This window comes from Hemibagrus wyckioides, unplaced genomic scaffold, assembly GCF_019097595.1.
Source record: "Hemibagrus wyckioides isolate EC202008001 unplaced genomic scaffold, SWU_Hwy_1.0 Contig1, whole genome shotgun sequence".
NCBI lineage: Eukaryota > Metazoa > Chordata > Actinopteri > Siluriformes > Bagridae > Hemibagrus > Hemibagrus wyckioides.
Window position 1 is genome coordinate 963,884 of NW_026690769.1, and position 72,089 is coordinate 1,035,972.

The 72,089-nt window shown below is 37.3% G+C and overlaps 5 non-coding genes and 1 gene segment (V, D, J or C); 3 read left to right on the forward strand and 3 right to left on the reverse strand.

Annotated features, from left to right (window-relative positions):
• Positions 1–5,477: 5,477 nt before the first annotated feature.
• Positions 5,478–5,951, forward strand: LOC131349627 (T cell receptor alpha variable 36/delta variable 7-like). The segment is given in 2 exon segments: positions 5,478–5,517; positions 5,653–5,951. Coding segments are annotated over 2 exon segments (339 nt in total).
• A 21,799-nt stretch (positions 5,952–27,750) lies between these two features.
• Positions 27,751–27,822, forward strand: trnap-cgg (transfer RNA proline (anticodon CGG)). Its single transcript has one exon. It is a non-coding gene; the product is annotated as a tRNA-Pro (tRNA).
• A 3,310-nt stretch (positions 27,823–31,132) lies between these two features.
• trnas-gcu (transfer RNA serine (anticodon GCU)) lies at positions 31,133–31,214 on the reverse strand. The gene has a single exon. It is a non-coding gene; the product is annotated as a tRNA-Ser (tRNA).
• A 628-nt stretch (positions 31,215–31,842) lies between these two features.
• On the reverse strand, positions 31,843–31,924 carry trnal-uag (transfer RNA leucine (anticodon UAG)). The gene has a single exon. It is a non-coding gene; the product is annotated as a tRNA-Leu (tRNA).
• A 17,865-nt stretch (positions 31,925–49,789) lies between these two features.
• On the forward strand, positions 49,790–49,861 carry trnap-ugg (transfer RNA proline (anticodon UGG)). The gene has a single exon. It is a non-coding gene; the product is annotated as a tRNA-Pro (tRNA).
• A 13,038-nt stretch (positions 49,862–62,899) lies between these two features.
• On the reverse strand, positions 62,900–62,981 carry trnal-uag (transfer RNA leucine (anticodon UAG)). Its single transcript has one exon. It is a non-coding gene; the product is annotated as a tRNA-Leu (tRNA).
• Positions 62,982–72,089: the final 9,108 nt, after the last annotated feature.

Sequence of the window (72,089 nt, forward strand, 5' to 3'; positions counted from 1 at the left end):
CGGTTCTCTGACCTTTCTGCCGGTCCCTGATTACGTTTACCTTGCCTGTGGTTTTGCATTATATTAATAAACTGCACATGGATCCTACTCACCCGGTGTCTGGAGGTTTGTTACAGCCATGCAGCCCACAGAGACACAAAACTCAAACAGACTGTACAAAAGTCAAGCTTGATTTTTTACTCAGCAGGGGGAGATGTTTATCTGTTTCATTCAAATACAGGTTTCTTTCTTAATTCTCAAACTTCACTGTTTATTTGCTTTAAATATCAACAATGATCCTCTTACATATGTTGTTAATACTTGGTTGAACAATCAGAGAAGAAATCCTTTAAAAATAAATGTTAATCTTTAATCAAAAATAATTATTTCTGCTAAGGTTCATGCTGTTATTTTCCTGATGCAATAAAAATGTAAAACAAAGTTAAATATCAATATGTCTTTAAATAGTTTAAATTGCTGGGTTTTAATGTAACACTAGTGAACTAAAGACTTCACTCTTCATTATTTGGCAGCTTATAAAATAGCACTTGATCCAGCACTGATATTAAGTGAAACACTTGAATTACCACAGACACTTAAAAGAGCATTGAGCTTAATACAAGACGCTTATAAATTGTATTAGGGATTTTATATTATTATAATTTTATGGGGAATTTTTAAAATTGTATCAGTCACTGCAGTGCCTCTGGTGTTTTGTTTAGACTCTAAGGGTGTACTATAAATGTGCTGAAGAATTTAATTTCACAATAAGAATTGTTTGATTAAAAAAGATTATTGAAGTAATGCATTACTTCAAGCCAAGTATATGCAAATGTAATTAAGTAACAATACAGTAACACTTCATTAGTAATTATTAATGTGATATAATCAATTCTAATGAAATTAAATTAGTAATTATTATGTCCTTAGTAATAGATTGTCCTGTGTTCCACTTTACTATACTGTTCCAGATCATCATTAACTCTTGATTAACACCACAGGTATTATTAATATGCCGTCATTATGCAAAATCTTCTTCTTTTTAGACAAATCCTCTAATAAATACATTTGATGAATGCATATTTATTGTCCACATAATAAAGTGACAAGCAAAGCAACATTCATAAGTGGTTAATAACATTTGGAGTTTATACAAAGCTACATGATAATATTGTCTTTTGAGTTTACTCTGCTAAGAAAAGTCATATTTTTAACTTGCATTATTTGAGATATAACCACAATACAATAAAGAGTATAGGAAGCCTTACAGTGTTGTATATATTTTGTAGATTAGAAAATGTTTACTTTATAGAAATAGGAAGTGTAGTAAATAAATCATGTGTCATGTGCCACATTGATATTGAAGGGTAGTGACCCGAAACATGAGCAGTGTAACTGTTGAAGGATTTAAAGCCAGCAGACCTGATTAACATAGACCCAGTAGTTAAAACAAACACAGCCACATTTAAGACTAAAACACGGAAAAATAATGAATGTTATGTTGTGTTCAAAGGAGCAGAGCCCTGGACCCGAGTCACCCAGCGCACATACTAATACTACAGTGGGATTGGAAGAGAAATGAATGGAGAAAGATACAAAATGGGTTGAGATGAAATTACTGGTGTTTATTATTAGAGTGTAATCCAGTGTCATTCAGAGATGTTTGCGTGTGCAGCTGCACAAGGCAAATTATGTAAATGAACAAACATGTATGTAAGGTGGTTTATTATTCACACATTAATTCATAAGACTCACAGCATAGTTAAGGTTAGCTCTTTATTAGTTGGTGATTAGTACATGCCTTAACTCATCATTAGTTCAGATTTAAGTAACTAAAATCATTCACACAAAATTCAGAAATCTTGATTTATCATGATACAAAAATATTTTTCTGACACTACAGTCATCAAGAATCAGACTATAAGGCAGAATGTGGCACAAATGGCTCCAAATGACAGCAGCAACAACAGAACCTTTTTAAATTGTGATTTAATGTTTGTATAATAATTATTTCAATAATTACATGATTAAACTTTATTATAGTGATTATTGCAGTTCATTATCAGTTCCTGCTTTTAGTTTAGCTTTTTGTGTTTGTTTAAAATAGATTTAGGACATGTTCCCCATGTGAGACTGAATGTAAAGCCAGAATGCTTCAGTAAGAATCAAGAATCTTTCAGTAACATTAGTGACACTGTCATGTGAGTGATGCTGTGGGGTGGAGCTTCATGAATCCTGATGATGTTAACATATCAGTGTACAGAAAGAACAGTTTCCTTCAGCTAAGATCATTCATCATGTTCACTGTTATATTCATGTGTCTGTGGCTTTCACTGGGTGAGTAAACATTTTTATTATTGCAAAAATACTATGTTCTGAATCAAGGATGAACACATGTTTTTAAAAAGTAGTAAATTGTGAGTATAATTTATGTAATACCTTATTATTAAATTATTTAGAAAAAAAAACAATATGTTGTCTTCTCTATGACAGGTGACTCCATGGCAGATCCAATAGAGCCACTTTTTACTCATAAAGTTGTAGATGAAGGTGATGATGTTACTCTGTCCTGCAGCTACAAAGACTTCAGTGATACCATATATAATGTGCAGTGGTACAGGCAATATATGAACTCTAAACCTGAGTTCCTTCTTTATGTTACTCCAAGTGGAGATCTAAGTTCCCCCATCCCCCATGGAATGTCTGCTAAAGTTCATGAAGATAAACAAGTGGATCTGATCATCTCCTCTGCTGCTGTATCAGACTCTGCTCTATACTACTGTGCTCTGACGCCCACAGTGACAGGAAATCCAGCTGCACTGTACAAAAACTTTTTTGTTATGTTGAAAGCAGTTATGCCAATAAGAAATTTAGATGGGGAAAATATACATGGCTTTTTGGGGAAAACTTTCCCTTTTGTTCTCATTATTTATAATAAGTTTATATTATTGACACATTTCATTCATTCATTCATTCATTCATTCATTCATTCATTCATCTGTAACTATTTTATTTAATCTTGTCTAGGAGCAAAGTGGATAATGGCAAAGCATTCAAAACTCTACACAGCAACCTGAGTTTAAAATCAATAAGAATTTACAATGCTTTTAAAATAAAATACACTTTTATTTATAGAGCCATCATGCTATAGCTCACACAGCATCACTTTGCTGGATCGTAAAACAATAGTAAGTTAATTCATTTTTAAATGACTAACACTATTTTTTATTAAATTATTATATCATTTTTAAATTATTATTATTATTATTATTATTATTATTATTATTATTATTATTATTATTATTATTATTATTTTCTACAATGTTATTCAAACAATCAAAACTTATATAATAAAGCAGCTGAGGCTCTGTACACGTTCAGAAGTTGAATAAAGTTCTGCAAATTGTTATTATTCTCCTTCCTCCACAAGATGGCGGAATCTTATTGTTGGCCATGTTTTAAGCCTCTTGTCACATCCTTCAGAGCTGACTTCTTGGATTATAAGTACAATAATATATAATATATATAAGTATAATAATATATGCTATACATAATCTTCCGTTCTTTTATATATAAGCATTGCATGATTTGTGATCTTACTGCAGTCTAGAAACAATCTTTGGAGAATCAGTAAAAACCATTTAAAGAATCCCTTGTCATTGGTTTGCCTTAATTAAGAAAGAAAACTGAAATTGCAGAACGCCTATACACACAATTTCTATTCTATATTCCTTGATAACCTGGAAATAAAAAGTAAAAGCTTGGTTCAATCATCACAGCAGAATTTTACAATATACAATATACCAACACTATATCATGGAAGGCAGCACTGAATCTTTTGAGTTTGTTGCAGTGAACAACAGCAAGTTCACCACCACTGGCTTGAAGAGGCAAAAACTAACACATAATGTATTACAGTGTTACAGAGAAAAAATCCTTTATAAATATATGAAGTGCAAAGTTTAAATACTCTTTCTGATGACTCAAGCCTCTTTTTGTCTGTGAACATTTCTTTGTGTCTTAAGGTTTTTCTCCTTGATGAACACAAAGATGGTGAACTCAGTTATCTTATGATGGGCCGAATACTAGAGCAGCATATAAACCTGCACATTCTTTTCACATACTTTTCACAATAAACCCTCTGTGATATAGGCTCTACCTCTACTTCTATCAAACATACTGCACAAATATTATCTTAACCCCTGCCATGGTTCATCTCAGTAGTAGATAATTTCAGATATACCAGTCCACATAAAACAACTGTCCACTTTAGACTAAACTGTGTTTTTAAATCTCTAGTGCAGTTGTACTAATGTTGTATTTTTCATATGTAACTACCTTTAACCTTGTGTTGTTAGAGTCTTCCAGTCCACCTCACTCCTGAATGTAAAGCCACACTGCTGACACTGTCATGTGATGCTGTGGGGTGGAGCTTCATGAACCTTTATGAAGATCCAGAGAGCAAAAGGAAAACAAAACCTCCTAACAAGCTAAACAAAATAACACAAAAAAGAGAAAGAAAAGATAATGAATCCATAAAGTGATATAATACACAAAATAAAAAAATTAAAAAAGAATAAAATGGTGTGTGTAGCTAACACAGGCTCCCGTGTTCCATACACAACAAAAGACAAGACATTAGGGAATTTAATTTCTTTACTGAAGCAGAGTGATGTCTAGATCAATAACAAAAAGAACTGTACATGTTACATGCATACTTTTATAAGGTTTTATAAAGTAATTGAAGTTGATTTTAAATAGCCAGAATGTAATAAATGAATATTAGCTATACAAAATTTAGCAATTACCATTTATCCATTTATCCAGTGGTATCCTGGCTAATCTGGCCTACTGAATTAATTTAGAAAGTAACTTTATTCTACATTAAAATCATCTATTGAAAGTAATTGAATGAAAATATTCAGAAAACAGCGCCAGTTTCTGTTGTTCCACAAGGAGGCAGAATAAAACAATAAACCCAGCCACTAATAAACATGTGCTGCTGTCACTCTGTAACCATGTCTCTATCAGGAAATGTTCAAGAAACTCAACATTGTAGATTTTGTACCTTTTTTCATTTTTTGCCTAATTAATTTATTTTTACTTTGAAGATAAAGCTTTCAGATAAAAGCTGATAAATGAACACATTTAAGTGTAATGTTGTTAGTCACATAAATACACAAACAAGTAATTAATTGATTAATTGAATTATTGATTGTCTAAACCACTTGATATTTGACTAAGAGTCCAAAAAGGAGTTTGAGACATATATAATATATAAATATGTAAAATCTTATTATTAGATGAATGACAAATGTCTTGTTCCACATGTGAGACTGAATGTAATGTCAGGATGCAGTAAGTCAAGAATCTGTCAGTAAAACTGGTCACACTGTCATATGATGCTGAGGGGTGGAGCTTCATGAACCTCTGAAATGTTAATATAATAAAGTACAGAAAGACCTCAGAATATTGTCATTTTGCTAACACCATTCATCATGATCACTGTTATATTCATGTGTCTGTGGCTTTCATTAGGTAAGTTATCATTGACCATCTCAGAAAGGAAGTGTTACATTAATGATTAATTAGCCTTCATGATGTTAAGAAAATGTATAATATGAATTATATAACTGAAAAATAAAAATGATTATGTTCTCTTCTCTATGACAGGTGACTCCATGGAAGATCCAATAGAGCCACGTTCCCCTCATAAAGTTGTAGATGAAGGTGATGATGTTACTCTGTCCTGCAGCTACAAAGACTTCAGTGGTAGAGCAAACAGCCTACAATGGTACAAACAACATCCAAAATCTAAACCTGAGTTCCTTTTTTACATCTTACCGAGTGGAGTTAAAACTGACCCTATGCCACCACGTCTGTCTGCTGAAGTTGATGATAAAACTAAACAAGTGGATCTGATCATCTCCTCTGCTGCTGTATCAGACTCTGCTCTATACTACCTTATGTAAAACCTTAATTATTAGATGAATGACAAATGTCTTGTTCCACATGTGAGACTGAATGTAATGTCAGGATGCAGTAACTGTGCTCTGGAGCCCACAGTGACAGGAAATCCAGCTGCACTGTACAAAAACACTGACACAGTTTTGTTATATTGAAAGAAGTTTTGCCAATGCTTTAAAGAAAGTTGCATGCCCTTTTGGGGGATTCTCTCTTTCTCTCTACTGATCAGGGTCATGGTTGATATGGAGTTTGTCCCACACATGAGGTAGGAAACACCCTGAATGGGATGTCATTCCTTTGCAGAGCTCCATACACAAACCCTTTCACATACTTATTTACACATAGTGAATTTATTAGTAAATTTACTACTGTCATGTTTTTTGGAGGTGATGCAAAACTGCACACAAACTGACAGTAACCTGAACTCATCATCAAACTGGGGATCCTGAAGCTGTGATGCAGCAACACGACCTGCTGTGTCACTGTGCTATCACACTGTTAAAATCCTTCTGCTTAAAGTGTTTTCTTGTAGTGTGGTGTTGTGTCATTGTTAATAAAGAAAGATTTCTACCCTCATGGTACAATTCCATATTGACTGATAACAAGTGCACTAAAGACAAGGCTCAGGTCAATCCTCATAGAGAATTCCACAATGCCAGTGGACTCATGATCCTCTCTGTTCTGTCTAGAGTAATTACACTGCAGATGGCTTGTAAATGAAATTTAAATATAAGGTATATTTATATATTTATATATAATTTTATATTATATATTAAATTATTAATCCAGAGCATATGTGTGGCTCTCAGGGAAAACATGACAGATATCACTTTGGCTGAATTCTGGGGTTTATTTTAAGTATTATGTATTTTGACAGCCCAACTTTAACAAGCCATAAACATATTTCACCAAGCAATGTTTAAATCTTTTATTTCCTTTATAATCTTGCATAGGCTGTTGTCACTGAACCTTTCATACTACAAAATTGTAATTGCATGTGATAAGTTTATTGGTGTAATAGGGGTGTGTTCACTACATGCTCACTCACAGATAATGTTCACACACTACACTATCTTTTACCTGCTGAAGTGTGTCTCACCCTTAAATCCCTTTTTTTCATGAAAATGTGTGTGTGTGTGTGTGTGTGACAGAGAGAGAGAGAGAGAGAGAGAGAGATTTTAAATTGCTAAATTAAAAAACTATTTATTAATGTGTTGTGTTTTTCTCTTCAGTGAACACAAGATGGCGAAGTCACTTATCTTATTGAGGGTCTAGAACTAGAGCACCACACAACCTGCTCACATTCTCTGAGATGATGGAAGCTACTTTTCACAGTAAAACCTTTGTGACATAGAGTATACTTGTTCTTCTATCATACATACTGCTGATATAATATCCTAACCCCTGCCCTGGTTACTCTTAGTGCCTAAGCTAATTTCAGAGAAGAAATACTAAACTGTTATAAGAACAAATACAGTAAAAAGTTTTATTTGTCATATTTAACTATTGCAGCTGAGTATTAACTTAAGCTTAATTAAGCCTTAATAATCAACAGTCAGTCATGTGATGCTGTGGGGTGGAGCAATTTTAAAGCTTTATGGTGTTAACATATTAAATATTAACATATTAAAATGAACACTATAGCTTTATGGTGTTAACATATTAATCTAGCCATGGGGGTCACAGTCCAGTGACTTCTGTGCCGGTCCCAGATAAATAAAGTGGGTTGCATCAGGAAGGGCATCCGGCGTAAAACATTGCCAAATTTAATGATGAGAATCGTCAGATGTAATAAATGAGGATATGAAGCTAGTGGGTGCAATTGTTGAGAATGCAGCAGATAGGGATAGGTGGACAGAGATGATTCGCTGTGGCGACCCCTGAAGGGAAAGTTTCTATTCTTTACAAGTTTTTGGTTTCCACGGTTCTTGGGTATGAATTGTAAACTGATCAATCTGTCTGAATATCATAAAAACTTTGCTGAAGCACAAATCTTCTTTAAAACACAGCATGAATCATATCTTCAAGTATGCTGATGACAATACAGTGTTGAGTCTCATCAGCAAAATATTGAGTTTACATACAGAGAGAAGGTGGAGGAGTGCGAGGACAAGTGTAGAAGGATTAATCCATAGGGGGAACTCTTAATTTCCTGCAGACATATATGAGAGAAAACATAAAAAAGAAATAAAAAGCATCCTGTGCAGCTGTACCATTGTTTAATATGAAAAGAGTATTCTGTCTCAGAGCACAAGACACTACAACAGATGAAACAGATGAGGTGAAAAACACAAAAAACTTCATCACCGGCTCTTTTACTTCAATCAAGGCTCCTTACCAGAAAGTGTACAATAAATACAGTTTAAAATAATAAATAGTGCATCGAGCCACTAGCTTTGTTTGTTTATTGATTTAATGTTTTCAACTATCTAACTGAGTATTAAACTTTTACTCACCGTGTTTGTGCTTTCTTGGGAAATGTCCGTCATGTTCGGACACGTGCTTTTACGGTCATGTGACCTGAATATATTTGCATACATAATGGTGGTTGGGCGGGGTATTCAAATAAATGAGCTTGTTTCATGTTTGTGTTATTGTTTTATATTGAAATGTCTCAAAAAGACTTTTTATGTCCTGACACTTACATCTGACTATAAAAAATTGACAATTAACATATCATTTTTTTCAGTGGGAGTACATATATTACTTTAAAGGTCCTGCTCATGGCTTGAACCCCATTCAACAAACCAGCAACCCTTAACTGTTTAACAACAGACTTCTGTACAGGATCGCAACACAATGGAAAGAAACCAGTATCAGAAGAGGGATTTGAACCCACAACTCCAGGGGAAACAGCAACCTAAACACAGTGCCTTAGATCACTCAGCCATCCTGACACACAAAAAAAAAATAATGAATTATCAACTGAAATAATATTAATTAAACAATATCTAATCAGCTTGACAGGTCCTCTGTCAACCACAGAACCACAGAAACTAAACTACACTATTCCAATACTCAACTGTTTTATTTGTTAATACTGATAAATCAAGTGTTGTAATCATTCTAGATAACATTCAGATATTAGATGTTAGGAGAAATTGGACTGCTAATCTTTGTTAGTCAATCAACTGGTCAATAAACAATAATCACCAGCATTAAATAGAATTTTCACCTGTTTTGTTGTGTCCATGTTCAGTATTTTATTTCTTTGTCAGGTTAAACTCCACAGAAGTGTCTAGGAGAGGCAGCAGTGGAATTTTTATCTAGTTTGTTTAACAGGGTTTTAGAGAGTGAGAAGATGCCTGAGGAATGGAGAAGAAGTGTATTAGTGCTGATCTTTAAGAATAAGGGTGATGTGCAGAGTTGCAGCAACTATAGGGGGATAAAGTTGATGAGCCATACAATGAATCTATGGGAAAGAGTAGTGGAAGCTAGGTTAAGGAAGGTAGTGGAAATATGTGAGCAGCAGTATGGCTTCATGCCCAGAAAGAGCACAACAGATGCAATTTTTGCTCTGAGAATGTTGATGGAGAAGTATAGGGATGGTCAGAGAGAGTTGCACTGTGTGTTTGTAGACTTGGAGAAAGCGTATGACAGGGTGCCAAGAGAAGAGCTGTGGTACTGTATGAGGAAGTCAGGAGCAGCAGAGAAGTATGTCAGAGTGGTGCAGGACATGTATGAGAGGAGCAGGACAGTGGTGAGGTGTGCTGTAGGTCAGACAGAGGACTTCAAAGTGGAGGTGGGACTGCATCAGGGATCGGCTCTGAGCCCCTTCCTGTTTGCTATGGTGATGGACCAGTTGTCAGAGGAGGTCAGACAGGAGTCTCCTTGGACAATGATGTTTGCAGATGACATTGTGATCTGTAGTGAGAGCAGGGAGCAGGTGGAGGAAAACCTGGAGAGGTGGAGGTTTGCGCTGGAGTGAAGAGGAATGAAAGTCAGTCGTAGTAAGACTGAGTACATGTGTGTGAATGACAGGGAGGGAAGTGGAACAGTAAGATTACAGGGTGAAGAGGTGAAGAAGGTACAGGAGTTTAAGTACTTGGGGTCAACAGTCCAGAGTAATGGAGAGTGTGGGAAAGAGGTGAAGAAGCGAGTGCAGGCAGGTTGGAATGGGTGGAGAAAGGTGTTGGGAGTTCTGTGTGATAGAAACATTTCAGCGAGAATCAAGGGGAAGGTGTACAAGACAGTGGTGAGACCAGCCAGGCTGTATGGTTTAGAGACAGTATCACTCAGGAAGAGGCAGGAGTCAGAGCTGGAGGTAGCAGAGCTGAAGATGTTGAGGTTCTCTTTGGGAGTGACAAGGTTGGACAGGATTAGGAACGAGTACATCAGAGGGACAGCTCATGTCGGACGTTTGGGGGACAAAGTTAGGGAGGCCAGATTAAGATGGTTTGGACATGTTCAGAGGAGGGAGAGTGAGTATACTGGTAGGAGAATGTTGGACATGGAGCTTCCAGGAAGGAGGCAAAGAGGAAGGCTAAAGAGGAGGTATATGGATGTAATAAAGGAGGATATGAAGCTAGTGGGTGTAAGTGTTGAGGATGCAGAAGATAGAGATAGGTGGAGAGAGATGATTCGCTGTGGAGACCCCTGAAGGGAAAAGCCGAAAGTAGAAGAAGAAGAAGAAGTCAGGTTAAACTCCACAGTCATGGTTTGTGTCTCATATGAATATAGACACTCTGAGCTTTGTAGATTTGGATTTTTAGTTAAAGTATAGTGTTTCATCAGTATTTCTGTTTTATGTAGCCTACTAGAGGCAATATATTACTAGAAAAGTTAAACTAAAACCAGTTATACACAAATATTACCAGTGTGGAAAGAGTGAACATAGTCTGTAGTTTGTTCACAAAAATACTTGACAGATTTATTTATTTTATTTATATTCTTCTTTATAATGGGCAGTTTAGCAGATTAAATTGGGCTGACTGATGAAGATGTTCATACGAGTCAAGCAGTGATTACACTGAGCTTTACTCTTCTTTTCCTTTTACCAACTTAAGAGTCATTCTTTTCTCACAAGATGGAGGGATTAACACTTTTACATTCACTTCATCATCATCCTTTAACATTAACCATCATTTAACCATCAAATGTAGTAAGAGTCTAATGTTGTATTGTTTGTAGAATAAAGCCCAAATTGCACTTCACTAACAACTCCTCATACAGCTAGTTTGTTGTGTAACTGGTTATTATTGCATGGAACCACTGGACACTGTGGATCAGAAACCCAGTAAACGCTCTGTTCTGGACATTCTTGTACCATTAAAGTTAGAATATTAATGCGACATTTGATTTATTTGGTTTATTCTAGATGGAATCTGAAAAATACATGCAAACAACATGACTATGTCAAATGGATTAGTTTTAAATGTTTGCTTACTATAGAAACTAGTTTGGAGTTAAATGGTATATTGGTTCCAGATGTAGATGCAGACACCACTAATTTAATGTGTAATTAAATAACTTTAATTACTTTATTTACTGTAAGAGGAATAACTAATAAACTAAGGTGTAGAAATAGACAAAAGATCAAAAAGAGAGCAAAAGGTAAATAAAACATCCAAAAATATCCAAACCAAATCACACAAAAAGTTGATCAGCAACAGTGGAATAGTTCTGTGTTGTATTAGTGACTCAGTTCACTGTCACTGATACTGTGAAGTGATGATCTGTATAAAATTATGCTCCAACAGCATCACTTCCTGGGTGTGTCCTTCTAGAGACGTGTAAAGTTCAGCACATACAGCACTATTATACAGAATCCTCACAGAGCTGTGTTCAGAAATGGATCAACTATACAACTTACTGTACATAGTGAGATACATACCACTGATTCTCACTCTAGTTACAGGTCATTTATTTTTCATCTGTTATAATAATTATTACAATGATATTTAATCAGTTAATAAATTATATTGATTAATTACCATATTTGTATTAATCTAGTCATTTTTTTTTATTTTTTATTATATGATTTGCAAAAAATACTTCACTGATATATTTTTTATATTCTTCTTACACCAGGCAGTTTTGCAGATAAAATTGGACCAACGGATGAAGATGCCAACATTGTCAGGAAAGAAACAGAGACTGTTACTCTGAAATGTTCATATGAGACAAGCAGTGAATACATTTGGCTTTACTGGTACAAACAATATCCTAACAGCGCACCACAGTTTTTACTGTATAAAGGCGCAAGGTCAGATAGTGCTTATGATAGCACTCCTGATGATCATCGATTAGAGTCGAAAACCAGCAGAGACTCTACTGAACTTACTATCAGAGGTCTAAAGCTCTCAGATTCTGCAATCTATCTTTGTGCTCTTAGAGTAGCAGCACAGTGATACAGAGTCACTGAAAGGCTTTACAAAAACATAACAATGGAATATCTAAATTTATAAAGCCACAGAAGCCCCTTTACCAACATATCAGTTAACCACAGACAAACAACATTTGTGGTAACACATGCAGCTGGTGGGGAAAAAATGAAAAGAGATTAAAATAACACCTACACAAGAATCATAGTATATTCACAAACATCATGCTATTTTAATGACAATAACAGAATCGTTTTATCAGATGTTACTGGGGCATAGTATGGGCAATTAAAAAATGTACATTTTCCTTTGCTTCAAACTATACTCTTAAATACCTCATGTTAAGTGTATATTTGTTTGTTTGCTGCATGTTTACTACTATATTATGTCTACTATTAGTCTTATTGTCATATTCTGTTCATCTTAATTATGGCACTATTATGTCTCGTCTATTTTTGTCTATTTTACATGCTGCTGCTGTAACAAGTTCCCTTTAGGAGATTAATAAAGTGTCATATTATCATGACCTAACACTGTGCCTGACTGTGTGCCCTGACCATGTCACTGTGTCTGGAACCATCACTATACCCTGACCTGACACTGAGCCTGGATCTGTCACTGGATTTTAGACCTCTAGCTTTCTTAGGTTTTGCATGTAGAGAGTCTCAAAAACACACAAAGAATGTACTTAGATTTAATGTTTGATTGATAAATGAAAAGGTGGCTGGTTTAATGTGATGAATACTCACTGGATGTGAACATTTCCCTGCTCAGAGGTACATTCCACTGGACTGGACAAGGCTGGATTTTCAGACACTGAAACACGTAAATGACCCTGTAACTACTGTCAGGCTGTTTATAGTTAAGAAATCATGAACATATTTAATAAATGAAGTGATCAATAATCATAAACAATTGAATTTTCATTAGGTTCATTTCATTAGGTGGTCATGGGTTTGAAAGTTCAGAGGCTGGCTCAATCTGAACTTTCACACCCATGACTACTGGCATTGCTAGCACCTTCATCTACCAGTTTGACTACAGGAACACATTTCCACTGTAATTATCTATGACATTATTACAGTCTATAATGGGGTGTCGGAACTCAGAGCCCCCTCCGAGTGGACATATCACAGGGTGGAATTTTTGTTTGTATCTATTTCTCTTAGCTTTCCCAATGACCTCCACAAGATATAAAACTTAGCCGAAATAAAAGAGATCTCAGTCAACAGATGAGAAGAAGAGGGTTTCTTTATTCAGCCATGCAGTCAACAACATGCATATCTGAAGAGAGCAGCTGGTCTTCCTAACCCCGAAAAAGTCCCCTCTACTTATACCCCAGGCGCCCCGGGGTGCCTCCTTTTCTCTAATTTAAATATTTCCAGCAATTTCCCATTATTTTCAGTGTATGGCTACTTTAGTCCCTCCTTCCTTAGTTTACATACGTTTCCCAGTCCCCATTATTTTCGCATTTGTCCCGATACCGCCCCTAAATTGATACCATCCTCCCCTCGATGACGTCAATTTTCCTCCTCTCCAGTTCCGATTATTTTTTAGGCTAAGGCAACAATTTTTAGAAAAAATTGGCGCTTACTTATAGGCACCACTTCCTTATTGACTTCATTTGACCGTCACCTCTTAAAGGTGCTTCCTCGGCTCATCCTGACCTTGCGCGTTGCCCTCCACAACAATGTGTAAGTACCTTGCTCTCTTCCTCTATGTCATGATGACTTTTCCCTCTACCTACTTAATCTAAGTTTTTATTTACTAATTTTAAACTAAGCTGTGCCATTTAGCTGCCTCATATAATTTTTTCTCTTTTCATCACTGTTGGTTGCTAGTATTCCAATGCTATTGTCTCCTCTACCTGCCTATCACTGTCATGTCACAGTGACCTGGCCTACTTCCCACACTGTGTTCCTTTTGCCTTAGTACACGCTCTCTTTTGCTGACTACATAGTCACGCAATATGCACTTCACTCATCTTCACTCATCTCTCCCCACTTCCCATTTTTCCTTCCAGCTCATTCAGCCCGCCGCGCTATCTTCCGGAGAAGTCCCAGGGGCGCTCTGCGACGCTATCACCAGTATCAGCTATCCAGTCTGGCCATTGAACTTACTGGTTTCCTGGAGCACCTATCTGAATCCTCTATTCCTGAGTTTCCTTACCTCGCTCACCATATCGTGAGGGATACCGTCTGTCTTGATCAGAGCACCCAATTTCACCCCACAACCTGTGATCAGTCTACTCATGACCTTCTACTGGCACTGGACACGCACCACCTCCCAGGGCATCCAGACTGAGGATTTCCCTGTTGAGATCTCCTCTAATGATTCTTCCTCTGACTCTTCTTCGTCACCTAATTCCCCTAACATTCCCCTACTTTCTCCTGAATTTGTGCCTATGCCTTACAGTGTTCATGATATTCCTCAGTCTTCTCCTGACTATTCGCCCCCGACTTCTCCCAGTGATTACTCTCCAACTTCTCCTCAGGATCCCGAGATTCCGTCTTCTACAACTGACCCTCCGGTCCCACTGATCCCATTGGATAGGCTGGCTGACTGAGTTGTAACTCCTAATGTTCCAATAAATCTCTCCTCTTTTCTATTTCTTCAGTCCCAGTGTGGTTATTACGCTAGCATGCTGCCATTAATAATTCTGCATGATTATTATAAAGACTATGAGGCTATATCTGATTATTATAGCTATTATTAATCAAAGTTAACTACTTAATCAATGGCTAAATAATTCTAGATAGATACATACTACTCTTAGGCAGAATATTGCTAAGTCAGAGCTTAGAGCATTGAGTACATTATTACTTAAGCTACTTTTAAAGCTAGGTATATAATTCAAAGCTGGGTATATTAATTTTTTTCTCCGACAGGGGGACTCTTCTAAAGTTAATTAAAATGGAAAGAAGGCTAAACTTAACCTTTAAGATTATCTCTAATGTTAGCTCACCATGTTAATTAGATGATGTTTATTCAGTTGCTTCTGCTAACATTATGAATAATGGCATATCATATTTTCTTATGCTATTGCAGTTTTAAAGAGTAATGTCCTGTTAGCTTTTCATGCTAAGTATAACTGAAACCATTGTTTAGCTAATGTTAGCTAGTTACCATGAGGAGACATATATAGATGATAATGCTGACTAGTGAGAGCAGGTTAATGTTGGTCTACAAAACGTTAAAACTTAGAAATTTCGTAAATGTAACATTATCTTATATTCTTGTTTTCAAATGTTCTTAAAACTTTGATGCCTATAAAGCCATTAAAAAAATTGTGCTTTTTACAAGCAACCAAAAAGTTTCTATGTAAGACTTCCAGTTAGTATTTTCCAGTTATTTTTGCAAGCTAGCTTGTATTCCTCAAGGCATATATTGCAACTGTTATTTAATATCTCATTTGTAACGGTAAATGTTATGTATTCATTTATTTCAGGATTTGTTTGTTCTCTGATATAACTGTGAGAATATAGCTTGCAAGCTAACATTAGCTATGTCTGTTTATAACAGTAGCTTGCAGAATCAAATGCTGCACTCATACAATAATTTGAAATGATCAAACTTGTTACCTATACAGCCTGAATACAAGTATAGCTTTTCTATTCCAATTTCTGAGTTAATGATCATTTATTAGGACAGTAAGCAGCTGTTTATATTATTTATAAGGTATAGTTGGTGTGATCATGCAATGTGTCTCATAGCAAACAAAAACCTAGTAAATCCTAGCAAACCTATTAATAAAAACCTGCATTATGACCAAAGCCTCTGATGCTAATTAATGAAGCTAGTGAACATGTAACACCAGCCATACAACATCATCCATGATTGTTCATTAAGTTTGACAAAATGGATCTGTTCATCTCCTCTGCAGCAGTGACAGACTCTAAACTGTACTACTCTGGTGCACACAGTGACAGGAAACCCAACTAGACTGTAGACAATGTACTACACATGATTCATTCATTCTGTGGAAATGCTTTCTTTATATTATGTTGGTAGATGCAGCTCAGGCTCTTTTGGTGAAAGCAGGAAAAAGAGCAGAGAGAGAAGAGGGACAGAGTGATAGCAAAGCTAACAGAGAAAAAGATTCTCCTTTCCGTTTTCTTACTCATTAATGTGTTAGTCCTGTGCATTTTGTATAGTACATGACCAACAAAAACTACATACTGTTCTAATGAACTGATGTTAAACAAAATAGCCTCACAGCTCTACATTTATTGAGTGTATACACCGACCAGGCATAACATTATGACCAGTGACATAACACTGATGATCTCCTCATCATGGCACCTGTTAGTGGGTGGGATGTATTAGGCAGCAAGTGAACATTTTGTCCTTAAAGTTGATGTGTTAGAAGCAGGAAAAATGGACATGTGTAAGGATTTGAGTGAGTTTGAGAAGGGCCAGATTTTGATGGCTAGATGACTGGATCAGAGCATCTCCAAAACTGCAGCTCTTGTGGGGTGTTCCCGGTCTGCAGTGGTCAGTATTTATCAAAAGTGGTCCAGGGAAGGAACAGTGGTTGGACCGAAGGCTGGCCCATGTGGTCCAATCTAATAGACGAGCTACAGTTGCTCAAATTGCTGAAGAAGTTAATGTGAGTTCTGATAGAAAGGTGTCAGAATACACAGTGAATGACGGGTCAGGGCCGTTTTAGCAGGAAAAAGGGGACCAACATGATATTAGGCAGGTGGTCATAATGTTATGCCTGATTGGTGGAACATTCTGCTCATTCAGCCACTCAGAATAAACTGTTTAATGAAGTCACACAGGACATCTTTAAGCAGCAAAACATAACTATTAGATAAATACAAAATGAATTTATATGAGTTTCTGGTTGTCAGTGAAATGTGGTTATAGTGAGGATGTTCTTTTAACTGAGAAAATTGTTGGAGAAAGTTTCTGTTCCTTAACATATTTTTTTGTCTAGATGATATTCTGTTTGTGTCTCCAATCCACTTACTGTCATGTTTTTAGAAGGTGATAGGAAACTGGATAACCTGGAGAAACTAACTTGTGCTAGTGGACTCAAGAAACTAACTAAACTAACTTGTACTCAAGAAACTAACTTGTGCTAGTGGCTCCTTTCTTCACAAGAAGGCAAAGTCAGTTAGTTTATCATGGGCTAAGTACAATACTAGTACTAGTTCCTACTCACATACCCCAGAGATGTAGATTTATTTGATTATGAATAACACAATGATATAGGCTATACCCTTTCTTCAATCATACACACATAGTACTTTCAGATATCATGCATTGCATAAAAATAGATTGTATATGATTTGCAATTTTATTGCAGTCTTAAGCAACTACAGAAAGCTTTGGCTTCAGTTTCAGTAAACTCCACTCCTTCCAGTTTTGGCTTCAGTATTTCTTTAAATAAGTGTGACCTAATATATTTTTACTCCAGCAGGGACAAGCACATTACAGCTACAATAAATAAAAGCAACTTTGTACATGTTCTCTTGTTATGGGGGTGTTTATCATGGGATAATGAAAATACCCAACTCTTTAACTGGTATGAGTTCCTTCATAATATTCTTCAAAGTGGAGATTTCCAACACTGACCCAAAAATGTCTGCTAAAGTTGATGATAAACAAGTGGATCTGATCATCTCCTCTGTTGCTGTATCAGACTCTGCACTATACTACTGTGCTCTGCAGCCCACAGTGACAGGAAATCCAGCTGCACAAAAACATCTACACTGTTTAACTACACTGAAGGCAAATATACTACCAGCTTCTTTAAGCTGATCCCATTAGGGTTGGTTTAGCTGATCCCAGTGGCTGGGTTGGTTCCGTACTAAGGCCGCAGTGAGAGAATGCAAGATCCTAGATGTTGGACTCTCTCTGTGTATCTTACATATCCACATCAATTAACTGATATATGCAATTGATTTGATTTTTATTTTTAATATTTGAGTATATACACTTGGAGAAGTTCATTTATTTATAATCACACTCTCTGGTGTCACCCAGATAAGGATGGGTTACCTTTTGAGTCTTCCTCATATCATCTAATGGACTTTTTTCTTGCCCCTGTTGCCTCAGACTTACTCATTAGGGAGTAATTGTAATTTCTATTCTGAATTTCTGTATTTCTGTAAAGCTGCTTTGAGACAATGTCTATTGTTAAAAGTGCTGTACAAATAAAAATGAATTGAACTGAAATGAATTGAAGTGAATTTAATTACCTTTTGGGAATAGACAGAAATTTACTCATGAGAAATTTTGTTTCAATCTGGATCCAGTTTCCTATCATGATCACTATGGAAATTGGAGCCATTGAGCCTATTCATGACATTTGCAGTTCCACAGCAAAATATCATAATTATTTATACATATACAAATAATATAAACACCAAAAAAAAAGAGGTAAAGACTAATAGCATCATATAGATGATAAATCTTGAAATACAGCACCAGCCATATTAATGACTTTAATGAGTTTTCTGTCACTGAAACTGTGTGAAGTGATGATATGTACAAAGTTACACTACAGCATCACTTCCTGGGTGTGTCCTTCTAGAGACGTGTAAAGTTCAGCACATACAGCACTATTATACAGAATCCTCACAGAGCTGTGTTCAGAAATGGATCAACTATACAACTTACTGTACATAGTGAGATACATACCACTGATTCTCACTCTAGTTACAGGTCATTTATTTTTATCTGTTTATTCATTTTTGATGATATTATGATATTTAATCAGCTTTGTTAATGGTTTGCTCAACTTATTGCTGGCTATATATCATCATATTGTGTAACTTTAGTATGTACCTTGTTTTGTTTGTTTGTAATTGAAGCAAGAATTAAAAATATAATAATAATAATAATAATAATAATAATAATAATAATAATAATAATAATAATAATAATAATAATTTCTTTTCTCTCTAAACAACAGTTTGTTGATTTGGGAAAAATATTGTTGTTTTAAAAGATACTGTATTTCCCTAGTTTACTCAGTTACATTAGATAGAAAGTTTTTCAGAAAAGTCCACAGAGCCAATTCTGAATTTAATGAAAGCAGCTGAGGCTCTGTACAGAAGTTCAGAAATTACTATTTGTTGTTCTAATTAGTGAATTTAATGAAAAAAGGCTTGTTTGTTAAAGTTTTTCTCTTTTCTCCAGAAGATGGCGTAGTGAGTTATCTTATTGTGGCCCAAATACAAGGACCCTGCTCACATCCCCAAGAATGTAGACATCTGTGATTATAAATACTTCTTTGCAAAATAATATCGACTCTATCTGTTGTTTAATCCTACATACACAGTACTAGGCCTATAGGTACAGTAGGCCTATACGTACAATTTCATTAAAAATGTGTGACCTACACTGAACAGGCATAACATTATGACCACCTGCGTACTATCGTGTTGGACCTCCTTTTTCTGCCAGAAAAGCCCATCATGCACTGTGTATTCTGACACCTTTCTATCAGAATCAGTATTAACTTCTTCAGCAACTTGAGTAACAGCAGCTCATCTGTTGGATCGGATCACACGGGCCAGCCTTCGCTCCCCACGTGCATCAATAAGTCTTGGCCGCCCATGAAACTGTCACCAGTTTACCACTCTTCCTTGCTTGGACCACTTTTGATAGATACTGACCACTGCAGACCGGGAACACCCCACAAGAGCTGCAGTTTTGGAGATGCTCTAATCCAGTCGTCCAGCCATCACAATTTTCCTAACGCTTGCCCATTTTTCCTGCTTCTAACATATTAACTTGTTCAAAATGTTCACTTGGGGCCTAATATATCCAACCCACTAACAGGTGCCATGATGAGGAGATCATCAGTGTCATTCTCTTCACCTGTCACTGGTCATAATGTTATGCCTGATTGGTGTAAATTAATATTATATTATTATTATTACATCATATTACAGCTGCATTGAATAAAATGGGATCTGGACAGATTCTCTTATCATAGGATAAGGTAAATACTCCACCCTTTCTTTATAAACACAGTTTCATGTTTAAATGACCAATCAGCAGATATAAGATCAAGTCAACTAGTTTTACACAGCGGTTTTATTAAGCAATGAGTTAAATGGCAATAAAGAATAATAGATAAGAGAAAGAAAAGAGGCTGGTTTGTTCCACACCTCATGAAATACCACCTTATGAAATGTAATCCTATTCAATAAACATGCTTTATCACAACAATCAAGTACCCTAATATCCAAACACCACTTATTAAATATATATATATATATATATATATATATATATATATATATATATATATATATATATATATATATATTTAAAAAACAAAAATATTTGCTCATTTTAATTATTACTACATTTTTCATTTTTATGAAGTAGAATTTTTTTCCTGCTGTCAGTTTTTGTTTGTTTACAATGTAAAGAGTTTCAGCACAGTTTCCAAACAAGGCTTAATGTAAAGCCAGGATGTTTCACTGTCATCAACACTGGAGACACTGTCATGTGATGCTGGGGGGTGGAGCTTCCTGAACATTTATCATGGTAATATATTAGAGTACAGAAAGAGCTTTTTCATTCAGCTAAAACCAGTCATCATGTTCACTGTTATATTCATGTGTCTGTGGCTTTCACTAGGTGAGTTAACACCTTTTGTTAGTTTAGATATTATGTATTGTTTATTAATTGTCTGGTGTTATAGAAAGCATGATTTCTGTTTGTAATTCTGGCTTGATTGTGTTAAACTTTATGTTCTCTTCTCTATGACAGGTGACTCCATGGCAGATTCAATAAAGCCACTTTCCACTCAGAATGTTGTAGATGAAGGTGATGATGTTACTCTGTCCTGTGAATATGAAACAAGTGATACAGACTTCTCCCTGCAGTGGTACAGGCAATATCCAAAATCTAAACCTGAGTTCCTTCTTTATATTTACAAAAATGGAGATCTAAGTGAAAACCGTCCCCCAAGAATGAATGCTACACTTAAAGATAAGAAAGTGTATCTGAACATCTCCTCTGCTGCTGTATCAGATTCTGCACTATATTACTGTGCTCTGGTGCCCACAGTGACAGGAAATCCAGCTGCACTGTACAAAAACCTTCACACAGTTTTGTTATACTCAAGGCAGTTCTGCTGGTGACAATCCTTTATTCTTGAGTGCAATTTATAATTAAATTAGAAGTGCACTAAAGACAAGGCATGGCTCCACATTTATCACCTTGAACTGTATATATCATCTAACACCAATCACACAGACCAGCAACAAGGTAATGAGAAAAACCTCCAGAACTAAGGACTGAGTTTTCGGCTTCACAGGAATTAAGAATTAGACCTCACATGCTTTGTCACTTCTGCTGTGATGGAGTATATCTGAAATCTAACACTGCAATGTGTGTGATTTAAAGTTTTGTTGCTTCATTTTATGTGTGTACTTTAATCTGTTTGTGTTAAAGCATTACACAGGAAACCTGCTCTCCACATAGCATTATCTCTACAGATGGTATAACCACTACAGAACAATTCCTGGTATTTTTACACAAGTGACTAGAACTGCCTTATTTATTAGTGCATCATTAGTTTTCTGATCTTTTGCACAGTGTTCAGTGTGAGAAACATCAATTCAATTCAATCTGAACTCTGAACACTGTTCCAAACACAGAGACCACAGATTATCAGATATGCTCTTGTCATGTAATGGAGTGCAAGCAGAGACTCTGGTAAAAAGTGTGGAGTAAAGACAGAATTATCTTTTAAATGTTTTGAATGGTTTAAAGTAATATAAGTTCTCAGAATAGACCTACACAAAGCAGAAAGAAAGAATAATAACATCAAATCACCAAACTGTTATTGTACAATAAAATAAAACTGAATTCTTAAAAAAGTTTTTCGTGTGCTAATGAGACAGGAGGAGCGCAGAAAGTCACGTGACACTTCCGCGTGTCCTAATTAGCATATCACAACACTGACGGATTCTTATAGAAGAAAAAATTCAGTGAAAAAGAGTCTTTGTTACATGACAGTTGTCTTCAAGCTACTTTGTTTCTGCTCACTCCCAATTTAAACTCACATGACACTGCATAATTGTTCATTTACTGAAAGCTTAATGCAGGCTAATTTATTCCAAATCAGAGTAACCTGCTTTCATCCTTTTTTATTTTTATTCCCTTTATTTTTGTACAGCACTTTGGCAAACTAAGGTTGAATTGAAATGTGCTTTAGAAACAAAATTGAATTGAAAATTGAATTAAATTGATGTATACAGATGTCGGCGCTTTGGTATTTAAATACATGTGTTGTACTTCACAGAATCTCCACCAGGTGGCACATGGTACACCTCTGGCCTGAGCACATTATACAGTATAATCACTCAAAGTTTGCTATGTAGTCTTCATACTCTTGTTAAATACGCTTGTAATTTATCACGTTACATTAAAAAGTGTCCAGTAAATTTGTTAACTGCACATGTAATGTAGTGATTGTGAGAAAACATCCACAATAAATTCTGAAAGACATAAACACAGTTTCTAAAGTATATATTTTAATACTTTAATGCATATATAATAATATTTACATTTTAAATGAATATATATAAATTTACCCGTGACTGTGTGAGTGTAAAGCTGCGAAGTATTTTATGTGCTTTGTAAATACTTAATTGCGCTGGTGTTGTCCTGCCATTTGCACATAACTTGTTTTTGTTCAACTTTAAAGATGCCTGTGCAAAGATAAAAATTAAAATGGAAAACCTCTTCAGATTAAAGTCATTATAATGCAAAATTTAACTGGTAGTTATTCCAGAAAAAAAGTCAAACTAAATAAAATTGTGACAAAGTAGTAATATTTCGCAAATAAAGTTAACACTATGAGAATAACGTAAAAATCACAAGATTCGTAGCAATACGGGATTAAATTCGTGATATTTTGAGAATAATGGCCTATTTGTGTGTAGTGAAATTAAGGTATGAATAAAACGACTTATGCATATGCATAAAAGTGCATAAAAATGAAACTTGACTCATTGCATGCACATCCATCTGTTTTAATAATAAGGTAGGTATAACTTATCTGCTTCGAACATTACTCCAAACACGTTGATGTATATGGCCTTATAAATAAAACATTACAACTTAATCCCTACAGTATATTGCATGAGTTTAATACTGTTGCATGAAGTCAAACACATTAAATGACGTGCTTGGAAACGGAATTTCTCTCAGAAGCAGATTAAAACAAGCAACAAAGAAAGTAAACGTGTGGAATTCATATTTAACATTTTCAGCTGTGAGTTTTCAATGTCATAACTTCATGGTTAAAAAGTTTAAAAAGTTAGTATGAAAGGTTAAAGTATTGTAAGTTATTGTGTCTTTTGAGACACAGCCCTGACCTCTAACTCCAAAAGATATGTTTAAGAGGTGAAGTCAGATGCACTGATTCTCACTCTAGTTACAGGTAATTCATTTTAATCAGTTTACCAAAAGTTTTAATTCTTACAATCATATTTAATGAGTTAATTAGTTGCATTAATTAATAACCATGTTTTTTATTATTCATCCAGTCATTTCTTAAGTCAATATTAATAAAACGTATAAACCAGTATAAATGAAGATTCTAAAACCACATCAAAGATCCTTCCTTTACCAACCTGTTATCAGAAAACCACAGACACAAACAATGTTTGTGGTAATTCTGTGGTATAAATCAATAAATAAAAAAGTAGTAAAGTATATATATATATATATAGTTACTTAAATGGTTTGAGGAAATCGATGGCCTTAAATGGTTTGAGTTGACAGAACACCAACTGATAAAGTTAGTCTTGATTAATTTGAGTTCAGTCAACTCAAACCATTTAAGGCAATCGGTTTCCTCAAACCATTTGTGTAGCTAAAATGTTATTTGGCCTTAATTACATCTGTTACCTGAACACAAACAGATTTAAAGACTAAGCAAAATCGAACTTTCCTTGGTTCCAGGAACCAAAAAAAAAAAAAGTCAGCTTCTTGGGGTAGCTGATATGAAGGGCATAAAGCAGCCCAAAAAGCAGCATCAGAGCACTGACCCAGGATTTTGAAGACATCACCATGTCATCTTCAAGAACAATCAAGACATACAAACAAAAAAACAAAGAGGCAAAACAAAATTAATACCAGTGGATCCCATTAGAATGAACTAAACCTTATAATTACAACATAACAAGCCTCTGCAAATAGTGCAGATCATGTTCATGACTTTGGAGTATGAGCTTTACATATGACAATGATATAAACATACAGAAAACAATGCACATCAAATTTAGATATTATATTTAGATAATGTGTTTAATGTGTGTGTTGAACCATGTTAATATTTTAGTAAAGTCTAAATCAAAGTAATTTTTGAAGCTTGAAAATACAGATTGCCTTTAATTGGACAGACAAAAGGAGAGAAAAAGATTTAAACGTACCTTTAACAAAAATCTAATGGAATTACACGAGGGTGAGTAAATGAATTATATAATCATCATTTGAGTAAACCTTTCCTTTAAGATTACTGAAATGATCAACTGTACAGCTACTCTAGCTGTATTTTTTTCGATGTCGACAAAAAGATCAAAATGTTTCAGAAAGTAGTCCTGATGAGCCTTACCGTGTGTGTCTTGAAAACATCTGACGAGTCTTCCTTCAAGTAAAGCGGCAGTCCAGCCAGGACAAGAGTTCCAATGACACTGATGTCATCCTGATCCTTAAAGACAAAACAAAAAATGACCATACTTTTAATTCCCAACTAAGCAACATTTTGAATTTATTAACATGATTAATGATGAGACAACATTCTAACACTGCAAACCTAGCTACAACATGTAACAGCATTAGTTATTACCTGGCACTTTCTTACTAATCCACATAACAGGCAAATTCCTTTAGGCAGTTTAATAACAGCACAAGCACATTTTAAGGATTAGTTCATCCACACACAAAAATTGTCATCATTCACTTACTTGCATGTTATTCTACACTACTTTGTGTAATTTATTTAATTTGTTTGTATAGACTACTGTTTTAGAATGCCTTCATGTTTTTGTCTTTTCTGGCAACTGAAAACATTCATCATTATTATATTTAACTGATTTTAATTATTGATAATGTTTTTAACCTGTACAGCCCTTGAGTATGTTCAATGGGAATTCCACTTACTTGTTCATGATAGTCTTTTAATATTTTAGCCATCTGGTTGCCAATGGTACCATCCTTCGATGCCTTAGCTCTGAAAAGTGTCAGGAGTTGTGGAGTGTGCTTGTCCAGGGAAATGTAAAAGGTTTGCTGCGAATTACAGGACTTGGTTACAGATGTATGTTATCTAGCTAGCGAACCTCGCTAATCATTTCATTTACACAATATCATATAGAGTGTAAAGCTTGCTGAACTCGGGTGAAGGTTTTAATAATTATTCCGTATAATATTTAGATAGATTTCGGATGATGGACTGGGACAGGAGGTTTTTGAGACTTTAATCAGTCACCGTGTACGGTGAATTTACACAAGCTAATGCTAATGCTAGATAATGCTAACTAATGCTAATATTTGTCTGTTTATTATCAGCTTAACTAGTTTACAAACTCACAGGTTCATTAACGTTTCGGCGTTAAAAAAGAAATTTTTGTATTTTTACGTCTCCCTTTTTTTTAAATATCAAAATCCTCTATTTCTGGGTGTGGGTGAAAAAAACACTGGTTTATCTACACTGTTAGCAAGCCTGGATAATTAACTTGGTAGCATCATTAAGATAAATATCGTAATGAGTAATGCAAACCTTTTAACCGGTAAACAAACCTTTCCTTTATTTTACTCAAGCTGTTTTTACTGTAAGGAACGTGACAGAATGTTAGATGTGTTATTATGAAACTGCGATGAGAAGAAGCACTTATGATGGGGCGGCGGGAGGAAATGTACAGTACATCATCTTTTTTGGAGAACAGGACATGTTTAGGCTTACATCCTGCTTCGTGTTAAGGTGTAAATTAAGTAGCCATCTAGAACACCATAAGTGAATTACAGAGATTTTTTTGTTTTTTACGTTTTAACAGGATGCAGTTGGCGTACAGCTGGCCTCCGTGGCTCCGATTCGGTTCCTGAGGACTCCTTCTCATCGGGACTCCATCAAAGCAGAGCTCTCCGGGTCCTGTGTAAGCTTATGAATGCCTGTGTAACATGACAGCTGTTTAAATCTGAAAGACTTTGATAATAGAGAACTCCATTAGGACTCCATTATGTAAAGTTAATTTCTTTTTGTAACTTTTCTGCTCTCTGCAGGCCTACCACTACAAAAGAGTTATTGATCCAATAGAAATGTATGTATATAACCATATATGAATACTTTATTTGAATTGAATAGACAAAACATTCTAAGTGAATCCAAATACAGATAGAAAAGTTAGGTGTGTGTTTGAAGAAGCCACATGTTCACTCCCTCTGCAGTATTAAGTGCAGTTCTCATAAACAATAGTGGCAGGTTTGATTGTTTATTTACTTAATGACAGTGTAAAGATCACATGCTGGAAAATGTGGATATTGTAAACTCTTTTGACAAGCAGCTGATTTGTTTTATTTTAATTTATTTATTTGTTTGTTTGTTTGTTTTACTGAGCATGAGATTTAATGTGTTCATCATGTGTGTCTTTGCAGGGTGTTTAATATATTTTTGAGAATTACAGGATACCTGAAAGTATGTATAACTAAGAATAAGAACTGTGGAAAATAAAAACACAGTTTCCATCACACAATCAGGAAATAAATAAGCTCTACTGAAATAGTGCTCCATAATCAATTCTTGAGGTAGATGAGCTACAACAGCTAAAGACCACATGGGGTTTCATTCCTGTTCACCAAGAACAGAAATCTAAGACTACAGTAACAACCCTGTAAATGACATAAATCATACTAAAATATTTTTTTAAAATCCATAGCAACCACATGGGACTCCATTACAGCTTCCTAGTGTCACCCTATCGAACAGATGAGACCTTGTAACAGTTACCAAACCATACCCCACCAGCCACCTGAGTTTCTTTAGCAACCAGCTAATTCAATTTTATTACCAACTGGAATCATTTTTAAACTTACTGCAAATATCACAGAAACTACTTGAAGCCTCATAATATTCACCAAGCTATACTGGAGCAACAGTACAGTTTCCAGCAAAGAAGCTACAATCCTGTAAACTTGACCTATACTGAAACCTCCACCTGACACTAAAGCAAGCTTGTTCTACAAGAATTGATTTTGATCTTCATGTCCACCGAGATTAATGACATATTTGGCCCAATGGCAAGAGCTGCTTACTTGGTTCACACTTAGCGTCTGCATTCCAAAAAGGTTCAAATCCCACAGAAGCCCTCGCTTTATTGTTAACTTGACTTTGTGTAACCGAGTTCCTTTTACTCGGACCCCAGTCCATATGAACTGGAAGGTCATACAGTTACAGAGTACAGTGAACCTCCATTGGCACACAGCAAGCTGACCGGGACGACCTGGCTCGTTGGTCTAGGGGTATGATTCTTGCTTCGGGTGCGAGAGGTCCCGGGTTCAAATCCCGGACGAGCCCTGGTTTTACATGGAATAGAGTGGGTGGGACAAAACTAATGGAAACTTGCACTGCCGGCTTGGTTCTCGCTTGGAAGCTTGTTTCTCCAGAGGTCCAAGGAGGTTCAAATCCCACTGTAATTACCTCTGAAAATTAAAGCTCCAACCTGGAGCCTATCTCTGGAATACAGGGAGTGGGTTGTAGAATGTCACACTTTGTGGAGACATGAACCTCTGAAATATTAATATAATAGAGTACAGAAAGACCTCAGAATATTGTCATTTTACTAACACCATTCATCATGTTCACTGTTATATTCATGTGTCTGTGGCTTTCATTAGGTAAGTTATCATTGATCTTTTCAGAAAGGAGATAATAAATTAATGATTAATTAGCCTGTGTGATGTTAAGAAAAAATAGAATATGAGTTATATAACTCAAAACTAAAAAATTATTATGTTCTCTTCTCTATAACAGGTGACTCCATGGCAGATTTATTAGAACCACTTTTCACTCATAAAGTTGTAGATGAAGGTGATGATGTTACTCTGTCCTGCAGCAACAAAGACAGTGGTTCAGTAAACAGCCTACAATGGTACAAACAACATCCAAAATCTAAACCTGAGTTCCTTTTTTTCATCACTCCATGTGGAGGTAAATCCCTATGCCACCACGTCTGTCTGCTAAAGTTGATGATAAAACTAAACAAGTGGATCTGATCATCTCCTCTGCTGCTTTTAATGTTTGATAATATACAATTAGAAGGTAATTTATTCATAATCACACTCTCTGGTATCACCCAGATGAGGATGGGTTCACATTTGAGTCTTCCTCATATCGTCTCACAGAGATTTTTCTTGCCGCTGTTGCCTCAGAGTTGCTCATTAGGGGTAAAGTTAATTTTCAACTTTGTAATTTCTATTCTGAATTTCTGAATTTCTGTAAAGCTGCTTTGAGACAATGTCCATTGTTAAAAGTGATGTACAAATAAAATTGAAGTGAACTGAATTGAATTGAACTGAATTTAATTACCTTTTGGTTATAGACACAGCAAATTTACTTATGAGAGATTTTGTTTAAATCTGGATCAGTTTCCTATGATTTTCCACAGCAAATTATCATAATTATTTATAAATGTACAAATAATTTAAAAACCACACAAACAGATAAAGGCTTATAGTATTGTATAGATGATGAATCTTGAAATACAACACCAGCCATAATGACTCTAGATTTCTGTCACTGACACTGTGTGAAGTGATCTGTACAAAATAACACTAAAACAGCATCACTTCCTGGGTGTGTCCTTCTAGAGACATGTAAAGTTCAGCACATACAGCACTATTATACAGAATCCTCACAGAGCTGTGTTCAGAAATGGATCAACTATACAACTTACTGTACATAGTGAGATACATACCACTGATTCTCACTCTAGTTACAGGTCATTCATTTTCATCAGTTTATCAATAGTTTTAACTATAACAATCATATTTAATCAGTTAATTAATTACATTAATTAATAACCATGTTTTTTTTTGGCGACGCTACCCATGCACTTGGAGGGTTGTGGGGCTGTGGTCAAGGGAGGCCTGCCAGGTCGGGAAGGAGAGGCACTCTGGCAGGCGGTCGCAATGGTTGTACCACGCATGCTTCCATTACCAGACGTGATTCAAGATCCAAATCCAGGAAAGGTTTGAAAGGCTTAAGCTCTTGTTGACACGGTTTGCTGATATGAACTTGCATCCCAGTCTGTTGCAATAAATTCAATTCAATTCAATTTTATTTGTATAGAGCTTATAACAAAGAGCATTGTCTCAAAGCAGCTTTACATGAGATACCACATAAGAAAACAACAAACATATGAACAGACAAACAGACAAACAGTCCTAGATGTTATCCCAAGTGAGCAAGCCTGAGGTGACTGAGGCGACTGTGGCAAGGAAAACTCCCTTAGATGGTATGAGGAAGGAACCTTGAGAGGAACCAGACTCAAAAGGGAACCCATCCTCATTTGGGTGACAATTGTGTGATGTAGATACAGCATGTGTATAGTGTTATGTGAATCAATAAGGAGGTTGTTGTCCATGGCGCTGCTTGAATATCCCAATCCTCACAAGCAGAACCCGGCTGGAGCTGGTCCATCTCCGGATGCCACTGGAGCCGGCACAGTCTCTGTATGCCTCGGGATGGGTAGAAGAAAGGAAACAATGGAACAGCATTAGCGTAGCTGCTGTTCATAATATTAGCAGTACTAGCTGAATGTGCATTTAATCAGATGTACTGGAGTGCAAGGTTATGGGAAGTGTTAGATGTATGCCTGGCTAAAGAGATAAGTCTTTAGTCTACATTTAAACTGGGAGACTGTGTCTGAGCCCCGAACACAGTCAGGAAGACTATTCCAGAGTTTTGGAGCTAAATACGAAAACGCTCTACCTCCTATTGTGGACTTTGATATTCTGGGAACTACTAGAAGTCCAGAATGTTGTGATCTTAAAGAGCGTGGTGGATTGTAATGTGTTAGAAGACTGGATAGATAGGTGGGAGCTAAACCATTTAGAGCCTTGTATGTGAGTAGAGCTAGTTTATAGTCAATTCTAAACTTAACAGGTAGCCAGTGCAGGGATGATAATATTGGGGTTATATGATCATATTTTCTTGATCTGTTAAGAACTCTGGCGGCTGCATTCTGGACTAACTGTAGCTTGTTTATTGAAGATGCAGGACAACCACCTAGTAATGCATTACAGTAGTCCAGTCTGGAGGTCATGAATGCATGAACTAGCTTTTCTGCATCAGATACAGATAAAATGTTCCTAAGCTTGGCAATATTCCTAAGATGGAAGAAGGCTGTTTTTGTGATATTGTAAATATGGTTTTCAAAGGATAAGTTGCTGTCTAATATTACACCCAGGTCTTTCACTGTTGAGCTAGTAGTAACAGTGCATCCTTCTAGGTGCAAGCTGAATTGTGAGAGCTTCTGTGTACTAGTTTTTGGGCCAATAAGTAATATCTCCGTTTTGTGAGAATTTAATAATAGGAAATTATCGGCCATCCAATCTCTAATATCTTTAACACACTCAGTTAATCTAGACCAATTAGATATTTCATCTGGTTTTGATGAGATATATAAAGGTGCACGATCCGGGCCGCTGTCTTCGGGACTGTGCACTGCATTGATTTCCAATGGCGACCCGTCAGCCTTACAGCATCTGTGTACAACCAACATGGAAATACAGCCCACGGTTGCAAAACACCTAGGCTCAGGGCTAGCTTTTTTCGATCCCCTCTAGCACTCCCCGTGCAAGAGTTGTGGTAAAGAGCACACAAGCGACGAGGATGGGATTCAAACCCACGCGTGCAGAGCACAATGGATTAGCAGTCCATCGCCTTAACCTCTTGGCCACCTCGTCAGGCGCAGGTGTGGCACCCACCACCAAATGTCCACAGAGACCGCAACAATTCCGTAGAGGAGCGCCATAACTCAACGCATTTAAACAAGCCTGTTCCCAAAGCAACTGGAGCCCATCCCACGTGCATTAGCAGTCTGTTTCCTTAACCTCTTGGCATCCTAGGTCACCCACATGACCTTACACCTCAGTGCACCTGGCACTTGCACTCCATTGCCCAAACCTCTTGGCCACCACTTCTTATGTCGAATTTTTATTCTTGGTTGAATTGTTGTTTTGTTGGTAGCTCGTAACCATGGTAAGGGCACAACTGATGCGGCTCACACACACGGAAACCGTGTTTTGCGTACCGTTCTGTGGTTGTTTGGACTTGCTGTTTGAAAAAGTGAGGTGTGAAACAGAGCAGCGTTCAAAGCCAGGTGTTGACACCAGTTGCCCAAACCTGGGAGCTATTTCAGCAACCGGGTCTGGGGGCTCCGGTACGGCGTGAGCGTGCTCGGTTTTTTTTTTGCAGCCAGGCAGCCAGCTAACGGCAACTCTTAAGCACATTTGCAGAAGGCACAGGAGCCACAACCCCTGTAAAGCCTTTGTGGTGCCAGATCCCACAACCACTGCCTTGAAAAGGCTCAGCTGGCAGCTGTGGGATTTGAACCCACGCCTCCAAAGAGACTGGAGTCTAAATCCAGCGCCTTAGACCACTCGGCCACGCTACCCAAGGGCTCAAGCCTTATAGACCTCTGTGGAGAGCACACTGACATACTGTCTGGGTGTGTGGTACACAGGCTGCACAGATGAGGACAGACAAACTGTGCAGAGGGTGAAAAACAGCTCAAAAAATCATTGGCTGCCCTCTGCCCTCCCTGGATGACATGTCCAGGTCCTGCTGCCTCAGCAAAATCAAGGCCATCACAGGAGACTCCTCACATCCTGCTCATCACTTGTTTGACCTGTTGCCATCTGGGGGGCGCTTCAGGTCAACAAAGTCTCACACCACCAGACTTACAAACAGCTTCTTCCCCTGGGCCATTCGGACTGCAAACAATCACTGAACACACACACACACATTCTACCTAATAAAATGTGCAATTCTACTGTGCACTTTAATCTGTCTGTGAATTGAGTACAAGTTATAACTTAATATTGGCTTTGCACAAATTAGATTTCAAGCAAATATATAATTGGGAACATTTTGTTGCAGCTTTATGAATGTTCTGCTTATATTACAGTAGCCCTTTAAAAAAGGGTACAAGTATGCATATGTATGAAAGGAGAGTCCATAACCTGAGGTACTGAGATATTGAGAAGGGTTCAGTAAATTAATTCTATTCTATTTTTACATATATTTCTTTATTGACATGCACAACCAGTTATTACAACATTATTACAACAATACTAATTCTAACAAAGTCCTGAATATGTACAATATGGCTATATTTGTGGACACCTAACCATCACACCAGTATGTGGGCATTCTCCAAACTGCTGCACAATTGTATAGGATGTTTTTATATTCTTACAAAAACATGTTCCAGCTCAATGAAGATGTTTATTACAAGTTTGGTGTGGAATAAAATGAGTTACCTGCACACAGCCCTGAACTCAAACCCACTCAACACTTTGGGATGAATTAGAATTCTGACTGCACCCCAAGCCACACATGCCTGATGTTTTAGGGCTGTATGGACACATGGACATACAGTATCTCACAAAGTGAGTACACCCCTCACATTTTTGTAAATATTTTATTATATCTTTTCATGTGACAACACTGAAGAAACGACACTCTGCTCCAATGTAAAGTAGTGAGTGTACAGCCTGTATAACAGTGTAAATTTGCTGTCCCCTCAAAATAACTCAACACACAGCCATTAATGTCTAAACCGTTGGCAACAAAAGTGAATACACCCGTAAGTGGAAATGTCCAAATTGGGCCCAAAGTGTCAATATTTTGTGTGGCCACCATTATTTACCAGCACTGCCTTAACCCTCTTGGGCATGGAGTTCACCAGAGCTACAGGTTGCCATATATTTACAAAAATGTGAGGGGTGTACTCACTTTTGTGAGATACTGTATATTGCCACTTACTGAAAAATCATCTAATTTTTAATATTATTAGTGTATATTTTGCAACAAGTTTGAAGTAATATCTAAATAAAGCTAGTCTAAGTAGATTGATTGATAATGTTAAATTGCCCCTAGGTGTGAATGGGTGAGCAAATGGCTGTGTGTGTGTGTGTGTGTGTGTGTGTGAGAGAGAGAGAGAGAGAGAGAAACAATTTTTTTTTTCAATTATATTTCTGCACATATTTGGTAAGTTCAAAAACAATTTTTTTTGGTGTTAAGGTTTTTCTCTTCAGTGAACACAAGATGGCGCAGTCACTTATCTTAATGTTGGTCTAGAACCAGAGCACCACACAACCTGCTCACATTCTCTGAGACATAGAGTATACTTGTTCTTCTATCATACATACTGCTGATATAATATCCTAACCCCTGCCCTGGTTACTCTTAGTGCCTAAGATAATTTCAGAGATATCATTCTGATTAAACAACACAACTGTCCACTTAACACTAAACTGTCATAAGAATAAATAATCATCTAATGTCATTTCTTTGACACCTGCTGTGTCAGAAACATTAAAAACTAGAAACTTATATGTGAATGTGCCTTTATTCTTCTTTCTCTTCTTCTGATGCTATTGTGAATACAGGAAAGTTTTATTTTCAGATTTAACTGTTAGAGCTGAGAAATAAGGGATTAATTCAACCTTAATTACCAAGGGAAAATACTCATTTCTTCCTCATTCTTAAATAAATCATATTCTCTTCCACTTAGTGTTTCTAACATTTATCTGCTGCTGGTGTTTACACAAACTTTCTCTAATTTAGAGATATCACTAACATATGTAAAATAACATGAATACATTAATTTCCTACTTTCAGTATGTGTTTACTTAAATGTCCTCTGGACAGGTTCCCCATATGAGGCTGAATGTAAAGCCAGGATGTTTCAGTAAGAATCAACAATCTGACAACAACATTGGTGACACAGTCATGTGATGCTGTGGGGTGGAGCAATTTTGAAGCTTTATGGTGTTAACATATTAGATTACAGAAAGATCTCCACTATTTTCACTGAGCTAAGACCAGTCATCATGTTCACTGTTATATTCATGTATCTGTGGCTTTCACTTGGTGAGTTAACATTGACTTTTTTGTTATTGCAGAAATATCAACTATATTATATTAAATATTAGTCTGTGTGGTGATGCAGTGTGAAAATGCAGAGTGTGGGTCTGACTTAAGTATTTCCTGTTGATTATTTAAAGATTAAAAACATTATGTTCTCTTCTCTATGACAGGTGACTCCATGGCAGATTCAATAGAACCAGATTTCCCTCATAAAGCTGTAGATGAAGGTGATGATGTTGTTCTGTCCTGCAAATACAAATCAAGCTATACTACAGGAAACTACCTGCACTGGTACAAGCAATATCCAAAATCTAAACCAGAGTTCGTTCTTATTGTTGACCAAAAAGGAAATCCAATTTCCAACACTGACCCAAGAATGTCTGCTAAAGTTGACGATAAAACTAAACAAGTGGATCTGATCATCTCCTCTGCTGCTGTATCAGACTCTGCTCTATACTACTGTGCTCTGAGGCCCACAGTGACAGGAAATCCAGCTGCACTGTACAAAAACTTTCACACAGTTTTGTTATATTGAAAGCAGTTCTGCTGATGATGTTGAGCTGCTATTTACATGCTATTTTTTGGCGAATTCTGTCTCTCTTGCAATTTATAAAAGGTTCATAAATATGTTATAGTTTGACAAATGTTGGATTATTAGGAGATAGCTAATTGTTTTTTTAAGCTTCATTAACCACTTTATCCTGTTCAGAGATCTATAGCTTTTCTTGGCAACACTGGAAATGAGGGAAACCTGAGCTCAATCTCGAACTGGGGACCATGGAACTGTGAGGCAGCAATACTATCTGATGTCTTTGTCTGACAGTTCATCAGTGCCTGAAAAGTAAAGATTAGTTAAATATTTTGCATTCATTAATGGTATAATATTTGGTTTAGAGAGGGATTATTAATATAACTTTTAAAAGTAGCTTTTCCTTATTTTGGTATTCAATCTTCTTGGGGATTTCTTTAGATGATCTGATGAGTCTACATGCAGAAAGAAGAAGAAGAGGCTTAAAGCCATGTAAAAGCAACAATCCACAGGTTAAAAAATACATGACTGTTGGCATCACAGTGATGACAGTTTTTATGGTGCATCACATAGAATCTTATCTGAGCCAGAAAATCCCAGAAGTGTCTCAATTTCATGTAGAGATAGGAGAGCAGACCCCTCTCTCCCATCCTCATCATTACATTCAGGGAAATATTGATAGCATCATGTGAAACTATTCAGCTGTTTAATATTAAACTGCACTCCGTGTCAGAGCAGAAGACTCTATGAAAGATAATGAAAACCACTAGAAAGATGATTAGGGTCTATCGATCCATCATTGAGGATCCTTACCAGAAAATATATACAACTTTGGGATGTTGCCTCCGAGCCTCTTCCAGACACTTTACTCAGATAGTCAGGTATACATCTTTATACACTGATGATACTATTCCATATTCCTTGATAACCTGGAAATAAAAAGTAAAAGCTTGGTTCAATCATCACAGCAGAATTTTACAATATACAATATACCAACACTATATCATGGAAGGCAGCACTGAATCTTTTGAGTTTGTTGCAGTGAACAACAGCAAGTTCACCACCACTGCCTTGAAGAGGCAAAAACTAACACATAATGTATTAAAGTATTACAGAGAAAAAATCCTTTATAAATAACTGCTTTTTTCTACTGTTTTACACAGTGTTCAGTGTGGGAAAGATAAAAAAACAACAACTAAGAATTATTTCTTAAATGTATTTTGGTTTCAAATATTATCTTGTGATTAATAATCAGGTATTTAAGTAAATTTAAGGTAATTTTGTGTCTTTACTTCCCTGTTAGGACAAGATGTAGGACAGGACTTTCTTAATGGCCAATTCAGTGGAGTTGAGTTTTATAGCTGCTTTCAAACATGAAAATGAAAAATTCAGCAGTATTTAAAGAGAAATATATGGGGGTTATGAAGATATACTTTTGTGTGACTATTTCTTCTGTATTCTCAAATAAACCTTATTCTTTTAATGGTTCTAACAATAAGCCACCTTCTGCTGCACAAATGACACACAGAGGAAGGTAAATAAACAAAACAGATTTCTACACACAAAACCAATAAATACCACTGCTAAGTAGATTTAATCCAGTAAAACTGTCTTAGATAGAATTTCACAGAACAATGAGGCAATAGAACAATCTGTAAAATTACAAATGGAAAGTAACACTATGCCAAAGACACTGTGATAACCGTGTGACCCAGTGGGTTTAGTTTACACACCAACAAAACCAGTGTCACACAGTGCAGTCACAAACACCAACTACTAAAGAAAGGACTTTATTACATATTATAACAATTCCTGAATGTCCATCCATTAAAAGATTCTTATTTTATTTATTAGAGAGAGAGAGAGAGAGAGACCCAAAAACAAGTGATGTAACTAACAATGTCAAAATATCACAGGAGTAAATGAGTAAATGGTATTAGTGAATCCATGGCTTAGGACCACATTGTTTATTAATACAAAAACATTTCTATAGATTTATATAAACAGTATACAGAACAGTACAGTTATCATGAATATGCATAAATACAAGTAGGTGGAGCTAGAGGTGGAGATGTACATCAAATAGTAACACTGACATTCATTTCTAAAGCTAGAGGTTTGAACTAAACACTCAGGAAAACAATGTTGTTCCTCTTCGTGGTGTTTTTCACTCTTGCTGATGTTGGTAAGTCATATACACTGCACACAAAATATTATTTTTACTAATTAAGAAGATACAATTTTTCATGTGAAATGTGTCATTTATGATTAAAATATCACAATATTGTTGTAATGTTTTTATAGCAGAGGCTGCTGACAATAACATTAAACCAGATCAAACCAATGTATTTTCAATGGAAGGCAGCAACATCTCACTGTCCTGCACATATACTGGATCAGTTGACAGACTCCACTGGTATCGACGAAAACCTGGATCAAGACCCGAGTTTCTGCTGCTAATTAGTGAAAGCACTGAAACTGTCATTGAGGCTCAACCACCTCATCCAGGATTGTCCATAAAACTTAAAAAAGAGCAAGATAAAACGAATAAGAAAGTGGATCTGATCATCTCCTCTGCTGCTGTATCAGACTCTGCTCTATACTACTGTGCTCTGGAGCCCACAGTGACAGGAAATCCAGCTGCGCTGTACAAAAACCTTCACACAGTTTTGTTATATTGAAAGCAGCTCTTCCAATGGTTTAGAGAAAGTTACATGTCCTTTTGGGGATTCTATCTTTTTCTCTATTGGTCAGGGTCATAGTAGATACAGAATCTGTCCCAGACATGAGGTGGGAAAACAGCCTGAATGGGATGTCAGTCCTTTGCACTCCACAAACCCTTTCACACACTCATTCACACAAAAGTACAATTTCTCCTAGCAAATCTTCCTACTGTCATGTTTTTTTGGAAGTGATGCAAAACTGCACACAAACTAACACTAACCTAAACTCCTGTTAAAATCCTTGCAGATTTTCTTGCAGTATGGAGTAATTTTTATAATAAAGAAAGATTTCTACCCTCATGGTACAATTCCATATTGACTGATAACAAGTGCACTAAAGACAAGGCTCAGGTCAATCCTCATAGCAGAATTCCACAATGCCAGTGGACTCATGATCCTCTCTGTTCTGTCTGGAGTAATTACACTGCAGATGAAGGGCATTTTATTGTCTAAGTGTCGTAACTTCACATATATAATAGTCAAACTAATCAGTTATAGCCCAATGTTCAACAAGTTCAACCTCAACAGAAGGAGATCATCTTCAAAACTAGGGATTATCTTATTATCAGCAAACCATAATAAGATGTGTGTGTGTGTGTGTGTGTGTTTAATCCCCTGATAGGAAAGGAAGTATGTCATGTGAACATAAAGTATTTCTCAATGGCCAGTTCAGTTTAGTTGTTGAGATTTACAACTGTTTTCAACATCTGTTTCTTTTTAGTTTTCTATTATTATTTCTTTTTGTGCTTCACATTAAATAACGTAACCTGGTGTTGTAAATACAATTTAAATGTAAGTTCTAATATATAATTACTAATCCACAGTATGAATATATATGTATGGCTGTATGAACTGTTTGCAGGTTTTTATTTTGTCCAAGTTAAGGTTTTTCTCTTCAGTGAACACAAGATGGCGCAGTCACTTATCTTATTGTGGGTTAAGTACTAGAGACACTACCACACAACCTGCTCACATTCTCTGAGAGGATGGAAGTTACTTTTCACAGTAAAACCTTTGTGACATAGAGTATACTTGTTCTTCTATCATACATACTGCTGATATAATATCCTAACCCCTGCCCTGGTTACTCTTAGTGCCTAAGATAATTTCAGAGATATCATTCTGATTAAACAACACAACTGTCCACTTAACACTAAACTGTCATAAGAAAAAATAATCATCTAATGTCATTTCTCTGACAAGCAAAAGCACCTTATGTGTCAGAAACACTGAAAACTGGAAACTTATCTGTAAATCTGCCTTTACTCTTCTTTCTCTTCTTCTGATGCTATTGTGAGATTAAACCTTAATTATCAAGTAAAAAAAATATTCCTTATTCTCAATTAAACCTGATTCTCTTCCACTTAGTGTTTCTAACATTAATCTGCCTGCTGGTGTTTATACAATAATTCTCTAATTTAGAGACATCACTAACATATATAATTAAAATACTGACAATGTAATTATTAGATTAGATTTTTACTAGATTAAATTGATAATTTTTACATAAATACATTAATTTCCTGCTTTCAGTATGTGTTTACTTAAATGTCCTCTGGACAGGTTTCCCATATGAGGCTGAATGTAAAGCCAGGATGTTTCAGTAAGAATCAACAATCTGACAACAACATTGGTGACACTGTCATGTGATGCTGTGGGGTGGAGCAATTTTGAAGCTTTATGGTGTTAACATATTAGATTACAGAAAGATCTCCACTATTTTCACTGAGCTAAGACCAGTCATCATGTTCACTGTTATATTCATGTATCTGTGGCTTTCACTAGGTGAGTTAACATTGACTTTTTGTTATTACAGAAATATTAACAATATTATATTAAATATTAGTGTGTGTGGTGATGCAGTGTGAAAATGCTGAGGAGGTCAGACTAAAATATTTCCTATTGATTATTTAAAGTTTATGTTCTCTTCTCTATGACAGGTGACTCCATGGCAAATTCACTAGAGCCAGATTTCCCTCATAAAGCTGTAGGTGAAGATGAAGATGAAGGTGATGATGTTACTCTGTCCTGCACATATAAAAAAAGTGGTGGGACAGACAATATCCAAAATCTAAACCTGAGTTCCTTCTTCAAATTGTTCAAAGAGAAACTACAATTTCCAACACTCAACTAAGAATGTCTGCTAAATTTGATGATAAACAAGTGTATCTGAACATCTCCTCTGCTGCTGTATCAGACTCTGCTCTATACTACTGTGCTCTGAGGCCCACAGTGACAGGAAATCCAGCTGAACTGTACAAAAACTTTCACACAGTTTTGCTACATGCCCTTTTGGGGAAGTCTCTCTTTCTTTCTCAAGATTTATAAAGAGTTTATATTATTATAATATTTGATTATTAGTAGACAGCTCATTCATTCATTCATTCATTCTTCTATTCTTCTATAACTATTCTATTTTGGCCAGGAAACCAGAAGTTACATTAGACAGAAAGTTAAACAGAAAGGTACTCAGAGGGTCCAATTGGGACCATTTCTGAACTTCAGTGAAGCAGCTGAGGCTCTGTACAAGTTCAGGAGTTGAATAAAGTAATGTTCTGAAAATTATTATTGTCATAATTTGTGAAAAAAACAAACAATCAAACAAAACCATGGCTTCTTTTTTCCCAGCAGGCTTTGTTATGTGCAAATTGGGATATAGTTTTATGATTGAGTAAAAAATAAATAAATAACTAAGTTCAAACAGAAAAGACCTTGGTGTGTTAAAGTCTCGTTCCTTTCACCACAAGATGGTGGAGGCTGTTATCTTATTGTTGGACAAGTACTAGGATTCTGCTTACATCCCCCAGAGATGCTGATATTATGATTATGAACACTTTACACAATTATAAAGACTACAGCTATTCTTCAGCCTTACATAGATAATACTTTTATATATAAAAAAGTCTAGAACCAGTCAGAATGTTTTAATAATCTCTGCTTGTACAATCAAGCTAATTAGTGTCATTTTCAACACACCATCAAGCCTTGAAAGGAGTTTGCTTGAATCCAGAAAGGAAACTGAACTTGTAGTAGGGCTATACATGCAATTTCTGTAAAAATGAAATGTACATGTTCACTTGCAGTGGGATGTTTGTCATGAGATAATATAAATACTACACTCTTTATTTGTACACAGTTTCATGCTTAAATGAAAAATAATGATATAAAAATCCATCAATACAGATGATATTGATAAAAATTGATAGATTAGAGAAAGAAAAGAGGCTGGTTTGTTCCTCACCACAGTAAAATACTCCTCAACTGTTTGTAATCCTATTTAATAAACAGGTCATTAGGTCTACACACACCTAAATTTCCATTTCCCATCCTGCATTGTACCAGACTCCACTTCCCACAATGCACACTCACTTCCACATTCATTAGTTCATTTATTTTATTGAAGTATTTTTCATGCTATCAGTTTGTGTTTGTTTACCATGTGCTCAGGAAAATTTATCCATGTGGTGCTGAATGTAAAGCCAGAAAGCTTCAGTAAGAATCAACAATCTGTCAGTAACATTAGTGACACTGTCATGTGATGCTGGGGGGTGGAGCTTCATGAATGTTTATAATGTTAATATATCAGACTGCAGAAATTTTATTTTCATTTATAAGCTCATCCATCATGTTCACTGTTATATTCATGTGTCTGTGGCTTTCACTCGGTGAGTTAACATTGATTTTTGTAGATTCAGAAATTGTTTTTAATTAGATTTAATTAGTCTTATTAGTTATGTAGTATATCTGCGTAATTTAACACTGCAATGTGTGTACTTTCATTCGTTTGTGTTAAAGCTTGACACAGGAAACCTGCTCTCCACATAGCAATATCTCTACAGATGGTATAACCACTACAGAACAATTCTGGGGTTTTTTAGCAGTGACTATAACTGCCTTATTTATTAGTGCATCATTTGTTTTCTGCTCTTGTGCACAGTATTCACAGTAAAATAAAGTCAATTCAGTTTAAGTTGAACAATGGATACTGCTACAAACAAGGAGACCACTCGCGTGCGGGGCTGCGTGTGCCGCTGTCAAACCTTTATATCCTTTTATTTAGGAATAAATATTTTACAATGATAAAATAGCATGTCTGATGCAATGGTTTGTGAAGTAACAGTGTTTTTGTTCTGTGTTGTACTGGTTACTCAGTTCACTGTCACTGATATTGTTAAGTAATAATCTGTAAAAAGTTATACTACAACTGCATCACTTCCTGGGTGTGGCCTTCTAGAGACGTGTAAAGTTCAGCACATACAGCACTATTATACAGAATCCTCACAGAGCTGTGTTCAGAAATGGATCAACTATACAACTTACTGTACATAGTGAGATACATACCACTGATTCTCACTCTAGTTACAGGTAATTTTCAATCAGTTATTAATTATTACAATGATATTTAATCAGTTAAATAATTGCATTAATTAATAAGCATGTTTGTATTAATCTAGTAATTTCTTGATTCCTTAAGTCAATATTGGAATTACAAAAAATACTTCACTGACATGTTTCTTTATATTTTTGTCACACCAGGAAGCTTTGCAGATAAAATTTGGCCAACAGATGCAAACATTGTCAGGAAAGAAGCAGAGACTGTTATTCTGAAATGTTCATATGAGGCAAGCAGTGAATATATTTTGCTTTACTGGTACAAACAATATCCTAACAGCGCACCACAGTATTTACTGTATAAAGGCGCAAGGTCAAGTGAAGGTTATGATAGCACTCCTGATGATCATCGACTAGAGTCGAAAACAAGCAGAGACTCTACTGAACTTACTATCAGAGGTCTAAAGCTCTCAGATTCTGCACTCTATCATTGTGCTCTAAGAGTAACAGCACAGTGATACAGAGTCACTGAAAGGCTTTACAAAAACATCAACATGGTATATTAAGATTCTAAAACCACAGAAGATGAAAGAGACTCACTTTACCAACTTATCAGTTAACCACAGAGACAAACAACATTTGTGAAAACATTTGCAGCTGGAGCTAAATTTCCCCTAAGTCTGAATGAGTGTGTGAATGTGTCTGTGCATTTTGTCCTGCATTAGACTGCTGTATCATCCAGGGTGTATTCCTGCATCATCCCTAGTGTTGCTGGGAGAAGCTCCAGATTCACCTGTCCAGGACAAAGCATGAATGAATGAATGAAGGTGTGTATATATAATGTATATAGACAGTTGTGGAAGTGTGACCAGGATAAAGTAGGTACTAAAAATAAACTCTGATTGAATGACCATTCATTAGGTTGCAGCTGCAGCTTATGGATCTGGGGCTTGGTTTTACTGTAGTTTTAGCATACTAAGATTTGCTAATTGTCTAGTAGATGAGAAAGAGTTGCTGTGTGAGGTAAAGCAGAGTTATCATGAATATGAATAAATATGATGTTTATTTCAAAAGATAAACACAAACTAACTAAACACTCAGGATAACAATGTTATTATGCCCACTTGGTTTTCTTCACTATTGCTGATATTGCTAAGTCCTTTAGTTTGCAAGTTACAAACCAAAAGAACAAGTATTTTAATTAAGTTGCTTAATAATAAATTGTTGTCAATAAATTCAAATAAATTGGTGTATTTATAGTATAGGCTGTTGACAACAATTCATCCACCCAGAATACACTGTTTAATGTAATCACAATCATCTTTAAGTAACCAAACATAACTATAAAATAAATACATATCAGTTTCTGATTGCCAGTGAAATGTAGTTAGAGTGAGAATGTTCTTTTAGCTGATTGTTTATAACAGACGTGTTCTTGAACATTAATGAGGAAAGGCTCAGGTGCACAGTTTATTCTCCTCTTGATCAATAGATGAAGAAAATTGTTGGAGGAAAAGTTTCTGTTCCTCTGCAGCTCTTTTTCTCTATAGACAATATTCTGTTTGTGAGACCTGTATGATTGTAATTAACACCAGTGCAATCATAGCTCCAGTTTTGTTCTTTGGTCACTACACTTAATTAACCCTACTGAATAAAATCAGATGGAAAAATATTTGAAGTGAACTGGAACAGCGATTTAGTCCAGGAACTCTATGGAACTCTGTATGGGAAGGCTATACAAAGAAATGCAAAAAATACTAAATATATACATTATATAATATTAATTATAGTTCAGAAGTTTATTTATTAATGCCATTAATAAATAAATTACCTTCGATTACCTTAAAAACCAAGTCTTTCTTATTTCCCCACAAGATGGTGTAGTGAGTTATCTTATTGTGGGTCAGGTGCTAGGACTCTGCTCACATCCTCCAAAGATGTAGACTCTGTTATAAATACTTCTTTGGAGAATAATATGAACTCTAATAAACATGCTTTATCACAACAAACAAATAAATGCCACAAGTCAAGACACTACTTATAAAATATAAAAACTAAAATATTTACTCATTTTAATTGTTAGTAAATTTGTATAAAATTGAATAAATACAAAAATAGAATAATTTAAATACATTACATTTTCTTCTCCATGGCAGATTCAGTAAAGCCACTTTTCCCTCATAAAGTTGTAGATGAAGGTGATGATGTTAATCTGATAAAATCGGTCCGTAGGATGAAGATGATAACATTGTCAGTAAGGAAACAGACACTTTCTTATGAGTCAAGCAGTCATTATGTTTGGCTTTAATTGTACAAACAATATCCTAACATTTTATTTCGGGGGCCCCTCTGTGCCACCAATATGACTAATTATAACTAATTATTGTCATTTTGTATAATAATCATTGTCCATTGACAGATGTCATTTCATGTACTCTTGGGGGCCCCCTGGTGGCTACGGGGCCCTAAGCAGCCGCTTAGTTCGCTTATGCCTTGGGCATAACCACTTCCTGACTCAGTATCTGACAGTCAATATTACTAATGTAATGTATGATATTTAGGAATGATCATAAAATTATCAAAACTTCTGCAGATTTCTGCAGGACTTGAAGAGCTGGACACTGGGTGAGATCGCCTGTGCTGCGGGTCTGTCAGTGTGTGTGTGTGTGTGTGTGTGTGTGTGTAAATAGTGCCCTTTGCACTTACCCATTTGTTTTGGGTTTTCTGTTTGTTAATGTATTAGTTATCACAGTATGCATTTGGGGCTGCTATTTTTATTTTATTTCATTTTTAAATGGACGGGTTTTTTTAAGCTGTAGCTGGGCTGGAAATCTTAGGTCCAATCCGGAAATCACTGGTTACTATGGTTACCGCGTCCTGCGGGGAGAAAGAGCTCCTTTTGACGACACTCAGCCCCTCACGGTAGGACGATCTTTATCCTTTAATGTCACACTGATTTTACAATAAATATACAATAAACAATAAATATACAATATAATATAACATAATATACAATACAATGTAATATTTACCCCAGTAGTAGGACACTTTTAAGAACCCTGGCTACTGTTTAAAACTTAAACATGCTAAGTCTTGTGATTGGGCAGCTTGCTAGCTAGTGTAAATAATAAATTATAGATTAATGTTATCTACTGAGAGAGCTTGTCTGTTTGTTGTAATTATTACACAGTTGTTTGGGTCAGTTGATGTAAATATAATATTTAGTTAGCCTGCTAGCAAACTTGCCTACTGGTGCTAATGCTAAACTCCTGAACCAAGCTGATGAGCTCGGCTAACGAGAATTTATTTCCACATTATAATATTTACCCCATCAAACAGATCACTTTTCCCAACCCTGAGTACTGGTTTCACACTAAATCATGATTAGACTAGTGATTATCCAGTTAGCGCCCCAAAGGACTTGGTTACAGATGTATGTTATCTAGCTAGCGAACCTCGCTAATCATTTCATTTACACAATATCATATAGAGTGTAAAGCTTGCTGAACTCGGGTGAAGGTTTTAATAATTATTCCGTATAATATTTAGATATATTTCGGATGATGGACTGGAACAGGAGGTTTTTGAGATTTTAATCAGTCACCATGTACGGTGAATTTACACAAGCTAATGCTAATGCTAGATAATGCTAACTAATGCTAATATTTGTCTGTTTATTCTCAGCTTAACTAGTTTACAAACTCACAGGTTCATTAACGTTTCGGCGTTAAAAAAGAAATTTTTGTATTTTTACATCTCCCTTTTTTTAAAAAAAATATCAAAATCCTCTATTTCTGGGTGTGGGTGAAAAAAACACTGGTTTATCTACACTGTTAGCAAGCCTGGATAATTAACTTGGTAGCATCATTAAGATAAATATCGTAATGAGTAATGCAAACCTTTTAACCGGTAAACAAACCTTTCCTTTATTTTACTCAAGCTGTTTTTACTGTAAGGAACGTGACAGAATGTTAGATGTGTTATTATGAAACTGCGATGAGAAGAAGCACTTATGATGGGGCGGCAGGAGGAAATGTACAGTACATCATCTTTTTTGGAGAACAGGACATGTTTAGACTTACATCCTGCTTCGTGCTAAGGTGTAAATTAAGTAGCCATCTAGAACACCATAAGTGAATTACAGAGATTTTTTTGTTTTTTACGTTTTAACAGGATGCAGTTGGTGTACAGCTGGCCTCCGTGGCTCCGATTCGGTTCCTGAGGACTCCTTCTCATCGGGACTCCATCAAAGCAGAGCTCTCCGGGTCCTATGTAAGCTTATGAATGCCTGTGTAACATGACAGCTGTTTAAATCTGAAAGACTTTGATAATAGAGAACTCCATTAGGACTCCATTATGTAAAGTTAATTTCTTTTTGTAACTTTTCTGCTCTCTGCAGGCCTACCACTACAACCTCGTGGACGTGTTTTACGAGCTGCTTCTCTGCGGATACTTCACGAAGGGCTTAACGCCTCAGCCAGTAAGCGTCTTATCGGGAGATTTAAAAGCGATGCTTGAATGTAGTTTGAGAACAGGATCTATTTTATTTCATTTTGTTTTCCCATATTTTAAACCCTGGCATTAACGGAGCTTGTCGTCTCCCTTTCCTAAAGCTTCAGGGAGGACTCTCGGAGCGCCTGCTTGCGCTCATCAAGTGGGATGTAGACGTTCGGGAGCCTGGAGCAAAGATCTACTTCACAGTGCTTATTGTAAGTGTTCAAATATCTTCTGATGCCACGTTACACAAATGGTCAGCATTGTATCTCTAAGACAGTGACATTACACTGGATTTGTGTTTGTGTCATTTGTTGATAGGATCAGCTTACAGGCCTTTTTGTGGTACTGTTCTCTCAGCCCCTGGAGCTCTACACCGACCCGCCAGCTTTAGCCAGCACGGTTAGGCATCTCCTCGGGCAGCATGTCGAGAAGAAGATGGTGAAGACTTTGGAGAGGCTCTTGGCAATGTCCTTCCCTTACTTCTACACCTTCCCAGTACCCACCAACACAACACACACACACAAACACACAATTTATTGCACAAGTTCCCATTCCATACTTTATTACAGTTCATATTTTGTCCCTACATTGCTCAAGCGCTCCACAGATGAGTATAAATTGATTTTGTAACATTTCAATTGTCACATTTTAAAATATCTCTCTTCTTTTTCCCCTTGACAGGTCTGCACAACGATCCCAGGACTTTAGGACCAGAATTGCACAGTCAGTTGTAGCCTGTGTAGCATTTTATCATTCTCACTAGAAATAATTGCTTTCTCGTTACATTTCCAGGTTTAGTGTTAATGAATTATCTGTGTTTGTCATTTCAACCAATATTAACCCTCCTCTCATCATCCTCCTATCCTAACTCTAATAAAGTATTTCATTTGCATCTATTACAGCCTCGGTCAGATCATTTCTATACATCAAGATATGTGTATATATATAAAATGTTGATTTTCAACTCAACTCCAATACATGACATTAGGTTTAAACTTTAATTCATGATAAAGGCACATGGTTACTTTTTGTTTATTCAGTACACTGTTACTCTGAAATGTTCATATAAGTGAAGCAGAGATAACATTCTGCTTTATTGGTACAAACAATATCCTATAATTATATATCCTGTAATTTATTTTCCATTCATACATTTATTTATTCTTTCATGTGTTTATTATTCCTGTGTGTATAAATGTATGTTACTTTACCAAATGTGAACTAAGATCCAGAACAAAATGTGAGCACTCCAGACCATAATTCCATTGTATAGTTACAAGAAGTTAAAATGGATGAATAAGGAAAGTGTTAGTCAAATTTGCAGAGGGAAGCTACAGTTGAGGCTTTGTACACAAGAAATGCTTAGATGCTTCACTGAAGACAGAGTAGAAGGAAACTTGACATTTACAATAACATAAAAAGGAAACTTTCAGAAGAACAGAGGAAATTAAAACATGATGGTTTTCTGTATGTTTCTGTTTTTTATCATGTTCATAGGTAAGCTTATATTTTATATATCCCCATATATCATGTTTAAATGTTTTATAACTAGTAAAGAAATGTTTCCATGTGTGAGTGTTTTAGATTGTAAACATGTACTGTATGTATACTGTATAATATAAAATGATAATATTCTGAAATAAATGTCCTCTTCAGGTGAGAGCACACAGGACAGCATTACTCCAACATCTTCTGCTGTCTATGGTAAAGAGGAGCAAGCAGTTACACTCTCCTGTGATTATAAATACACTGTTTCTATGAACAATCTACAGTGGTATGGACAATATTCCAATGCAGCACCAGAATTCCTCGTTCTGTTGACGGAATCGGGAGGGAATCAGACAGGTGATACTCCTCATCCTCATTTGTCTGCTAAAGTTCATAAGAGTCTGAAGCGTGTGGATTTGGAGATCTCGCATGCTTCAGTATCAGACTCTGCACTGTACTACTGCGCCTTGCAGCCCACAGTGACAGGAAAGTCAACTTCACTGTCCAAAAACCTACAGAGACCTCAAACATGAAAGTGTTAAAGAATCACAATAAGAAGAAAAGACTGGAAGCTATGCATGACATCAGCATTCTGATTATTGATCCAATAGAAATGTATGTATATAACCATATATGAATACTTTATTTGAATTGAATAGACAAAACATTCTAAGTGAATCCAAATACAGATAGAAAAGTTAGGTGTGTGTTTGAAGAAGCCACATGTTCACTCCCTCTGCAGTATTAAGTGCAGTTCTCATAAACAATAGTGGCAGGTTTGATGGTTTATTTACTTAATGACAGTGTAAAGATCACATGCTGGAATTTGATTCTGTTCTAGGAATAAAAATGTGGATATTGTACAACTCTTTTGACAAGCAGCTGATCTGATTTAATTTTTTTTTTATGTTTGTTTGTTTGTTTCTCAGCATGAGATTTAATGTGTTCATCATGTGTGTCTTTGCAGGATCTTTAATATATTTTTGAGAATTACAGGATACCTGAAAGTATGTATAACTAAGAATAAGAACTGTGGAAAATAAAAACACAGTTTCCATCACACAATCAGGAAATAAATGAGCTCTACTGAAATAGTGCTCCATAATCAATTCTTGAGGTAGATGAGCTACAACAGCTAAAGACCACATCGGGTTTCATTCCTGTTCACCAAGAACAGAAATCTAAGACTACAGTAACAACCCTGTAAATGACATAAATCATACTAAAATATTTTTTTAAAATCCATAGCAACCACATGGGACTCCATTACAGCTTCCTAGTGTCACCCTATCGAACAGATGAGACCTTGTAACAGTTACCAAACCATACCCCACCAGCCACCTGAGTTTCTTTAGCAACCAGCTAATTCAATTTTATTACCAACTGGAATCATTTTTAAACTTACTGCAGATATCACAGAAACTACTTGAAGCCTCATAATATTCACCAAGCTATACTGGAGCAACAGTACAGTTTCCAGCAAAGAAGCTACAATCCTGTAAACTTGACCTATACTGAAACCTCCACCTGACACTAAAGCAAGCTTGTTCTACAAGAATTGATTTTGATCTTCATGTCCACCGAGGTTAATGATATATTTGGCCCAATGGCAAGAGCTGCTTACTTGGTTCACACTTAGCGTCTGCATTCCAAAAAAGGTTCAAATCCCACAGGAGCCCTCGCTTTATTGTTAACTTGACTTTGTGTAACCGAGTTCCTTTTACTCGGACCCCAGTCCATATGAACAGGAAGGTCATACAGTTACAGAGTACAATGACCCTCCATTGGCACACAACAAGCTTAATGGGGACAACCTGGCTCGTTGGTCTAGGGGTATGATTCTCGCTTTGGGTGCGAGAGGTCCCGGGTTCAAATCCCGGACGAGCCCTGGTCCTACATGGAATAGAGTGGTTGGGATAAAACTAATGGAAACTTGCACTGCCGGCTTGGTTCTTGCTTGGAAGCTTCTTTCTCCAGAGGTCCAAGAAGGTTCAAATCCCACTGTAATTACCTCTGAAAATTAAAGCTCCAACCTGGAGCCTATCTCTGGAATACAGGGAGCGGGATGGAGAATGTCACACTTTGTCGAGACATGAACCTCTGAAATATTAATCTAATAGAGTACAGAAAGACCTCAGACTATTGTCATTTTACTAACACCATTCATCATGTTCACTGTTATATTCATGTGTCTGTGGCTTTCATTAGGTAAGTTATCATTGATCTTTTCAGAAAGGAGGGTAAAAGGTAAAACCCTATGCCACCACGTCTGTCTGCTAAAGTTGATGATAAAACTAAACAAGTGGATCTGATCATCTCCTCGGCTGCTTTTAATGTTTGATAATATACAATTAGAAGGTAATTTATTCATAATCACACTCTCTGGTATCACCCAGATGAGGATGGGTTCACATTTGAGTCTTCCTCATATCTCACAGAGTTCTGTCTCACAGAGTTTTTTCTTGCCGCTGTTGCCTCAGAGTTGCTCATTAGGGGTAAAGTTAATTTTCAACTTTGTAATTTCTATTCTGAATTTCTGTATTTCTGTAAAGCTGCTTTGAGACAATGTCCATTGTTAAAAGTGATGTACAAATAAAAATGAAGTGAACTGAATTGAATTGAACTGAATTTAATTACCTTTTGGTTATAGACACAGCAAATTTACTTATGAGAGATTTTGTTTAAATCTGGATCAGTTTCCTATGATTTTCCACAGCAAATTATCATAATTATTTATAAATGTACAAATAATTTAAAAATCACACAAACAGATAAAGGCTTATAGTATTGTATAGATGATGAATCTTGAAATACAACACCAGCCATAATGACTCTAGATTTCTGTCACTGACACTGTGTGAAGTGATCTGTACAAAATAACACTAAAACTGCATCACTTCCTGGGTGTGTCCTTCTAGAGACGTGTAAAGTTCAGCACATACAGCACTATTATACAGAATCCTCACAGAGCTGTGTTCAGAAATGGATCAACTATACAACTTACTGTACATAGTGAGATACATACCACTGATTCTCACTCTAGTTACAGGTAATTCATTTTCATCAGTTTATCAATAGTTTTAACTATCACAATCATATTTAATCAGTTAATTAATTACATTAATTAATAACCATGTTTTTTTGGCGACGCTACCCATGCACTTGGAGGGTTGTGGGGCTGTGGTCAAGGGAGGCCTGCCAGGTCGGGAAAGAGAGGCACTCTGGCAGGCGGTCACAATGGTTGTACCACGCATGCTTCCATTACCAGACGTGATTCAAGATCCAAACCCAGGAAAGGTTTGAAAGGCTTAAGCTCTTGTTGACAAGGTTTGCTGATATGAACTTGCATCCCAGTCTGTTGCAATCAATTCAATTCAATTCAATTTTATTTGTATACCGCTTTTAACAAAGAGCATTGTCTCAAAGCAGCTTTACATGAGAAACCACATAAGAAAACAACAAACATATGAACAGACAAACAGACAAACAGTCCTAGATGTTATCCCAAGTGAGCAAGCCTGAGGTGACTGAGGCGACTGTGGCAAGGAAAACTCCCTTAGATGGTATGAGGAAGAAACCTTGAGAGGAACCAGACTCAAAAGGGAACCCATCCTCATTTGGGTGACAATTGTGTGATGTAGATACAGCATGTGTATAGTGTTATGTGAATCAATAAGGAGGTTGTTGTCCATGGCGCTGCTTGAATATCCCAATTCTCACAAGCAGAACCCGGCTGGAGCTGGTCCATCTCCGGATGCCACTGGAGCCGGCACAGTCTCTGGATGCCTCGGGATGGGTAGAAGAAAGGAAACAATGGAACAGCATTAGCGTAGCTGCTGTTCATAATATTAGCAGTACTAGCTGAATGTGCATTTAATCAGATGTACTGGAGTGCAAGGTTATGGGAAGTGTTAGATGTATGCCTGACTAAAGAGATAAGTCTTTAGTCTACATTTAAACTGGGAGACTGTGTCTGAGCCCCGAACACAGTCAGGAAGACTATTCCAGAGTTTTGGAGCTAAATACGAAAACGCTCTACCTCCTTTTGTGGACTTTGATATTCTGGGAACTACTAGAAGTCCAGAATTTTGTGATCTTAAAGAGCGTGGTGGATTGTAATGTGTTAGAAGACTGGATAGATAGGTGGGAGCTAAACCATTTAGAGCCTTGTATGTGAGTAGAGCTAGTTTATAGTCAATTCTAAACTTAACAGGTAGCCAGTGCAGGGATGATAATATTGGGGTTATATGATCATATTTTCTTGATCTGGTAAGAACTCTGGCAGCTGCATTCTGGACTAACTGTAGCTTGTTTATTGAAGATGCAGGACAACCACCTAGTAATGCATTACAGTAGTCCAGTCTGGAGGTCATGAATGCATGAACTAGCTTTTCTGCATCAGTTACAGATAAAATGTTCCTAAGCTTGGCAATATTTCTAAGATGGAAGAAGGCTGTTTTTGTGATATTGTAAATATGGTTTTCAAAGGATAAATTGCTGTCTAATATTACACCCAGGTCTTTCACTGTTGAGCTAGTAGTAACAGTGCATCCTTCTAGGTGCAAGCTGAATTGTGAGAGCTTCTGTGTACTAGTTTTTGGGCCAATAAGTAATATCTCCGTTTTTTCAGAATTTAATAATAGGAAATTATTGGTCATCCAATCTCTAATATCTTTAACACACTCAGTTAATCTAGATCAATTAGATATTTCATCTGGTTTTGATGAGATATATAAAGGTGCACGATCCGGGCCTCTGTCTTCGGGACTGTGCACTGCATTGATCTGCATGGATCTCCAGTGGCGACCCTTCAGCCTTACAGCATCTGTGTCCAACCAACATGGAAATACAGCCCACGGTTGCGAAACACCTAGACCCAGGGTTAGCTTTTCTCGATCCCCTCTAGCACTCCGAAGCATTCCGTATGCAAGAGTTGTGGAAAAGACGAGGTTAAAGGGCACACAAGCGACAAGGATGGGATTCGAACCCACGCGTGCAAAGCACAATGGATTAGCAGTCCATTGCCTTAACCTCTCGGCCAAAGCCAGGGCAAAAGGGATTGCCTGGAGGGGGGAAAGAAAAAAAAAGGGGGGGGGAGGGAGGAGGGAGGGGGGGGGGGGAGGAGGAGATTTTTTTTTTTTTACTCTCCTACTAGATTTTACTCAAAAAAAATTACTGAAAGGTCAACGCTCAGATTTATTTCACCTTATTTTTCCCAAATCAAGAGACATACCAATAATATTCTGTTTTTTTCAACAAGAATATATCTACACTTAATATTAAATTCTTTGTACACTTTCATTAAACTAAAAGATTACCACACAGGACACTTATTTCTCCAAACAAACTTTATTCCCTTTAAACAATTAAAAACTTTACTTAATAACAGCACAAGTATTAATAACAATAATAACTATTTATTACTATGTAATTATATTACTATTATTAAGAACAATAATTATTATTAAGAACAACAAAATTACAATTTAAAAAAAAAAAATTACAAGTCTTTTTTTTTCTTTACAAAAGTCTTTTTTTTTTTTTTTACAAAACTACAAGTCATTACAAAAATTACAAAAGTCATAACTACAAAACTTTTTTTTTTTTTTTACAAAATTACAAGTCTTTTTTTTTTTTTTAAACAAAATTACAAAAGTCATTACAAAATAGACTATAGAGAGGCTTTCCACTGCTCAATGGTCTTCCCAGATGCTGGACAGTACCATTTTCCTTTCACCTGAGTGTGGCCAGTAAGTTTGTTTTTTGACTGACCACATATTTTGCATTTGTACTCATAGCCTTCTTTAGAATGCCGCTTCCTTGGTGGCTCCCCTCTTGCCACACGCTCTTGATCCTCTTGCTCTGCCTTTCGCAGTCTCCATGCACGTTGTCGATTCTGAGACTGCAGTACTGGAGCTGATGGCTGAGGACCCGGCAGAAAGGATGACCACCCCTGAGTCTGCGGTTCTGGAGCTGATGGCTGAGGACCCGGCAGAAAGGATGACCACCCCTTGAGTCTGTGGTGTTGGAGCTGATGGGCGATGAGCAGGTGGAAAGGATGACCACTCCTGAGTCTGTGGTGTTGGAGCTGATGGCCGATGAGCAGGTGGAAAGGATGACCACCCCTGAGTCTGTGGTGTTGGAGCTGATGGCCGGTGAGCAGGCGGAAAGGTGGACCATTCTTGGGAATGTGGTGTTGGAGCTGACGGCCGATGAGCAGGCGGAAAGGATGACCAACCCTGAGGCAGAGGTCCTGGCGCTGATGGATGATGACCCTGCTGATCTGAAAACCCAGGCCAGTTAAACCAATCAGGATCTTGCTGGACCCCAGGCCAGAAGGGTTCACCTGCTGCCTGACTCTGTGACGCTGTAGTCTCTGTTCTTGCATGCTTACGGCGGCGAATTACTGCCTCACCCTCAAGATTTTCAGGTTCCTGGAACTCAATGACAGCATGTCCATGTTGAACAGGTGTTGATGGGAGCCCTCTAGGTTTTGGCAGTAAATCTTTTGCCACACTGATCTGCTGGGGAAAATCCACTCCTTGTAGCAAGGTGTCCCGGTCAGTTCTCTTCTGCCGATCAAGCAGCCTGAAAAAACAAATCCATTTTAGAATAAAAAATTGCAAAGCTTTCATCATTGAACTGAGTGTAGAGAACAGAAGCCCAACTCACCAAGAAGAAACTGTAGTGTTATTTATGGTTACTAAAACCAGGTTGGTCCGGTCCAGCAGCTCTTTGCAGTCTTCAAGCAGCTGCTTGATGTGACTGTATGTCATGACGATTGCCTGTGGAATAGGAAAGGTTTTTCCCTTGTTGTCTTTAGGCCTATTCCTTGCTTCCCTGTATTCCTTCAAAAGCTTGAGGGCAACACATTCAGAAATCCTGTTGGCATCAGGTCTCTGGGCAGCCTGGCCATGAGTCATGAACAGTCTGTGGATAAACAGATGCATTGTTTGTGTAATGCATGATCAATATTCTATCACTACAATTGTTTCAATAACAGCATCACCAAAATATACAGAATATTATTTCAGAAAATGCAAATCACATACGACTATTTTTTAATTTTGTTTACACGAACATGCGTCTGCCAGTTTTCAAATAAGAAAGGTAATTGCTATTGTGACATGATAATTTACACAATTCCTTTGAGAACTGTCAGAAATATACTTCCACAGTCTGTATGTAAATTACAAAATGTGTGCATCCACTAAAGGTCAATTCACCTCTCAGCTGCTTGCTGACCAGGGGCTGAGCCACTACGCTTCCGTGAAGCTCTCCATGGACCTGGCAAGGTCTTTTTCTTGGATTTAAGTGAATATCTGGAGGGGATTTGGTCCATGGCATGCAGACAGGAATACAGTCGCAAGATCTCTGCTATCTCGTTGGTTGATAAAGCAGTAATGGTGCGGTTGAGGCTGACAAGGTACCCTGCCAAGTCATCCACTGCCTCCCATCCAAGAACACCCCTTGAATCACAACGACTATCCTGTTAAAAAAAAAAAAATCCTTAATTTCGGTAAAAAAAACTGATAAATTATTCTTCACAATTTACAGATTATCAAACTTTAGCCATTTTACCGGAGCCAATGTGTCGGGCACACCAGAGTAAATATCCTCAGTGTCACTGTCAGTAAGATGAGGGCCACTGCTTCCAAGACTGGTTTCCTAAATTATGCATTGTTAGTCAGGAATAAACTACAAAAACTCTAAACAAAATGTAGATTTTGTTTAGAATCTACAACCTGTAGATTCATGTGACAATTCAACATAAAGAGCAACTGTAAATTAACTTTCCCTAAAAAAAAGTCACATTACCTGGTATGAGGAGTCAGCAAGTATGTCAAGGCTGCTGGAGGTGTGTGAAGTGTCTACACTGATATCAGTCACATCACAGACTGTGACATCCAGGCACTCATCCTCCTGAACTTCAGCCTGCACCTCTAGCAGAGTGATGCCTATTTCAGCATGCTGCAGAGGAGCTAGCAGATCCCCTCTGTTGGACTGTGCCAGCAAGTACTCCACAGCAATATGCTCACCTATCATAAAAAACATTAAATATTTTTTGAATTAAGAGAAGTAGATCAGACTATGTAACATTTTTAACAAACAATCTATTGTTAATTATTTGCCATTAATTTAAATCGCTCATGAAAATTGCACTGAGTAAGAAAAATAAAATCACATAGGCAGAAGAAAGCAAACTAAACTGAATAAATTTACAACCTCACATTCAGTGATATCACGTTAGATTTGGTCAAACTGCCAACTTGGATTGTAATCCATCTGCTAATATTTAAATAACACATTTTGTTTATCAAGTGATATATTTTGAATATATCTTGACACGCTCTGTGCTAATTTTGTGATGTCTTTTGTCTATGACCTTATCTTATGACCACTATATCCTTTGTTTAAGTCTTCAAAGATTGAATAAAGAATGTGTCGTGCACAGACACTCTGTCATTAGTCTACCTGTAGTGAACTTTGCCACCACCTTCGTTAACACCTTTGATATCCATCGTTAATGCCTTTTGTTACCCATGGACAACGCCTTTTGTCATTAGCCCATCTGTAGTGACCTCTGTTGACACCTTTGACGTCCATCGTTAAATGCCTTTTGTTACCCATACGGAATGCCTTTTATCACACATACCATAGATAATGACAAATCCAAGTGTCTGACTCCCTGTCTGTCTCAATAAACTCTGAAAAAGCATTGCTACCTAAACCCTGACTATGTTTGTCTATCATCAAGCAAGTAGTTAGATGAATCTTACCGGTGGGTTTCCCAGGGGGTGTGAATTCTGGCAGGAGGGCACATCCAAGGACTCTGCTGCTGAAGGCATTCATTTGAGACATCAGACGTACATCATAGATTTTACTCTGTGATGTACCACTCATGTCGACAGCTTGATATGCTCGGTTGACATTCCATCTAGATACACCCTCAAGCATGTACATCTGTGTGTGCAGAGCATTGCATCGCCACCCTATAAAGACAAAATGATCATAAAAATACTAATTGCATTTAGTAAATAATGAATCACATGTTCACCCTTAGGAAATCTTCCAGTGATAAACGAGTAAGACATCGAGTTTCTTAAGATGAAGAATTCAACAGCAACCATGTAAATATAACAAATGATTTATGTGAAAGATCTATTTAAACAAATGTGATATTTTCACATAATTTCAGTTTACCTGGAATAAAATTACACTGGTGGTGATGGAAGCTCTCCAGAGAAGAGGACCCTCTGCCACACCTCAGAACATCCAAGACCTTGTCGCCCTTTAACCCAGTGCCCAGTTTTGTATAAAGCTGTACACCAGGTGGATCTTGGATGCATGGCAAGTGCCTTTGTTGTACCTCCCACACATGTGTCATGCTCTCTCGATTTATGAGACGCAAACCTGTGGTGTCTGTCAGTTCCCACATTGAGTCCAGCAATCCTTGTATCATTGACCGTGTTTCTTCAACCCCACGAGTCCTCCTCCTGCAGTGTTTGGCCAGCTCACTGGAGGTGATGCTTGACAGAACTTGGGCTTCAGATGGAATATGGCTGCCATGTTTTTTTAAAAGCTCTGCCTTCTTTGCTGCTTTAAGCTGACAGATGTCATCCTTGTCCCACTCAAAAATGCAGCTGGACAACTTGGAGCAAAATGTGCCAAACAGTGGATGGTGCTCTGTTGTAAGACCAGAAGTGAAGCGCCTCATGAAGTGGAAAATATCAAGTCTCACTTTGGTTTTCCATGGTCGAAACCAGGTGAGAACTGGGGTTACACCTGTACCAATGAGAAACGATAAGTGAATTTATGCAGAGAAGCAATGAATCATTTTTTTTTTTTATTTCAATTTTGAAGTGAAATTAAAAAAAATAATTGACAGAATTCTTGGTAGGGAAAGATTGTCACACACCTGTCTCACTGCAGCAATCCCTGTCAACATAAATCACTTCTGGCTCTGCCTCCCCAGCATCCATGTAGCGCTTAACTATACCTTGACACAGTTCATCCAGACCAGCTCCCTCACCAGTGGTCAGGACACAATTCAGGACTTGGCCAAACTCGTTTCCAATGTTGGTCATCCATGTAGCTGTGTCTGCAATGCCACCAGCAAGCTTTTTGGTGATCTATACAAACACAATGCAAAAAATATATATATTTACATACACATACACACACACACACACACACATACACACACACACACATATATATATATATAACATAAATATATGTGTACTTGCCTTCTTTGTAGAATCAAGCTTCAGGATTCTACCATATGTTGAGGTAATGACACCCTTTAGCTCGTCAAGATGACCAAGGATCTCATTCGCATGAACGGTTTCAAACCACTGGGCCAGGGGTAAGGGGCTGAAAGGTGGTGGCCGCTGATAGACTGCCTCAGACTGGATCAGGGCACAACGCTTTTTGTGAAGTTCACAGTCTGACAGGTATTCTACAGTTCGTCTTGCCCACTCCTCACTGTGAATTTCTTGTAGGGACTGCTGCAAGTAACTTGAGCTGTTTCCTGCAGTCCTTGACTTCAACAAAGTCACGCATTTCCTGTCAAGGGCAAGCTGAGTGGTGAGGACAGCCGGGAATTTGTTTCTGTGGGAAGGATCAAGTTGTTGTAGCACCTCCATACTCCAAGGGCAGATGGGAATCCTACACTTGCTACAGCGAGGGTAGTCTGCTCCAATGAGATAATACCTGGAGTCAATGTCAATGACTTCCCTCACTTTTGTGTAGATCCCTGAATGGTGCATTTTCATATTACATGCAGTGCATTTTATAGGAATGCCCCACATCCGCATTGGTGCCCACAGAAACATTCGCTGCCTGAAATAGCTGCCTGGATCAGGAGGTGAAGTTCCAGGCTTGCCAGGACTTGGTGGATGAAACCAGTTTTGGGAAAATTGTTGCTTCAGCTGTCCTGTACTGTCATAAAGACACTGCGCTATCCACCTCTGATCTGCTGGTTTAATAACTCTACAGAATTGCTTGGGGAGAAAACTCACCCAATTCACTTCTGGAGGCTTTATGCTGATTTCAGGCGTGGTTGATGTGTGAGGAGCACTTCGTGGAGCTTCTTGTCGCTCTTCAGGATGAGTTGCAAATGCCTCTTTGAGTGGAGCTGGAGGTGGCACCACAGTTGTCATTCTTTGATCTGCAGCACTGGTGGAATGGTGATCATTTTCAATGTGCTTAAGCATTCCAACTGCACCCTGAACTATTGTGCCACATTGGTCACAACTCTCTTCGACATGGTAGTCTATGAGATGTCCAGAGAAATGCTCCAAAACAATGTCTTTTTTGCATAAACTACAGGTGATCATCTTATGCTCACTTGCTTGAGTAGTGGTCTGAGTGGCTGGACAAACTGTGGTGCTGGTCAGAGGTGCTGGACGAACCGTTGTGCTGGTCAGAGGTGCTGGGCGAACCGTTGTGTTGGTCAGAGGTGCTGGGCGAACTGATGGTGCTGGACGAACAATTGTGCTGGTCAGAGGTGCTGGGCAAACTGATGGTGCTGGACGAACTGTTGTGCTGGTCAGAGGTTCTGGACGAAGCGTTGTGCTGGTCAGAGGTGCTGGGCGAACTGATGGTGCTGGACGAAGCGTTGTGCTGGTCAGAGGTGTTGGGCGAACTGATGGTGCTGGACGAAGCGTTGTGCTGGTCAGAGGTGCTGGGCGAACTGATGGTGCTGGACGAACCGTTGTGCTGGTCAGAGGTGCTGGACGAACTGATGGTGCTGGACGAACCGTTGTGCTGGTCAGAGGTGCTGGCTGCGTTGCTGAGCTGGTCTGAGGGGCTGTTTGTATTGGCTGACTCCCTGTCTGCTGAGTTGACTGAAAAAAAAAAGAAAAAAAAAAGCATTAGTGTTTTCCACAGATCATAAAGTATGCCAGTGAATTTTTAAACAAAACAATGTATTTTTTAATTGACAGTAAATTCTGCTATGAAGAATAAAACATGGAAGAAATTTTAAAAAATTAGTAATGGCAGTGGAAGTTTATCATAACCTACCTTGTGATAACCGCATTTGCAAATGATACTTTGCCCAAAGATGTTGTGACTATGAGTCTTGTTGTGTAATGGACAGTTATTGATGGAATGCAATACATCCTTCCACTTCTTTGACCCCGGCTTCTTGCCTGTTGTGAAGTGGTACTTCCCTTGGGCATACTTGCACATGATGTCATGCCAAAAAGTGTCTGGTTTACCCGTCTTAGTCATATCTACAAATATGAAATAACAGGGTACAAAGGTCAGGAAACATGTACACAGAGAATGTGTTTATCAAATAAACAATCGTACACAGTAGGACATATAGTGAAATGAAAATATAGTGAAAAAAATCAGATATTGAAATGAAAATATAGTAAAAAAAACAGATATTGAAATGAAAATATAGTGAAAAAAATCAGATATTGAAATGAAAATATAGTGAAAAAAACAGATATTGAAATGAAAATATAGTGAAACAAATCAGATATTGAAATGAAAATATAGTGAAAAAAATCAGATATTGAAATGAAAATATAGTGAAAAAAAACAGATATTGAAATGAAAATATAGTGGAAAAAAATCAGATATTGAAATGAAAATATAGTGAAGAAAATCAGATATTGAAATGAAAATATAGTGAAAAAAAACAGATATTGAAATGAAAATATAGTGAAAAAAATTAGATATTGAAATGAAAATATAGTGAAAAAAAACAGATATTGAAATGAAAATATAGTGAAAAAAAACAGATATTGAAATGAAAATATAGTGAAGAAAATCAGATATTGAAATGAAAATATAGTGAAAAAAAAACAGATATTGAAATGAAAATATAGTGAAAAAAATTAGATATTGAAATGAAAATATAGTGAAAAAAAACAGATATTGAAATGAAAATATAGTGAAAAAAAATCAGATATTGAAATGAAAATATAGTGAAGAAAATCAGATATTGAAATGAAAATATAGTGAAAAAAAACAGATATTGAAATGAAAATATAGTGAAGAAAATCAGATATTGAAATGAAAATATAGTGAAAAAAAATCAGATATTGAAATGAAAATATAGTGAAGAAAATCAGATATTGAAATGAAAATATAGTGAAAAAAAACAGATATTGAAATGAAAATATAGTGAAGAAAATCAGATATTGAAATGAAAATATAGTGAAAAAAAACAGATATTGAAATGAAAATATAGTGAAAAAAATTAGATATTGAAATGAAAATATAGTGAAGAAAATCAGATATTGAAATGAAAATATAGTGAAAAAAAAAACAGATATTGAAATGAAAATATAGTGAAAAAAAAAACAGATATTGAAATGAAAATATAGTGGAAAAAAAATTAGTTATTAGGCTGATGGTATCCTAAGTCTGTGACCTACTGAACCAGTGTTAATGTATTCATCAATAGAGACTTCAGAGCACTTTTGTTGCTCTGGATAATAGTGTGTGCCAAATGCCAGACATCTGAATGTAAATGCTTTTTTTTCTATTACAACCGAGTGTTCGCGCCAAATATAGAGAGGGACGTGTCTGGCCTTTATTCTAAACGCAAAAATTTGGCACGAACACGCGGTTATAATAGAAAAAAAAGTTATACATTTACATGCCTGGCAACGTAAAAAAAGTGCTCCGAAGACTCTATTAATGAATACATTAACACTGGTATCCACAGACTTAGGATGGGATCCACAGACTTAGGATACCATCAGCCTAATAACTGATTTTTTTTCACTATACAGTATATAGTATAAGTAAAATCATGCCCAGCAAAAGCGGATCAATATAAATCGATATAAATGTTCGTCGCGACGAAACAGATAATAAAATAGTCTAACCAACGACTGAACAATAAAGTTAGCCAAATCAAAGACTGTACTCACCTGCCCGGTGCCGATAGGTTGCCGAAAGGAGACTAAATATGTGTAAATATGTCTGTCACAGCGGTAAATATATATGTCAGGATCGCGAACTAAAGTCACCTCCTTCACGCAAGTTACGTGATATCGCTTCGGCCAATGACAGATCATCCCCGCCCCAACCTCCTGCTTCGGCCAATGAGAGGTTATCCCCGCCCCAACCCCCTGTTTCAGCCAATGAGCGTTTTGCCCCGTTAGGACTCGTTAGGACTCGCCGTTCGGATTTGTTAGGACTTGTTAGGAATTGTTAGGATATCTGTTAGGATTTGTTAGGATTTGTGTTAGGAATTGTTTGGATTTCCGTTAGGAATCGTTTGAAGTGTGTTAGGACTCGTTAGGACATGCTTTGCCATCCATTCACCGCAGGGTGCGGCCACCTCGTCAGGCGCAGGTGTGGCACCCACGACCAAATGTCCACAGAGACCGCAACAATTCCGTAGCGGAGCGCCATAACTCAACGCGTTTAAACAAGCCTGTTTCCAAAGCAACTGGAGCCCATCCCACGTGCATTAGCAGTCTGTTTCCTTAACCTCTTGGCATCCTAGGTCACCCACATGACCTTACACCTCAGTGCACCTGGCACTTGCACTCCATTGCCCAAACCTCTTGGCCACCACTTCTTATGTCGATTTTTTATTCTTGGTTGAATTGTTGTTTTGTTGGTAGCTCGTAACCATGCATCGTAAGGGCATGGATGCGGCTCACACGCGGAAACCGTGTTTTGTTTACCATTCTGTGGTTGTTTGGACTTGCTGTTTGAAAAAGCAAGGTGTGAAACGGAGCAGCCGGCGTTGACACCAGTCGCCGAAACCTGGGAGCTATTTCAGCACCTGGGTCTGGGGGCTCCGGTACCATGTGAGCTTGTTTTTTTTTTTGCAGCCAGCTAATGGCAACTCTTAAGCACATTTGCAGAAGGCACAGGAGCCACAACCCCTGTAAAGCCTTTGGGGTGCCAGAGCCCACAACCACTGCCTTGAAAAGTGCTCAGCTGGTAGCAGTGGGATTTGAACCCACGCCTCCGAAGAGACTGGAGCCTAAATCCAGCGCCTTAGACCACTCGGCCACGCTACCCAAGGGCTCAGTACTTATAGACCTCTGTGGAGAGCACACTGACATACTGTCTGGGTGTGTGGTACACAGGCTGCACAGATGAGGACAGACAAACTGTGCAGAGGGTGAAAAACAGCTCAAAAAATCATCGGCTGCCCTCTGCCCTCCCTGGATGACATGTCCAGGTCCCGCTGCCTCAGCAAAATCAAGGCCATCGCAGGAGACTCCTCACATCCTGCTCATCACTTGTCTGACCTGTTGCCATCTGGGTGGCACTTCAGGTCAACAAAGTCTCACACCACCAGACTTACAAACAGCTTCTTCCCCTGGGCCATTCGGACTGCAAACAATCACTGAACACACACACATTCTACCTAATAAAATCTGTCTGTGAATTGAGTACAAGTTATAACTTAATATTGGCTTTGCACAAATTAGATTTCAAGCAAATATATAACTGGGAACATTTTGTTGCAGCTTTATGAATGTTCTGCTTATATTGCAGTAGCCCTTTAAAAAAGGGTACAAGTATGCATATGTATGAAAGGAGAGTCCATAACCTGAGGTACTGAGATATTGAGAAGGGTTCAGTATTTATATTAACATATTTTTACATATGTTTCTTTATTGACATGCACAACCAGTTATTACAACATTATTACAACAATACTAATTCTAACAAAGTCCTGAATATGTACAATATGGCTATATTTGTGGACACCTAACCATCACACCAGTATGTGGGCATTCTCCAAACTGCTGCACAATTGTATAGGATGTTTTTATATTCTTACAAAAACATGTTCCAGCTCAATGAAGATGTTTATTACAAGTTTGGTGTGGAATAAAATGAGTTACCTGCACACAGCCCTGACCTCAAACCCACTCAACACTTTGGGATGAATTAGAATTCTGACTGCACCCCAAGCCACACATGCCTGATGTTTTAGGGCTGTATGGACACATGGACATACAGTATCTCACAAAAGTAAGTACACCCCTCACATTTTTGTAAATATTTTATTATATCTTTTCATGTGACAACACTGAAGAAACGACACTCTGCTCCAATGTAAAGTAGTGAGTGTACAGCCTGTATAACAGTGTAAATTTGCTGTCCCCCCAAAATAACTCAACACACAGCCATTAATGTCTAAACCGTTGGCAACAAAAGTGAATACACCCCTAAGTGGAAATGACCAAATTGGGCCCAAAGTGTCAATGTTTTGTGTGGCCACCATTATTTTCCAGCATTGCCTTAACCCTCTTGGGCATGGAGTTCACCAGAGCTACAGGTTGCCATATATTTACAAAAATGTGAGGGGGGTACTCACTTTTGTGAGATACTGTATATTGCCACTTACTGAACAATCGTCTAATTTTTAATATTATTAGTGTATATTTTGCAACAAGTTTGAAGTAATATCTAAATAATGCTAGACTAAGTAGATTGATTGATAATGTTAAATTGCCCCTAGGTGTGAATGGGTGAGCAAATGGCTGTGTGTGTGTGTGTGTGTGTGTGTGTGAGAGAGAGAGAGAGAGAGAGAGAGAGAGACAATTATTTTTTTCAATTATATTTCTGCACATATATAAATTTGGTAAGTTAAAAAACAATTTTTTTGGTGTTAAGGTTTTTCTCTTCAGTGAACACAAGATGGCGCAGTCACTTATCTTAATGTTGGTCAAGAACCAGAGCACCACACAACCTGCTCACATTCTCTGAGACATAGAGTATACTTGTTCTTCTATCATACATACTGCTGATATAATATCCTAACCCCTGCCCTGGTTACTCTTAGTGCCTAAGATAATTTCAGAGATACCATTCTGATTAAACAACACAACTGTCCACTTAACACTAAACTGTCATAAGAATAAATTCTCATCTAATGTCATTTCTTTGGCACCTGCTGTGTCAGAAACATTAAAAACTAGAAACTTATATGTGAATGTGCCTTTACTCTTCTTTCTCTTCTTCTGATGCTACTGTGAGTACAGGAAAGTTTTATTTTTCAGATTTAACTGTTAGAGCTGAGAAATAAGGGATTAATTCAACCTTAATTACCAAGGGAAAATACTAATTTCTTCCTCATTCTTAAATAAAACATATTCTCTTCCACTTAGTGTTTCTAACATTAATCTGCTGCTGGTGTTTACACAAACTTTCTCTAATTTAGAGATATCACTAACATATGTAAAATAACATAAATACATTAATTTCCTACTTTCAGTATGTGTTTACTTAAATGTCCTCTGGACAGGTTTCCCATATGAGGCTGAATGTAAAGCCAGGATGTTTCAGTAAGAATCAACAATCTGACAACAACATTGGTGACACTGTCATGTGATGCTGTGGGGTGGAGAAATTTTGAAGCTTTATGGTGTTAACATATTAGATTATAGAAAGATCTCCACTATTTTCACTGAGCTAAGACCAGTCATCATGTTCACTGTTATATTCATGTATCTGTGGCTTTCACTAGGTGAGTTAACATTGACTTTTTATTATTACAGAAATATTAACTATATTATATTAAATATTAGTCTGTGTGGTGATGCAGTGTGAAAATGCAGAGTGTGGGTCTGACTTAAGTATTTCCTGTTGATTATTTAAAGTTTAAGAGCATTATGATCTCTTCTCTATGACAGGTGACTCCATGGCAGATTCAATAGAGTCAGATTTCCCTCATAAAGCTGTAGATGAAGGTGATGATGTTACTCTGTCCTGCAAATACAAATCAAGCATTACTACAGGAAACTACCTGCACTGGTACAGGCAATATCCAAAATCTAAACTTGAGTTCCTTCTTATTGTTGACCAAAAAGGAAATCCAATTTCCAACACTGACCCAAGAATGTCTGCTAAAGCTGATGATAAAACTAAACAAGTGGATCTGATCATCTCCTCTGCTGCTGTATCAGACTCTGCTCTATACTACTGTGCTCTGCAGCCCACAGTGACAGGAAATCCAGCTGCACTGTACAAAAACTTTCACACAGTTTTGTTATATTGAAAGCAGTTCTGCTGATGATGTTGAGCTGCTATTTACATGCTATTTTTGGCGAATTCTGTCTCTCTTGCAATTTATAAAGGGTTCATAAATATGTTATAGTTTGACAAATGTTGGATTATTAGGAGATAGCTAATTGTTTTTTAAGCTTCATTAACCACTTGATCCTGTTCAGAGATCTATAGCTTTTCTTGGCAACACTGGAAATGAGGGAAACCTGAGCTCAATCTCGAACTGGGGACCATGGAACTGTGAGGCAGCAATACTATCTGATGTCTTTGTCTGACAGTTCATCAGTGCCTGAAAAGTAAAAATTAGTTAAATATTTTGCATTCATTAATGGTATAATATTTGGTTTAGAGAGGGATTATTAATATAACTTTTAAAAGTAGCTTTTCCTTATTTTGGTATTCAATCTTCTTGGGGATTTCTTTAGATGCTCTGATGAGTCTACATGCAGAAAGAAGAAGAAGAGGCTTAAAGCCATGTAAAAACAACAATCCACAGGTTAAAAAATACATGACTGTTGGCATCACAGTGATGACAGTTTTTATGGTGCATCACATAGGATCTTATCTGAGCCAGAAAATCCCAGAAGTGTCTCAATTTCATGTAGAGATAGGAGAGCAGACCCCTCTCTCCCATCCTCATCATTACATTCAGGGAAATATTGATAGCATCATGTGAAACTATTCAGCTGTTTAATATTAAACTGCACTCCGTGTCAGAGCAGAAGACTCTATGGAAGATAATGAAAACCACTAGAAAGATGATTAGGGTCTATCTATCCACCATTGAGGATCCTTCAATCATCGCAGCAGAATTTTACAATATACAATATACCAACACTATATCATGGAAGGCAGCACTGAATCTTTTGAGTTTGTTGCAGTGAACAACAGCAAGTTCACCACCACTGCCTTGAAGAGGCAAAAACTAACACAATGTATTAAAGTATTACAGAGAAAAAATCCTTTATAAATAACTGCTTTTTTCTACTGTTTTACACAGTGTTCAGTGTGGGAAAGATAAAAAAACAACAACTAAGAATTATTTCTTAAATGTATTTTGGTTTCAAATATTATCTTGTGATTAATAATCAAGTATTTAAGTAAATTTAAGGTAATTTTGTGTCTTTACTTCCCTGTTAGGACAAGATGTAGGACAGGACATTCTTAATGGCCAATTCAGTGGAGTTGAGTTTTATAGCTGCTTTCAAACATGAAAATGACAAATTCAGCAGTATTTAAAGAGAAATATATGGGGGTTATGAAGACATACTTTTGTGTGAATATTTCTTCTGTATTCTCAAATAAACCTTATTCTTTTAATGGTTCTAACAATAAGCCACCTTCTGCTGCACAAATGACACACAGAGGAAGGTAAATACACAAAACAGATTTCTACACACAAAACCAATAAATACCACTGCTAAGGACATTTAATCCAGTAAAACTGTCTTAGATAGAATTTCACAGAACAATGAGGCAATAGAACAATCTGTAAAATTATAAATGGAAAGTAGCACTATGCCAAAGACACTGTGATAACCGTGTGACCCAGTGATGGGTTTAGTTTACACACCAACAAAACCAGTGTCACACAGTGCAGTCACAAACACCACCTACTAAAGAAAGGACTTCATTACATATTATAACAATTCCTGAATGTCCATCCATTAAAAGATTCTTATTTTATTTATTAGAGAGAGAGACTTTGACTTTTTACGCATCTTTATTTACACAAGTCACATATAAAAGTCACAGTGACTTAATAAATAAATAAGTAAATAAATAAATACGTATTAAAATAAATGTCAATAAATTATTTTAAATATGAGTGATTAGTTTAGTTCTGCTGCAAAGTTAAGTTTCCTTTCTGCAACAGAACACAACACATTATCACAACACCACACACATTTAAACATATCCAAGTCATTCATACTTTTATAAAAATTAAAATCAATTGAAATTCTAGATTTCATCAGCCTTTTCAGAATTTTTATGGCGTCACAGTCAGTGCTTTGTTCAATTTGGTTTTTCCGGCTCAGGTATATTGCCATTTTGGCCTGACCAAATATAAAATTAATCAGTTGGCACCTGAACCGGTGTTTTGACATACTTAAAACCAAAAATAAAACACTGAAAAGTAAAAACAACATTAAAAGACCTTAAAATGCTCAGTAAAAACACACACAGTGGAAGTAATCTGGAGCAGTGAATAAAAGCATGAAAAACTCTTTCTCTCTGTGAACAAAAAGGACAATCATGTGCAATATCAGGATTTAAAACAGAAATAAAAGAGTTCACAGAGATAATACAGTGTAAAATCCTCCATTGGAGGTCGGCAGCTTTTTTAGTTAACGGTGGTTTATACAGTGCGTCCACTCTGGTTTAAAATCATCAGTAAAACCATGTACACTTCTCCATGGGGTGTCCACCCTCCCACTCAGCTTTTTCTTGTTTAAAACCTTTACACACGCTCTGTAGAGCAGCTTCCCCGACACTGACCCAAAGTCCATCTCCCCTTCACCCCGGCACTCCAGGAGTGGGCCTGCACACCCGTCGAGGTCAGGAGAGATGTCCAGCTGGGGAAAGGGTTCGTCTTCTGTAGGACCAGTCTCTGTGTGTGAATAGTCCATTAGCTGAACACGCTCCTCTGATGTCAATGCAGATTTCCAGCGGTGTAGGAGCTGATTGACAACACGCAGGGACCGCAGTCCCATACGCGCTGCCAGGTCCTCTGCCCTCGACAAGTCCGACCCCGTGATGTTCACAAGCTCCCGGAGCGTTATAATCCCTGAGGAGATGAGAGTTCTGGACAGTGCAGGGACGGTCACACTGGAGATGTCCAGTCTCCCGCCGTACACCAGAGGTTCCTCCAGCAGCCAGTGTAGCGTTCTACAGCCCTTGTTTTGTTTCTTAAAACAGTTCCAAAAAATCCACGGTAAAAGGCTGGTAGTCCAGAAATGTCCAGCATTTTTGTGTCCATTAAAAACAACGCTCTGTCTAGCCCCAGTCCTTGAACTGTGCGTAGTAGTCCACTGGCTGCTGCTCTCCATACTAAGTCTCCGGGTCCAGTGAGGAGTCTCTGGATGAACTGGAGGCGGAAGGCTGCGGCTCTGCTGGACAGCTGGACCAGCCCCTGTCCTCCTTCCTCCTTCGGCAGATGAAGCACACTCTGTGGAATCCAGTGTAGACCGTCCCAGAAGAAGTCCACCAGCAGGGCCTGGATGTTTGCCAGCAGGTTCGGCGGCGGATCCACGCATACCAGCTTGTGCCAGAGGGACGACGCGGCGAGGTTGTTGATGACCAGCGTTCTCCCCCTGTAGGACATCTTTGGAACCAGCCGCTTCCACCTGCTCAGTCTGCCCTTCACGTGCTCTACAGAACCTTCCCAGTTTTTACTTAAAAACTCATTGTTCCCCAGGTAGACACCCAAGTATTTAAAACCACCTCTTTTCCATGCTAAGCCTCCTGGTAGTGACGGTTGCCCACCTTCCCACTCCCCAACTAAAATGGCTTCACTTTTAGACCAGTTAACCTTGGCGGAGGATAAAATTTGAAAGTCATTTAAAATATCAGTTAAAACATTGACATCATTTTGTGTGTTTATCATCACTACCAGATCATCTGCATAAGCTGATAAACATATTGAGGCATTAGCATGTGGCATATTAAAACCAGAGAGAAGACTTCTTAACTTATTTAAAAGAGGTTCAATAGCTAGAGAGTACAACATTCCAGAGAGGGAACAGCCCTGCCTGGTCCCTCTGTACACTCTAAAAGGAGCACATAAACCACAGTTAACCTTCAGTACACTCTCAATGTTACTGTACAACACCCTGATCATGGCTATAAAACCTGGGTTGAACCCGAAGGCTTCCAGCACCTTCCACAAATATTCATGTTCAACCCGGTCAAAAGCCTTTTCCTGATCTAGAGAAATCAGACCAGTTTTTAAGCCCAATAGCCTAGAGACGTCCAAAATGTCACGAATTAGATACACATTATCGAATATGGACCTATCAGGCACACAGTACGTCTGGTCCTGGTGAATGAGCTGCTCCATTACCTTAGTCAGTCTCGAGGCTAATGCTTTTGAGAGCAGCTTGCAGTCAGTGCACAGTAGTGAGACCGGGCGCCAGTTTTTCAGGTGCGTCAGGTCTCCCTTCTTCGGTAGCAGGGTCAGGACGGCCCTCCTGCAGCTCAACGGGAGTTCACCTCTCCGTACGCTGTCCCGTAGGACATCTAGCACGTCCTGCCCTATGACGGCCCAGAATGCCTTGTAGAACTTGACAGGGAGACCGTCTATACCTGACGCCCGTCCATTCTCCATCCCCTGGAGAGCCTCATGAACCTCCTCCAGCGTCAGCTCCCTGTCTAGCTCTCTCGCCGCTTGCTCAGAGAGCTTCGGCAGGTCCATGAGGAAGCTGTCCTCCACCGCTTGTGCCCCTGACCACTCACTGCTGTACAGCTTCGAGTAGAAGCTTACTGTCTGCTGGCGAATTTCAGTGGGCTCAGATACGAGATCCCCTGATTCTGTTTGCACAGCATGTATAAATCTTTTCTGTCCATTCTTCTGCTCTAAACTGAAAAAGAACTTTGAAGGAGCATCCATCTCAGCAGCGCTTTTAAAGCGTGAGCGGACCAGCGCCCCCTGTGCTGTAATGTCTAACAGGTCGTTCATTTTGGATTTTTTACGTTTGAGGGCTTCAATATGCCCTCGATTTCCAGTGGCCTCCAAACACTGGAGGTCCACTATTTCTATCTCCAGAGCTTTCAGAGATCTAACAATGTCTCTTGTGACATTGAGAGTGTACTGTTGACAGAATTCTTTGACTTGTGCTTTTGTCACATCCCACCACAGCTGAAGTGAACTAAAAGCTGCCTTCTCATGTTTAAAACAATTCCATAAAAAAATAAAAGACTCCCTAAAATTAGCATCTTCTAAAAGAGCAGTGTTAAAATGCCAGTAGGCACTCCTAGGTTTAACCTTCTCTTTAGTAATAGTACACTGTACCATACTGTGGTCAGAGATACCTACTGGAACAATAAAACACTTTGTAAAAAACGTCAGCTGATGCTTAAAACCATAAAAACGATCTAATCTCGCCAGGGAGAGTGTGTTATCTATGGCATGGGCCCACGTGGACTGTCTCTTGTTCTTATGAAAAGTTCTCCATATGTTGCTCAACTCGTGGGCCTCCACCATCTCCCACAGACGCTTACGGGAAGCCATGTGAGGTTCTGTGTGGTTCAAGGTCTAAAATATCTGTAGTACAGTTAAAATCACCACCCAGAATTAAAATTTCTGCAGTGCTACCCTCATGGTACAATTCCATATTGACTGATAACAAGTGCAAATTTCTTTTAATTCATTAAATGACAAGCTAGTTTTAATTTTTAAATAATGACTCAATCTTTGCATAATTATTCATTAATATTTTTAATGATTATTGATAATTAATAATAATGATAATTATTTCCTTTAAAGAACATTTCCTGCTTCATGTATGTAGTTGAATAAAATATAAATCTAGCTCCCTTAACTGAACTGTCATGTGATACTGCAGGGTGGAGCTTCATGAAGAATGAGAAAGAAAAGATCTAAGCAGTGATATAGTACACAAAATAAAATGAGAAACAAAGACAAAAAATGCTGTGTATAGCTAACAAAGGCTCCTGTGATCCATATAAATACACAACAAAAGTTGTGTAAACTTTAGGAAACTTAAGTACCTTATTATTTATCCAGTGGTATCCTGGCTAATCTGGCCTACTAATAATAAATTTAGAAATTAACTTTGTTCTACATTAAAATCATCTATTGAAAGTAAGTGAATGAAAATATTCAGAAAACAGCACCAGTTTCTGTTGTTCCACAAGGAGGCAGAATAAAACAATAAACCCAGCCACTAATAAACATGTGCTGCTGTCACTCTGTAACCATGTCTCTATCAGGAAATGTTCAACAAACTCAACATTGTAGATTTTGTACCTATGATGTGGATTTTTATTTTTTACCTAATGAAATTATTTTAACATTGAATGCTTTCAGATAAAAGACAATAAATGAACCAATTGAACCAACAAAGACTATATTGAACTACTAT